The 51,380-nt window shown below is 38.1% G+C and overlaps 1 protein-coding gene and 1 non-coding gene across 2 annotated transcripts; both read left to right on the forward strand.

The window, feature by feature from the left end:
* Nucleotides 1-15,597: 15,597 nt before the first annotated feature.
* QSER1 (glutamine and serine rich 1) lies at nucleotides 15,598-43,941 on the forward strand. Its single transcript, XM_010004257.1, has 12 exons — nucleotides 15,598-15,677; nucleotides 16,910-17,074; nucleotides 20,411-24,109; nucleotides 28,871-29,160; nucleotides 30,505-30,621; nucleotides 31,220-31,353; nucleotides 33,599-33,810; nucleotides 35,404-35,541; nucleotides 36,852-36,949; nucleotides 40,353-40,505; nucleotides 41,808-41,903; nucleotides 43,134-43,941. The coding sequence occupies exons 2-12, from the start codon at nucleotides 16,936-16,938 to the stop codon at nucleotides 43,272-43,274; spliced, it is 5,217 nt and encodes a 1,738-aa protein (XP_010002559.1). The 5' UTR covers nucleotides 15,598-15,677; nucleotides 16,910-16,935; the 3' UTR covers nucleotides 43,275-43,941.
* A 5,051-nt stretch (nucleotides 43,942-48,992) lies between these two features.
* On the forward strand, nucleotides 48,993-49,064 carry TRNAP-AGG. The gene has a single exon. It is a non-coding gene; the product is annotated as a tRNA-Pro (tRNA).
* Nucleotides 49,065-51,380: the final 2,316 nt, after the last annotated feature.

Here is a 51,380-nt window from a genome sequence, read left to right on the forward strand (position 1 = left end):
GGGGCCGCCGGGACAAACAATGCTGCCCCGGGGCCGGGGCACCGGCCGCCTCTCCCCGCTCCGGCAGCAGCCACGGCCGCGTGAGCGTCCCCCCCTTTTCGCCCTTTTATTTCTTCGCCTCGTTGTTTTTCGCTGTGCTGAGACTCGGTGTTAATCGTTTTCCTCTCAAGCGCTGCTCTCGGCCGTGCGGAGCCTCCTCACAGCTCAAACTTGTCTGGAGAGATTCAGTCCCACGGAGAGTTCTGTAAAGTTCCGGGAAGTGAGGGGAAAAAAAATAATACAGGATATCTCATTGGCTTCGGGTGGCTTTTTGATTGTATAACTCTGCCAACTAAAATGAGTAGTGAGGAGATTTTTGTTGCCGCCTGCCTTTTATGCCTCTAGCTCGATATATCTGCAGTTGCAATCTCGGCGACGTTTGAAGGTAAAAGATAGTCTCGGGCTAAAGATACACGGTGCCTGGAGATGACTCTGCATTCGGTCCTGAAAGTGGTCAGGCGTGTATTCTGATCTCTCTGATAAGATTAATAGATTATCAAGTCAGAAGGACTGTTGCAATCATCTGGTCTGACCTCTTCATAATGCAGGCCATAGGGCTTTTTTTTTTTTTTTTTTTCTCTCAGTAGCTGTTTGAAAGCTTATGGTTTAGAAAGTGCAGTTTAAAATTTCCAATGAGGCATCATTTGATAAAATAATCCACGTGGCTGATTTGTATTTTATGTATTTTTTATCTGAAGCAGGAACCTTTAGTTTCTAGCCACTGAATCTCACCTCATAATCACTGAAAATCCCATTATGAGCCTTGTATTCTCAAGTGTGAATTCTCATGAATTTTGATTTAATTCATGGCTTTGTTCTTTTTATTGAGAAAATGAAGTAATCTTTTGAAGTTTGCTACCAGGCTTTATTTTCTTGTTTGTTTGTTTGTTTTGTTGTTCTCTGTGGAACCCCTTTGATTTATTCTCACCCTTTATGGATTGTGGACATTGCATTTTAGAAGCACTTAAGTCAATGTTAAGTAAGAGGATAGGGTATGAGAGTCTGGATTCCTTGTTTCATAGAAAATTGCAAGGACAGTTAGGGTTTTTTTGGCCAAAACCTTGCCTCATGAAGCTGTGTGTAGTGGGATTCTCTGCAGAATTGCCTACATGGCAAAGTGAGATCTCCTACCCTTCTTTCTAATCTTCCTAATTGTTGAACTACCTCTGGGCATGCTGCTGTGTTGGTTTCAGTGGACGTCAGTGACATGTCCTTTCTGTGTTACTTTTACCAGTTCTCATGATCTGCTGAGGATTTTGCCATCCATTCCATGAGAAAGGTTTGGATTTTCCAGGTCATTTAAGAATATGCATTGCATGACCAAGAGTTGAATCCCTCTGGGATCTTAAAAGAAACACAGCTACTTGATGTTTATTTTCTACGTTCTCCTGGTTTCAAAATGTCACTTTAATATTTTTTAATAGCTGCTGTATTAATGCAGTATTAATTGTATATTTTGGGAATGCCTTAGTTGAAATGATGTGGAGAACAGTCCTGGGACAAGTACCGTGCAGAAGCTTATTGGATCAATGCCTGCTACCTTTACTGATCAAATAGTTTAACAGAGAAATAAAATTAGTATTGCTGAATCCATTCTTCATAGGGTGATATTTATGCCATACTTCAGGAAGCAATGTCAAGAAGACCTTGCTTCCACTTGATCAGAGTTGTATCTTGAGGCTCTTTAGATGGTGTTGAATGATGCATTTTCAATGTTTGACTGAAACGTTTTAACTTCTTTTAACTGTAGCAAGGGCATGGCAAATACTGTACGGGGTTGTTAAGAGTTCATGTAATTTTAGTGAGAATTAAAATACCTTTGCTTCAGCAAGATTTAAAGATTTTGACCATGTTGGACACAATGTTAGATACAGTCTGGGCTTGCATAGGTGTTTCTGGTTCCTCTATCACTGTTAACATGTGTCTTTGGATGGAGTGAGCCAGTTGTTGGGGAATTTGGATATAAGAGGCATGCCTATCACTGCTGAGACTTGTACCAGCCTGGAAGCAAATCATGAAGTTATAGAGGTACGGTAAGGGAATATGTTGTCAATGTTCTTGACTTGTGTTACCGATCACCACATTTTTCAAAACTGTGTTTTTGATTGTGGTTGACAGGTAGTCATATAAACAGCTGAAACTGCATTAGCCTGATGTTAAATTAGAAAAACGTGTGTCATGTTCATCTGGTGCTTGCTTGAGAAGAATTCAGCCTTTAGGTGATATAGATAACAATGTTTCATTCAATTTTAATTTCATATTTATGCTGTTGCAGGCTGTGTTGTGGCAGGCTGTGTTCCCTTTGTGTGGTGAGCCATGTTCACAGCCTCAGTTCATCAAAACGATTTTGCTTCCCTACAAGCTTTGCTCCTGTCTTCCTGCGCTTAACTTCAGCCATCTGGTTTTTATCGTGCTCCTTATTTCTTGCAGGCACTGTTTTGTCTGTATAATGGCACTATTCCTATCAACTGAAAGGAAATGTGTGGTGAAGTATTATGAGGACATTGCTACCAGGCCTGCTGTGACATAACTTTTCCCGTGGAATAGGAGAAGATAGTGAAACAGAGACAGGAGCTGATGGAAATCACTTGAATCTCTGCTTTAGCTGAGCAGATATTGCTCCCACTGAAGGGCACACTTGGATAGTGGAGCCACAGCAGCCCTGTAGCAGGAGGCTGAAAGGGATGCTCCAGTCCTCCAAGTTCCCTTTCCCCCCTCCATCTCTTACATAGGCTGTCAGCATCTTGAAGGAATTTCTAGTGGCTGTACAAGCACATTGCCACTTTTGACCTTTTTCTGTAGCTGTTAGAAAACCTGACGTCTGTGCTGAAGCCCTCTTTTAGTGCCACAGTCTGAATGAAGCTAGTCCCATATTGAATAGCAGATAATGTACGTCATGCTTGCTTGTTACTTGCTCGAGAAAAAGATGGTCCTCAGAAAACAGGTGAATGTGTAATAGCTTGAGAGACTGTTGTAATTGTTTGGAAAGAGAAATGGGAGATAGGTGATAATGGATGAGATTTCTAGTTGAGTACATGACTGACTGTAGGGCTACTTTTAGGATTTATTTTAGAGAATGGTTTTTACTGATCTCTGTTCTTGTTTGGTTTTTACCAGAGCTCTAAGACTTAAATCTACTGCTGTATGTGCTTCAGTGTCAGTCACAATTATTTTGTTATTTTAAATTGTATGGTGACTGCTGTGGTCCCTGATGTTTCTTTACATCTGGTAGTCTTTGTCCATCTCTGGCCTAACCAAATTTGTGGGGTTGTATGTAGTTTAATTCAAGATGGTTCTTTACAATAGGTAACACTGACATTTGGTTAGTGAGGCCTGTATTTATAGCAGCTGATCTAAAGCTAATAAATTAGTTACAGTAATAGTTCATATGCGGAGTTACATATGTGGGTGATTTAAACTTATGATAAAAGGTTATGATGGTTTTTAACTTGTATTTTTGCATAGCTGTCAAACTAACGCTTATTGTAACAACTGTGTGATGATTTTGATTTAGTTTTAGGTTCAATTTTAAATTCTAATGGATTTTTGCACAGCTATAGAAAACTCTCAAAAGTGTAAAGAGTGTTTCAGAAAAGCAGAAAACATTTTATTTTATCCAATAAAATTGTTCTGAGAGGTAAAAGTAATGTTTGTTTTTAAACACATTTCCTACAAAAAGTTGTCTATGGCATAGTATTTCTAATGTTGAAAGATAAAGCTCATAAACTGTGAATATATTTAGAACATGGGCTATTAAAAGAAAAGGCACAGAAGGATTAGATAAACTTTGTAAACATGTACAAATGTAGGCCATTGTATACTATGGCAAAGTTTGGTAAGATTTGAAATCTAAAACATGTAGTTGCATGGAGTAACACACAAGCACTCTACAGTGTAGCACACATAATTTACAGGGTCTTGCTAGCTTCTGTAGAGTTTCTTCTTGTCTTAACCTGCATTCAGTACACACTGAAATAACAGCTGTGACAAGGTCAAAGATTGCCTGAATGGAGAGGCTGAACACATTCTTGCTGTATGCCCCTCAGCTTTTCACAGATGCAGGTATATGGTCATCTGGTAAAAACTTTGCTAAAGTTTCAAAATGAGCCAGCTAGGCTTGTTTAGAATTATGTGCTGATTACCTGTCTAAAATTTAGTGACAGCTTCACATGAAGCATTTTATGTATTTTGATGCCGTGAGAAACGGTGACGTAGAGCAGTGTGCAGAAGGAATGAGTTGAAACTTAGTCTGAGGGTGCAGTTACATGAGATGGCTGAACTCACTACTCAGACTCACTGCTGCTGAAAGGGCCTCCCTTCCTCCTCGCTTGTATTGGCTCTGGTATTTGTGCAACCTGGACAGGGAGCTGATATAATTTGTTAATTCATGAGAAGACTATCCTGACTGAGAAGGTGAATAGCTTTCTCTTGGGCTGGGAGTTGCACTGGTGCACCCATGCTGTCAGACAGAAATCCAGAGGTGGCACCAGGGGATGAGCAGGGTGCAGAGCTGTAAGGAGGGAGCTGTGGGACTCTGCCCTTATAGTCCTGGGCAGCTTTTAGATGGGCTTAGCCTTGCCATGTGACTGCCTTCAATGAGTGTCCCACCAAAGTTGCACTGCTTTCTTGCCTACCAGGGGCACTTAGTAAGTGTCTGTGTTAGCTGAGTGCTCGACTTCTTTTGAGGTCACCTAGAAGGATGTTTCAGATGTGAGCCCTTTCCAATGGAGCAAACAACTTCAACAAAATATATTGTTCTGAAAAAAAGGGGGGTTGTATTCCACCTATTCAAAAAGTCTTTCAGTCCCATATGTGTAGTTTACCTTTCATGCTGTTGTTAACTTTCATTGTAGGCATTCACGTTGCCAGAGGACAACCTTCTCCCTTTGTTTCTTCTGTACTTTTGCCCGCCTATTATTTTTTCTTGGAGATGCTGTTGATTCTGGCATGATGCTGTCATAGGAAGGAGGTTGTGTTTAGAAAAATCTTTATTCCTGTTAGGAAAAAACACCTATGACTGGATTATGTTCATTCTAAACAATACTTGAACTCTTATAGAGTGGGTGTATTTTCCTTGGATTTTTCAATTCCTGTATTAAAACATTCACATATTTGCATGTCAAAAAGTTATTTTGTATGATGACTGCCTATTCCATACATTAGAAATGAAACAAAACCGCAAAGCAAAACCCAGTTTAGAGACATGTTAATAGTCTCACTTCAAACCTTCCTTAGCAGTTAGCAGCCTTAAATGTGACAAAAGTAACCTGAAGCAGCATGTGGAGTTCAGCCTTTCCTGCATGGCATTTCTAGCTCTACCATGCAAGAGACAGAAATAAAAACTTAAAATGTTTAAGCAAAGAGAAGCGTGTTTGGAGAGGACACAACTCTTTGTTAGTAAGTCATAGTTCTTGGTTTTACATCTGCTGTTCTCTGTCACCTCTTCTTACATTACTTCCTTGTTTCATTACTCTGAAGGGACTGTTGGAGATGAATGGGCACTTAAAGGGTTGGAGCATCCTCAGAACCTCTCATGACCATGAGTTACAATAAATAGAGGCAAGAAGCTTTCATTCCTGAATCCCTGCATACTTGAAATTCCGTATTCCAAAACAATTCAGCAAGAACCTACATAGGTTTAGACAAGCTTTTATTTGCCTCTATGGCTCTTGTTGTTTTTCATCTTCTACATGCCTACCTTTGTTGCTTGCTCTTAGGACTTGTGTAAGTGAAACCAACTACTCTTAGCAGGAAGAAGGCACCCTCAGGCATTCTTATCTTAGAGTAATAGTATTTACATAGAAGGACACTAAGGAACACTTATGCCTTAATAACCCTATATGAATTATACTTGAAGCTGTCATACATCTAGATTTCATTGGAGATAGTCCTCTTTTTTACCTGGTGGTGTTGTGAGAAGAATTTGAGGGCTCTAGCCTCTCATATAGCATTTTCAGATGTCTGGCAGCTTGTTCTGAAAGCTCTGGACATCTGGAACATGCCAGACAAATGACCACTGCACCTGCATGGTGTACATGCAGTGGGGCTGGTGTTTTGTGGCAATGCTGAGTGTACCAGTGTGTTCTGTACCTTCTGTGTTGCACTTTTTTCTGACCAGGAAATCCCTTTCAGAAATATGGCAACTTAGTGTTTCATACCACATCCTGTTTACTTTCTCTTCTTCGTGGCAAATATTCCAGTACTAGGCAGTGAATAATCTTTCAATTCCAACGTTCCTCCCATTTCAATATTCTCTACTGAGTCTGCCAAGGATCAGTTTTTTCTTCAAGGGTAGGATTTACCTTCAGTTGTTGCTGCAACAGATGACCTGGAGGTTACTGTTGCTTGGTGCCACTGAAGAGAGCTGAGATTTTCTTCTTTTTCCCTCAAATAAACCTCCCTGAATACAGGTTTCTCACTAGTTGAAGGAATTTTTTTTAATGTGTATTTGTACCATTTTAAATCTCTATTAATGCTTGCTTTTGTTGAGACATCTGCCTGAACATCAGGAGATCTTTAATCAGTACCTGGGGCATGTTTAAGGAATTTGTTTTATACATTAAAGTTGTTCCCATCTTAAAATAAATGCTGTGTAGCTGTGATTATCTTTCTACAGTTTTGAACATTTCACCTTTTTTAGTTGAACCATTCATGAGCAACTGTGTGTATAGTGTTGTCAGCAAAATAGTAACTGGTTACAACATGGTAGCCAGGGTCCTCTCTGCAAGGTTAGAAATGTAAATTTAAATCTGTTTTAGGATCAAGAGAGCACTGATAAAGAGGTGTAAGAGCTACATTCAAGGCTATGGTAATTTTTTAAATAAAATTAGGTAACAAGACCCTGTGATGTTTCCATTAAAGGACCCTTGCTGTTACATTTTATGATGAACTGTGTTAATATGTTAGATCTTTCTTTGGCACAACTCCCTAAATTGGGGCAGAAGTGGTGTTAGTCCTAGGAATGCTTCTTTATTCAATCTAAAGGAGGTCCTATGAGCTGCTTTTACACCCTGTAGTGTGCTGTGGGGCAGGGAAAACACTGTACTGGACATACAGGCATGCTGGAAGGCTTAAAGCCTGTTTCATGGCCTTGAATTTTAGGTTGTGAGGGTGACCAGGGATAGTAAGGTTTGTGGCCTCAGATGTAGACAGTGAGTGGATGCCTTGATTCTGTGCAAGTTCTGCAGCTGTGAGCTGTGAAGCCACTGATCTTCATAGTGATTCAGTATGTTGTGTACTGAGCTCTTAGAAATTTTACTTCAAAACCTTGAGAAACTGACTCTTCAGTACTGAGTGTTTGGAACTTGGTTGTGACGGCTGTAAGTCTGAGTGAGTTAGTGTTTGTGCCTTAGTTTCTCTCTATTAAATAAATTATTTTCATGGGTTATGGAATTGAAAAGTTCTTGAAGATTTGGTAATGAGGAGTGCTGTTGCCTAGGATGACTCTGACAGTTGATAGGACATTTGCATTTGCACCTCATACATCTTTTGTGATTAATATCTTGACTTCAGCTTCATCTTTTCCACATAATTAGAAAATTTGTCTTATTAAGAAACGGGCATCAGGCATTCCTATGGAACCCCAAAAGATAATACTCAAGCTTGCCACAAAATATGACATCGTAATAACTGTGGGTTAAGGGCTGAGAATTATTTCAATAGTTGAAATAAATTGTATTTTTAATAAGGCACTGATGTGTCTGAGACACATCTTGAGATAATGCTCTGCTGATTTTTATGTTTTGAAATAAAATTTTATTAAAAGTAATAACATCTTTTTGTGTGTATCTTGGCCAACTCTAATAGAGGATTATAATATGTTCTCAAACATTAATACTGTGGTGATCATGATAAGAGTTTCTAATATCTTCAGGTGTGCTTTTTACAACAGAATAGCATCATGTATTGAGGAAAAAGTGGTAGATTTCCATTACTGTCTGTTACAAAAATCTTTTTAAATGGTGAATAAAGCTCTGTAGGAGAAAAGCATTACTAATTTAAAAAATCACAGGTGTTATCTCCATGCTGGGTAAAGAGAAAGTCCTTTCACAGAGAAAAGGTAAGGGAGGAGGATAAATAAATGTAGTGACAAAATAATCCAGTGCCTCAAAAGGTGAGAAAAGAAGATTGCAGTCCTTTCCATGGTGTAAGCTACACAGACCATAATAAGTACTTGTTTTTTCTGCAGGAAGCAGTTGAGTAGAAGCTGTCGGGGAAGATGTGTGAAACCCCAAAACATTGTTTGGCAAACAAATGGCTTAAAATTATTTCTGGCAATGCATTATAATATAAATTGGGTGCTGAATGTGGGCATTTCAGCGTCTGTTTAGATGTGGGGAGTGATGACACTGAATTAATAAGGACATCAGGGTTGGGCTTCAGCATTCAGAGCAGGAACACTGAAAGCTTCTCTCCAGACCTTCAAGTCAAGTGCATCAGGAGCTAAAAACTGGCATTAGTATAGAATAATTTAGGTGGGCTGTAACTGTGCTACAGTAGAAAAGGGCCAGGGAGAAGTGTGCAAGCTCTAAAAAGCTTAACTAATAGAGTATGCTATGGTCAGTTTTGTTTGCAATGTTAAAATCTAAACATGATTGGCATTTTTTCCTGTGGGATGTTTTGTGTAATTGTCATCAATTCCTCAGAAAATGCTTGCTAGGACACACAGGGGTCTCCAACAGAAACCTGCCCTGGTGCTGCCAGCCTGACTCCCTCCCCCGACCTCCACCCAGGGTAACAGCCAAGGGACTGTGGTGGTGTGGGGTCCTGTGGCCAGGCAGTCACACCCAGTCCTGCAGCTGCTCCTGGGCACGCCGTGGGGAGCTCAAAAGCCCTGGATGTTCCCCCAGCTTCTGGGTTCCTGCTAGTGGGTTGGGAGCTTTGGACATTCTCATTAAAGGAATTTGAAGTGGTTCATAGTTAGAATTTTAGTTCTAAATTTATAATACCTTACCCTTTTTGCCTTTCATAGTGCATCTATTTTATGAAAGCTGCAGAATCCCTTTTAGAAAGCTGCTGTGGTTGTTACCAAGAATTTTTGTCGAAGGCAGGAGAAAGAGTAGTGATGTTTGCCAATTCTGTTTTAAAAACCCCGACTTTGTTACATGTTCTGCATTTCAACCATAAGTAACCTCACCAAGATAATTGAGGTTGTATACTTTAAAAAATGAGAACATAGTTTGTCCACTCCATAGTAACTGAAGTTGAAGTTTATAAATAGCTTGTTTCTATCAAAATGTTAGTTTTCATATATGTAGTTTCAAGACATAGTTTATCTGATTTTATGAAAATGGAATTATGATTGTCTTTGTTATTAAGAACTCCACAGGTTACTTAATCAGACAAGCCAGCACTTGCACTGAGGTATTGAAGTACCAGACTGTTTTGGCTTTTCTGAAGCAGTTTTGGGTTCTTTCATTTTTCAAAGGATCAAGCATAAGGATTTCAGACACATTAACATGGGAATAAAGGGAAATGGACCTTTTTTTGCCATTAAGTGTTTTTCTTCATTTTAGATAGGACATGTATTTGAGTGAAGAATCACAGGAACAGTGTGAACTTTTGCTCATTCTTGCAGTTCCCTGCATATAATTTTCTACCTCAAAATCTATTTCTTAGAAGCTTCCTAACTCCTAGAAAGCAAGGAAGTAGTGAATGTACCTCAAGGCAGTCGTCTGTCCATGGCGCAGTCTCAGCTGTGCTCTTGGTGACTCTGCAGGTGAATTGAAGTTGGAAATGAAAACTTGGTAACTTTATGGTGTCCTTAATGAAGAGTTAAAGGGTGATGGGCTTTGGTATGTTAGAATTTGGTATATTCTACATTGAATATGTAATCTGTTATTACATTAAAAGGAAGAATGTGACACAACCATCAGAAAATTGAGCTTGTTGATAAAATACTACTCTTCTATGTTTTACTGAAATACCATAGTACTGGAGTCTGATTCTGTATTTTCTATCTTTCTATAAGTCGTATTTCTAGCTTGAAGAATAATGCTATTGGATGGCTAATAATACTTTAAAATACTGACATATATCTATTTCTTGAGTGAAAATTCAAAAACAGGCTAGGGAAATGCTGAAGATGTCTACTGCACCCAAAAGAACACTCTGCATACTTTTAAATATGTATTAACTATAGAGATGCTTTTCTTCTAATTTTTGATGGTGGGCTTTTATTTTTCAACCAGCAGATTATTTTTTCTTATGCCTTGTGGATACCATAACTGTTTTAAACTGCTAAATATTGTGCAAATGTTCATTGAAACGTCTGATGTTAAGGATTGGCTTGTGTTGTATCATCTTTATTAGAGGATCAGGGGAATTAGATGAAGGGAGTTGGTAGGTTTCCACTTTTTTTTTTTCCTGAACCTGTCAACATTTGCAAGCTGTGAATGAACTTTGTTCTTGCAGTGCATTTTTATTTTCTCCCAATATGCTTGCAGCTGGAAAATAAAGGTAAAAAATTACATTGCATACATTTCTGAAAAAAAATACTTGGCACTGAAATAAGTCTCTGGGCTGAGCAAGAGTTTGTTTTCCTTCGTTTTCCACTGGGATTAATTTCTGAAGCATTTTCTGTTGTCTTTATGGGCTAGCTTTTAAGCTTCCAGACATGTGTTGTCCCGTCTGTTGGACAGGCATGATTTGTATTATTAACAGTGTTAAACTCATTTAAGTAGCAACTTTCTCTCAAGGCAACTCCCCCTGTCCATTAGGTTTCTGCTTTCTTAGAGTTATTGCATTTTTAAACAGACGCATTTTTGTATTAAATGTATCTACTTGTAACGTTGCTTTTGTATTTTAATTTTGTTCTGAGCTTCAGATAAACTGTAGATGCTGAGTTACATTCTAGTTAGTGTAGCAAACAACAGTGAACTCCATCCCTGTTAGAACAGGCAGCTGGAGCACATGCTGGCTGAAAGGCCCTTTACCTTTTATATTAGATAAGTATTTAAGCAAAATATTAAATATTTTATTTAATATTAAAACAATTCTAAGTATGAACTTTCCAGCAGATAATGCAAGGTGAAACTGTATTTTACATGTTTAAAATCAAATGTAGGGAACAAAAAGAGATGTAAGCTGGATATTAGTTTATATATATTTAGAATAGTATTTAATATTTAGAAATGTGTTTGTGATTTTTGTGGTGTTTTTATCTGGGGTGGCTTTGCTTTCAGTCTCTGGCTGGATCTCACTATAGCATAGCTGGGGAGCTGGGACAAAGGGGGAGTTTCAGTCATATTTACACTATTTTGCATACATTTCAAGTCAGATAAAATGAAAAGTATGAGTTTTTAAGATATTTCCTTGTTAGTACAAGCCATCACTATCTTTAGTCTCCTCTTGGTGATTTAATTAGAAGTGGACCATATACTTAGTCATCCTCCCAGAGGAGTCAGGAAACTCCTTTTGGTTTTGGTGAGGTCGACCAGGCTGCTCAGAGGTGAAAATAAATTGTTTCACTCATCTGCCTCAAATCTGAGCACTTTTGTGGTGCATGCTGCGTCGTAGCCTTTTGTTTTGTAGGGTTTGGTTGGTTTGTAGGGTTTGGATCTCAGACTTGTTATCCTGTGCAGGAGCCCCAGGCTGGGGGGCTGTGGCTGCCCTGCTCAGTTCTTCTGCAGTCTGGAGTTCCCTGTGCAATTTACTGTCTCCTTGGTGTCCAGTTTTCCTTTGGGCACAGCCTGCTCCATTTGAATACTTTGAAATGCTCTGTGATTTAATGTGGCTTTTTATGAATTTTCCTTTATATCAGAGGACAATAACAAGGTGTTGCACCAGAAGTATCCTTGGCTGCCTAAAAGTCTGCTTTTCACGTAGGCCTTGAACATTTCCCTAGAGCTTGAATAATTGCTGATTCTGAACTTTAAAAAAAAAATAAGTTAAAAAAATCTTAAAATGGCTAAGGTGTAATGAAAATTGATCTAGAGAATAAAGTAGAAAGATGAAAACACCCTCTTTCTACGTAAGGATACTTTTTAATGAGGTATTAAGTAAATTAAGATACTTGTTTAGAGTGACTTTGTTTCTGTATTTCATTCTATATGGAAGCTTAGGAGAATAAGGTTATTTGAAGGAAATGTGAGAATTAAAAAAAAAAAAGGACTTACTTGTAAGAGCAGTGCTTGTTGCAATTAAACTTTGCTTGCAAAAGTGATCCTTCCATTTGGGTTTGAAGAAATGCATCTATCGCTTCTGTAAAGCACAAACCAGATGATTGTGTTGGCAGGTAAGTAGGGTTGTGAGTGCAATGTAACTCAATAAACTTTTGCAGTTGGAGACACAAATTCATATGAAACTATTAGCTTGAAGAATGCCATGGAAGTAGATGATCATAAGAACAGCAATGTAAACAGATACATGAAAAGCTAATTCAGGAAAGACTTAATCCAGGCTAACAAAAAGGAGTTGTAGATCAAATTTGAGGTATTTTAGTAACACTTAGGTGCAACAACTATACATTTCCTTCCAGAATTTTTACTGCAGGGGTAATAACCTTCTGTTAGTCCAACTAGTGATGCTGAAAAAAACCAGACTAATATTTGAGTTGTTTAACTTTTCATTGTTGTAAGAATTCTTTTGATTGCATCAGTACATCAGTAACAGATGATGGTGGTATAATAATGCTAAAAGAACACTTAAATGTTACATTAAAATTGAATTGATCTTTTCCATGAAAAATACTTAAGGGGAAACTATTTTCCAAGTTTGTTACACTTTCAAGCAGCAATCTCTCCATTGTGCAGTTAACTATACCAGGAGAAGTGAGAAATCACTGTGATGTATCAGTGATAAGAGAGAAGTGGTTTGGGAACGCTCTGTAGCAACTGATGATAACTAATAGCAACATGCCAAGTAATGTGAATATGTTTCTTCAATAACTAATCTGGCATTATAGTACAATGAAGAATTCATGGAATTTGAACAGTCTTCAAAACCGGCATGTAAAGGGCTGAATTGCTACAATGTTACTTGCCACGCTTAATTTTTTATATGTGAATTACATGGTATATTATTTAATCTGTTTAAACTAAATTTTCTAAAAAGGAACCCTAAGGCAGTAGTCTTTCAGATTACTGTGTTTGTGTTTACAATAAGCCAATGTAAACTGAAGGCATGTATGCAGGGTTTATTGGTGATAAGAATCTACATTCCAGCAACTAGTAATTATACAATAAACAATTAACTGTTCTAATAAATACAATGCTTTTATTGAAAGAGTAATTTTTGAGGTTGTGGTTGCATTAACTATGACCTGGGAATTTATATTTTTTTAAAGTGTCATATACGTGGAGTATTCTTATGTTGCTCATAATAACTGTAATTTTGAGATTCTAGTAATTAGCAAGGTTTTTGAGATACTAAGTCTAGTGATTATTTTGTATTCCACTGTTAATTCCAGTGTCCTCAGTGTTACAAAGTCTCTGCTCAAGTTGCTTTTACAAGTTGCTTCTATTATTCACATCTATAAGTCAACGTTCGTGTCAGTGAAGATAACTCTTGCAAAGTGCATGCTCTCCCATGTTTCAGTTTAAAAACAATTTGTGTAGCACATTTTTATTTTGAAAAAAATTGAAGAGAACATCATGTGTCTGAAGTTTTGTTTTCCTAGCTGGGGAAGTTAAAAAAAAAAACAAAACCACCTTAACTTTAAAGTTTGCCTTGTAAAAATATTTGCATTTTAATTGACTTTATTACATGCGTGATGCTTTATGTGCAGAACACTTTGGATTTTTTTCCTCTGGAACAACAATGTTTTTCAATGCTGTAAATAAAAAATTAACCTCCAGTGTCGTGCAGTCCTGCCTGCCAGTTTTCCATAGTAATGATGCAAATCATTAAATTCAGTCAGCATATAATAGAAGTCAGTTGCTGATTCATAGTGTTGAACTGCACAAGAATCCTCTACAACATAAGCACATAAATGTGCTGAATCTGAATTGAGGTTTGGCAATTCTCTAGAAGGTAGTTATTGCTGTGAAAAATGTTAAAGTTCTAGACAGTGAGTGCAACTGGAGAGAGCAGTAGCTGGGGTTCTTTGTTTTTTCAAAGGATTTTAATTCATTCTTCAGGCTTGTGCCTGGCATATGCTGACTGTAGGAGCACTGCGATGGTATAAGCAGCTGAAACAAAGATATATCCTCTGTCAGTGCATCTTGGGCATGGAGGTTAATCTGTAAGTCTAAAATGTTGAGTCCTTTATGGACAAGTTCTTGCTAGTTCACAGCATGTGGAGGTCACAGTGCTCTTACAGGCTCATCAGATCTCCACTGCCTCCTCTGGTTGTCCTAGTGAAAATGAACCAGATCCATTAGTGTTGCCAGTTTTTTTTATTATTTAGTGAATTCTAGAAAAGTTTCCCATGATGTCATGATTCCTGGCATCAAGTGTTCAATTTTTCCCTTATGCAGAGACTGCCCCCTCATCCCAGGGGATGAAAGAGGGTAAGGGAAGTCTCCCTTACAGCAGTCAGCAGGGAGGCCTGTGGGTTTTGCTTTTGGGGTTTTTTGGCATCTGTTTACAATTGAATTTTGAACTTAAAGTGATCTCACATGTGCACTGGGGTAAGCAGCAGCTACCTATGAACTCGACAGCCAGAAGGGACGAAAAGAATAATATAAATGGTTACTCAGTCATGCTGGCTTTCATTTTTTCCAGTTGACAGGTGCTGTACAGAGCTGAATCTGTGGAAGCTTGAAAGCTTTGGGATTTTGGTTTGCTCCCCCCTCCTTTTTCTGGCTTTTAAGTTGGAAATCATTAGCACTTTTGCCAGGTTCCTAATGTTGCTTGATGTTTAGAGTGCATTTCTTTATTTTCTGCATTATTGCTTTTCCATGGGCCCAGACACACTATATTTTCAGTTTGTTTCCATTAAGCCTGATTAAAACATCATGTTAATTTAAATGACTCATTGCAAAATATTGAATAAAAGCTGTGGATCATTAACTTATGTTTAATGCTAGGAGGTCTGAAGATTTAGATTTGTCACTTGGTAGTGCTCTCAATGTCAGTTTTATTAGAATAATAACAGAATTAACAAAATCTTTAAAAAACCCACACTCTTGCAACTTCCTAGTCATTCCAGCTTTTGTATTAAATGTGGTCCTAGAAGTTTTAATGGAATTAGAAATGGAAGTGTTAATGTGGGCATGCATTTGTAATTATCAGCTTTGCAGATTTCACATAAGTCAGTCATTACAAGAAGTGTCCATCCAGTGTTTCTTGCAGTTGAAGTGGGAAAGCCTCTGTCTTTCTGCCCTAGTCCTTTTCTATGATCAGCTTTGATTTTTATAAGGTGTTTGCCCTTCTCCCCCCCTTCACTTCGGCTCATTAGGTTTTGTAGTACTTTTTTTTTTTTTTAACTACCTAGCATTTTTAATGATGTCTGCATCTGTCAGACCTTGAGCTTGTGTTCTCTTTTGTTGTTTCTGCAACTTCTTGGCTTGTGATTGGGATTTAATAGTTCTAATTTGTTTCTATAGCTGTTATATTTTGGTTAATTATTCTAAATTTCTTTCTTAGCATCAGCTATGGAGGAGGACATTCATCACATTCAGAAGCAGATCTTCACAGACAGACATACACGGCTTCTCATCAGCTTCCTGGATACTCTACTACGCACCATCCTACTGGTAACTGTCCATATAATAAGATTAAATAGCTAAAAAAACCCAAACAAACCCAAACTGTTACATAATTTAGTTTCAAGTTGGTGAATTTTATGACCAGAAAGTTTGGCATGCAAGTGGTAGGAGAAAAGCTGAGTTTGTAGTACAAAGTAGCTTTTATCAAGATGTTGTCTGTAGAAAGAAAAATATAAGAGGGATGTTATGCTCAATAACTTATAGTTGATTCTTAAAGAAACTACATTTATTCTATAAAATATATTTTTTCAGGATTTGGCCTATGCATAAGGGCCAAATGTAAAGTATGCCTCAAAGCCAGCTGCAGAAATTGTGCTGATTCCTTTGGACTGCAACAAATCACAAAACTAATGCAAGGTGGAACACATTGTTGCTGGTACTTTTGTGGACAAACTTAGTGCTCTGAGAAAGTTAAAACTTTCTTTAATGTAGTAGCAGGTTAGACTGTGTTACATCTGCATCAGGATTTGTCTTTGATACTCTGTTTCCATGTTAGGAGAACATGGGGCATGACCTCTTCATGCTTTGCAATGCAGTTTCTGGGGAGAGATATTTGACCCATTTGTGCTAGCTGGAATCTGCAGTGTCTTGGCCAGGTCCTCCATCAGGACAATGGAGGGTCAGAACTGCAGAGAACATTTCAGGGTGCAGACCCTGCAGTCTTGGCATAATCTCAGTTATTCAGAACTCTGGATTTCTCCAGTGCTTCCCAGTGAGCCACCTGCCATTGAAAGGTGTGAGCAAAAGGACACGCACCAAGGTGTTAGATGAAACAGGGAATGCAGCCAAAACCCCTTTTCTTGTGCCAATTCTCCAGAGAAGTCCAAACTGCTGCAAGTGGCCCAAAAGGGGAAAAGGTTGATATAGAGAAATTGAATCCATTTTAGAAGGAATTCTGACTGTTTAAGTAGTTCATGTAAAAAGTGGGATAGTGAATCTTCCAAAGAAGGGAGAACTTTATTGGTTGACCTTAATATTGTTTTTAAGCATCATATTTGACAAACAATTAACAGTAGGTTTTAAGCTGTATACTCAGTTTCCAGTTGCAGCAGTGTAAAACAGTTACTAACACTGGAAAATTGGTATAATAATGGTGCTAATATTTCACAGATAATTTTTAGTGAATTATGAATGTATATCCTTGTTATTTGATTGGGCTTCTTATAGGCTCATCTGAATTGTCTGTTTGTTTTGTTTCATTTTCCTCCACCCTCATCTAGGTCTTTCAGGAATATTTGATACCAGTATGCACAGTGCTGGAAGTAACACTAAGGAAACTTCTTCAGTTATGAATTTTCTCTCTGCTATTGAGTCTCGTACCGCTCAGGCAGTCTCTTCGGGATCTACCCTTTTACCACAATTCAGGGCTCCTTCCTGGCAGACAGGTGAAAAATTTCTCTTGAAATAAAATTTTGTCATGATTATATTGAACATTTGGGAGAATTTGAAACAAAAATATCTTGACTAGCTGAAAAAGCTATATGTCTTCTACTTCTTTTCATCTCAGTATTTAAAAACCTCAAAATCAGTAGAATTATATTAGCAGAAGAACAAATACTATAAGAAGAATTATTACAAGCAGAAATTCTCATTGTTTAGAAGGAGTTTAGATATATAGGATATTATTTTGTCCAATGACAAATTTATTCTCTATTTATTCTCTTATTGGAGTTAGTCTCCCCAACACCATAAGCATATTCATGTAGACTACCTGTGCACCCTAGCAGATCTTTCTTTCTCAAACTCTGTTCCCTGTCATAGTTCTTCTTCTGTGATATTGCCACTACAATCTGTGGCTAACTTTGGCTCCTTTGCACCTGGAAGTAATGAGCAAGATGCTCTTAAAAAGAGGGTCTGAGGAGTGTGTCACATAGAAATAAGTGATCTAATTTACAAATAAGCAAACGTGCTGTCTTGTTTGGCAGACTGACTGCCTCCTGTAAACCTCACCCATCTGTCAAGCCTTCTGTGCAGAGCAGGAAACTTGGCATATTTTGAGCCACATAGAGGCAGCCACACCAAGATTAGTGCTGCTACTGCATCTGTGGTAGCTTCAAGTTATGCTTAATTCTTCTATTGTGATTATGCAGCTGTGCAGTGAATAAGATCTATTCACTGATCTGTAAGAAAATGTTTAGGTGTTTTATTTTTACTTTGGTGGGATGATTTTCCCCTGTATCAGCAAGCTGATCTATGTCTCAGTGCAGCTGTATGATCACTGCTTCAGATTTATGGGAGAAGGCCTAAGGTGAGAAGAAGAAAGAACCGAACAATCCCTTTGTTGACAATTTGCACTTGGTGTGTTAAGTGTAATGTGAAGCTACATTCTCTGAAGAGCTACTCAAAGTTGAGAAGAGAGAATGTGGTTTTTATTCATGATGGATGAAAGCAGATACATGGGAACACAAATGAGGATGCACATTGTTAGTCTGTCCAAAAATCTTAATCAGTGATATTTAGAGATGTGATGATCCATCCTCACATCAGATTGTTAGCTGGGAAGAAACCTTTTTTTCTCTTCGTCCTAGCATTTTCTCCATTGCAGCCTGCCTCACAGTGAACTGTGAAGAATGGGGAGACATGCTGTGGGTCGGGTTTGATGTTGATACCAGTGATTGAGAGACTTCTCAGTACTCATTACTAAGAACTCATCAGTAAGCCCATTTTCAATATTACCAGTTCTCTGAGCTTTCTGTTGTCCTTTAATACTTTTGCTGCTTTTTCTGTGACCCTCAATCCTCCCAGGTGTCTTTGGAGAGCTTTGTCTCCTACAAACTTTTTGATGAGGGAAAACAATTGCTCTTTGCTCTTTAAGGTGACCTTTCTTTAGAAGGTTTTTTTACTTTGGGTTGGGTTTTTTTTTTCCCAAATGCTGCCACTGCTTGTCTTGGGGGAAAAAGGAACAGTGTTTTTTTTATATTGCCCTACCGAGTGTTCCTGTGATATGTGGGATGTATTATCAGCATTCTGATTTCATAGAGCAGTGAGGAGTGTCCATGCACACAACTTACTACCTTTGCCGTACCTTTTGTCTGCTTCTCTACAAAAGTAAAATACAAAGCCCAGCAGTTCTGCCAAAGTAGTGCTTCTGTGACTGGCTTTTGTCTGATTTAAGAAATTACCTGCATAGTAGAAAGGGCTTTAATTTATGAAGAGAAGGGAAAAATACAGATGAGGTTATAAATTAACACCTACAGTTAAAACAGATATGAATTCTTTCCCTTCTTTGGTGCTTCTGGATGCCCCTACCTTTGTGTTACTGATAGGGATCAGTAAAAGAGAACCCAGTTGTACATGATGTTGCCGTTTTTTTAGAATAGGAAAAAAACCCAAAGCATTAAGATACTGCTTATGCTTTCTTACTCAGAAAGACCTTATTGTTGATTCATGAAAAATACCTTGGCATTCCTTCAGTATCACATCTTTTCATATCAGTTTGTCTTGAACTGAAAGGGGGAAACAAAGACTTTCTTTCGCAGCTTCATCTGAAACTTTGAAAGCAATTGTGTGATTAAGTTGCAGTCAGTTTAAAAGGGCTTAGTACATTTTAAAATGAAAATGGATATTTTTTTAAACTTCAGTGTTTGTCTCAAAACAAGGCTTATTTACTGAGGGTTTTTTTCCTTTATTCTTACATGATCCCAAGCTAAAAGCTGCTTTAGGTATTCAAGAAGAACTGAAAAAGGTCAGATTATACCTGTGATTTGAATTTTTTTCCCATTTGTGTAGCCTTGTAAATTTTCCAGTGGAAACTGATTCCTTTATGAGAAGTTTAAGCCTCTCTGAGAAAAAAACTTGCTTTCTTCACTTTTCTGTTCATAGACTTTAGAAATGGTACACAAACTTCACCAGTACCTACAGGCTAGAGGGTGAAAAGTTCTGATATGGATCACTGTTGTAAGCCCCACAGCTTGCAAGGGAATTTCACACCCCTGTATCAGTTGGAGTAGTATGTTCTGTGAAGAAATCTTGTTTAAGCCAGGATGTCATATCAATATCCGGATGCAAATAAGTAATATTATACCCTTCTGTTGGATTGTTGCTATTGCACTGTGCAGATAGTTGCTGTCTATGGATACTCTGGACTCCAGTATCTAACCTGAGGAAGTAGAAATCATATTTATTCTTGGTATTGAAAGTCAATACCTCCTGTAAGAAACATGCATTACATAGTGCATAGGTTATTAGCTATTTCACTGTAAGCTCTGAAATGTTTACATAAAGTGAATTATAAAAGTATTGGTGAGGGTAAATGCAGGAGATAGGATTGCTGCTTTAACTGTTTATGTTTAAAAATGTCTATGGTGTAATTTTGTTGTTTTACTGCTTATTAAAGGTGTCCAGGGATTTTAATCAGTTGTCCTCTACTATGAACTTCCTTTAAAGCTGAAATAAATTTTAATAGACTCTTATATTTCAAAGCAGAATTAATCTTGAATGATTTTTTCTCTGCAATTTGTGGCTTAAGGATAAGAGTTTTTTCCTTTCTGCAGTTCACAGTAGATAGAGAATTTGGAATTCTTAAAAAAAGTCTGCTCTTCCAGTTTGAAAAGTACCCACAATAAGCACCTCCGTTTATATGTTTTTGTTGAAAAGGGTGGTGAATCTGTAGGAAGTTATATTTGTAAATGGTGCAAGATCTTAGAATTAAATGAGTTGTAGAAATACAGGGTGCTATAACTTGTGAAACTTCCCCTTCTTGTTTTGCTTTTGTTTTCCAGGTATGCATTCCTCAACAGCCACAGAACTATTTGTTACCGGAGCTTTGCCAACCTCTGGAACTTTTCCACCAACATCTGCTTTATCAGCATATCAGCATCCCAACACTTTCAGCAGTAGAAACTTTGCTACTACCCCTTCTCTTACTCTTCAAGATACTACTTTCAGTGCTACATCAAATGGTCTCTTAACTACCCATGATCCTTTATTACAGATTAAAACATCACAAGGCGCTGTTCCAACTGCTTTGACATTTGAGCGCCTAGGCAGTTCTGTTTTGAGCACCAGTATACCACCTCAGTCATCAACATACCGTTCTGCTCAAGAATCTGCACCCCATCTTTTGCAACCTCAGTTTAGTTTGTTGCCTTCAACCCTTGGAGGAGCTCAGCAGGTTTCTCAGGCATATAGCACACCTGTCTTTACTGGTTCCACTGCTTCAATCGACAGAGCACTTCAGCGAGAATGTAGTGTTATTAAACACCATCAGCGGCCTTCAAGTACTCAATCTGTTCAGGCTCAACTGACTGTTTCACAGCATTCCTTACACAGCTATTTAACGAGTACCAGTGGAGTTAATTTTCAGGATACATCTAGGCACTCAACATTACCCTGTAGTCCAGTTGGAGATGTTACTCAGGTGAGCAATGGAGGGCAGAAAACTTCTCAAGTCACAGTGGAACTTGCTCAGTCATACACATCTGCAATTCCATCTCCTGGTTTTCCATCTGCTTCCACAGCAAAAGTGAAAAACTGTTCCACAAAGCAGCCTCCAAGGTCAACGAAGACCCCCAAGCCTCAAAATGTTGTTCCTACTGTGCAGACACAAAGCTATGCCAAAACTGCACAAAACCAGAGTTCTGTCATTACAGGCCAAGCACAGATCTATTCTACAGCACAGCTTCCAAGTCTCTTGTCAGTCAGCCAGTCCCAAAACTATGTCTCATCCCAGACTCAAAATGTGCCACCTGTCAGTCACTCACAGGATTTCTCATCCAGCAAGGTTGAGAAGCTGCCCTCACTCTATAAAACATTGACTTTTTCTGGGCAATCACAAGCTATTACGTCTGATAGTCAAACTCTAAGTTACTCCTCAGAGGAACAGGTATTGACTTCAGTTCCAAATGAGAACTACTCTGGGCAGACGAGGGAACTTGCTTCAGTCAGCCAGTCTCAGAGCTACTCTTCTAGTCACTCTCAGGGTTTATCTCCAGTTAGCCAGTCCCAAGTTAGTTTTTCATCTCAATCACAAGTTTTATCAGCCGTTAGTCCTTCAGAAAGCTATTCTTCAGGGCAGTCTTTAACATTAACATCTCCTTCTCTTTCCTTTAATGCCTCTTCTCGGGTACAAAATCTTCCAGCTTCGAGTCCTACTCAGAGCTATATTTCTTTACATTCTTCTCAGAACTCTCAGTCACAAGAATCCTCCTCTCCACAGTCTCAGAAGTTTTTGCCATCTGTCCAGTCTCCTCCTTTTGCATCCCCAGCTCATTCCCAGGCACTGCAGAACAACAGACCTTCCTCAGAAACAAAGTTGTATGTTAAAAGGAAGTCTGACTCCAATTTGTATGCCTCGTCAAAACAAGAGGAGGAATTATCAATGCAAGATATGCAGGCATTGCAACAGCAAGCTACTCTAGAATCTTCCACTCAAAGGCTGACTGAAGAGGAAATCAATGCTCAAGACACATCCTATAGGGTCTCAAAAGCAGATGACAGATACTCTCAAAGTGTAATCAGAAGTAACTCTCGTCTTGAAGATCAAGTTGTTGGACTTGCTCTTCAAGGAACAAAAAAAGATGAAAGGATGGTCAATTCTGTGGAACAGCTTTCCCGACATATTGGCCATATCACTAGTCTAAGCCATGATATAGAAAAGACAGCTGATTTAATGCAAACAACACAAGTAACAGTGACTGCTAAAGAACTAAACCAGCAACATGCTCTTATGCATAAGGTGCATGAAAGTAAAGCTCAAGAACAGCAAGGCCAAGTCATTAGCACACCATCACAGGTTCAACCTCATGCTTTAAGACATGGTCATCAGTTGTGTTTGCCCAGTGCACAGGTACTTCTGGAGTCAGCTTGTGACTTGCAGATTCTACATCAGTCAATATTGCAGTCGGGTTTAGGACAAGCAAAGGCGTCACCACAAGTGCAAAGAATACAGAGTCCTCAACAGGTGACACATCCGTTCCTTCAGATGGATGGTCATATTATTCAAAGTAATGGAGGTCATTCTCAGCAACAGCTTCATGCGCAGAATTCAGAAGTAATGAAAATGGACATTTCTGAGCCCTCCAAACCACTACAGCAACATTTGACAACGAAAGATCATTTTACTCAGGCAAATCAACATGATTCAAAAAATCAGTTTGTTTCTCTTAATTCAATATGTTTTCCGGAATCTATACTTCTTAGTGATGACAGGAATATATTATCCAACGTAGATGACATCTTAGCAGCAACAGCAGCAGCCTGTGGTGTGACACCATCTGACTTTGCCAAATCAGCTTCTAATGAAGAGGAAATCCAGTCTGTTGAAAATAGTGAGGAGTCTAAAACACAGTTCCGGTCAATGGACATAAGACATGTGTCTTCTGGTTTCAGTGCCTCACCTACTGTAGTTGGAAAGCCAGCAAGCATAAGTAATATTTCTCTGAATGGAGGCCATATTACTATAAATCTTGCACCAGTGTCAACAATACAGGCAAAAACAGTGAACCTTGATCAACACCACATTGAAACTTCTGATCAAAATGTACCAACAAGAATAACCTCTCCCACCCTTGGCCCTGGTCAAGAGGAGAAAGAACAAGGGTCTGTTGCAGTTAATAAACAATCTAGCATCAGTCATGAATCTGAAGAAGATAATGATGTTTCTGCTGATGGTACACTGAGTGCAAGAGAGACAGAATTTATTTCAAGTGGTAAAAGTCTCAGTGAAGAAAGTGCTGCTTCAGAGAACGATTTTAATATGGTTGGTGATGATGGTACAGTAGCAGGTAACCAGTCAAAGGGTCTATTGCAGACACTACCTGTGCCCCAAGGTGGAGATGGAACTGTTAATAGAACTGAAGAAGAATGCCAAGATTTAACTCAAGGGAATCTTCAGAAGAAAAAAAGCAAAGGAAAAAGCCAAAACAGAAATGCTGCAGAAGATGACAGTGCAATTCAGAAACAGGTAAGAAGAAGTGGACAATGTAAACGTCAAAATTCAAGAGGAAATGACTCATGTTTGACATACTCTTCTCCTGTTTCTGAAAGTTATGATACGTACCAGCATCAGGAAAGAATGAGGCAAAAAATTAAAGAAGTTGAAGAAAAACAGCCTGAAGTCAAAACGGGATTTATCGCATCTTTTTTAGACTTTCTGAAGTCTGGGCCTAGGCAACAGTTTTCAGCTCCAGCTGTACGGATGCCAAACAGGACTAGGCGACCCGTTACGCAAATAGTTCGTGCCCCTTGCTTACAGTCCTCTGCAAAGCCTCAGGCAGCAGCAGCAGCACCTGTAGCTTCTGAGGTTAGTGGAGAAAGTCCAACCAAAAAAGCTGATGAAGAACTTAAGAAAAATTTAGAAGCGTTGCCTTCATTTTCTTCTGATGAAGATGACTCTGTAGGGGGTAACCACGACCTTCAGAAGAGCATCTCTACTGCATTGTCAGCCCTGGATGATACATCTGACAGAAAGAGCAAATCAGGTAAAACAGTTGCTGAAAGTGCATGTGTTGAAAGAGATTTCTGTAGCTGATGGGGAAAAAATAAAGAATTAATTGTAGCTTTTGTCAGTGCACATAAAGGTTTTGATTGGTTTTGGTTTTAATTACAGCCATAATTAAGAGTTCTGTTCAAAAGTTTTGTTGTTCACTTTGAATTAGTGTTTTCCACAATTAGAAAATACGTAGATACACTTGTTTATGCTACTTACTCTTCTAATGTCAAAAAGTGATATTTTTTTTTTGCCCGGAATTGGAGTAATGTGTCTGTTCTTCTCTGGCTTATAATGCTAAATATGATTTTCATTTGGAAACCTCAGCAAACCATCATGTCATGGTTTTTAAATCTATTTTTTAAAAGTTCTAGCAAGACAACATATCACTGATTGCCATGTCAGAAGTTAAGTCCTTCCTAGGCAGAGTAAAACATGCACTTTCTGTCATAATAGATTTGCACAGAATATTTATGAAGACTTGATCAATTTTGGGCAGGGAGGGGCAGGCAGCACTCACTGATCACACTTTTCATTTTCACTTGTATTATGTCTATGATGTACATGACATTGTTGTCAATGTTCATAGCTTTTGATTGATGCAGCCTGGTTTTGAAGTATTTTCAGCGTACAGCTTATTTTTTTCTAGATAGACCTTTTTGATGAACCTTTTTTTACTCTGGCAAGCAATTAAAAACTATCCAGCCAATCACGTAAGTACTAATTCAAGAGGAATACCATTACCTTCCAAAATAATCACAGGGAAAAAAATGAAACATTTCTTAAACTCTTCTGGGGCTCCACAGCCTATAGGATTTGTGACCCATAGGCTTGTTGTTAACAAGATAGGATGAAGTGATTTTTTTCTCTTTTTAGTTTAAAGGAGAGAGGGAGATTTTTTTTCCCCCTCTAAGGGTGATGTGCTTTTCTGAAAAACACATAGTACATTGAATTTAAATTGTGATAATCAGACCTAAATTAACAGGAAAGGATTGCAGAATACATGATATACTGAACAATACTTTATTACTGTTCAGGGAGTTTTTGTGACTATTAGTATTGATTTGTTTTAACATCAACAGAAAGTCTGTTACACAGAAGATGAAGTTCCTTGTGTTTGTTTCAGTTGAGTATGTATTTTAAACAAGAAAGCAGTGACCTTTCCCCACCCCCAGAAAGCCAAAATGTGGACGATGCCAGAGTTTGACTTCAGTTTTTTTAACTTTCATAAACCATGTTTTGTGTCTGCCTTCTTAAGGAAATACTTGAGGTTTTTTGTTGGACGCACATTTCCACCAGTGTTTTATTTGTGATTATTTTACAATTTTGTATCTTCTTTATTATTCATAAGGCTGTAATATTTATATTATGAGTTTAATGAATTCCTGTTTTGTTGTATACAAGATCATACATCATACAAGATGCTTAGCTCTTTCCTATTTCCTGGTGTTATGTAGATTTTCTAGCAATTCCTCCTCCTGTCTGGTTTTGCACATAGATATGGAAGGGCAAATATTAAAACAGTCTTTTGTTAGTAGTATTAAATGGCATATGCACAGTTATCTGCTGTTCTGAAGAATGTGTGAATGTACTTGGGAAAGTAGTAATGCTCAGTTGTGTTAAAGCTGCCATAGCTTGCACTGAACAAAGAAATGCCACATGTATATCCAGAATAACTTATTTAATGGCTTACCAATTTTACTGACTTGCTTTCATTAATCTTTATGTATCTAGTATTTACCTTTTGTATCAAATAATTTGATTTGGATCACTTATAAAAATACATGTCCTGTTACCTTTTTTCTATTTTTTCAAGTAAAAAAGTCAATAACAGTGACTGTAGCAAAACTGTTAAATTATTACCTTCTCAAATTTGAAGCCAGTTTCATAAGTGATATTAGTAATTATGCTATAGCTAATATAATTTGATTTCTTTTAGATCTGAGCAAGTCAGTGTTAACAACTAAAGTATAAAAGAGTATAAAGTAGTATCTAAAAATTATTGTAATATTTTTCAGGTGGTAAAGAGTAATAATTTTGAAAGGTGAGAGTTTTCTTTGGCCTCTGGGGCACAGAGGAGAAAGGTAATAACTCAGTATGAGTTTATGAAAGGGAGGTTGACCAGCTTGCTTGACCAACTTGATCTCTTTCTGTGACCATGTGACCTGCCTTTTGGATGAGGGGAAGGCTGTGGACATTGTCTACCTGGACTTGGGTAAGGCCTTTGACACCATCTCCCACAGCATCTCCTGGAGAAGCTGGCAAACCATGGCATAGACAAGTGGACTCTTCACTGGGTAAAAAACTGGCTGGGTAGCCAGGCCCAGAGAGTTGTGGTAAATGGGGTCAAATTGGGTTGGTGACCGGTCACCAGTGGTGTCCTTCAGGGATCAGGTTTGGGGCTGATCTTGTTCAATGTCTCTATCAATGATCTGGATGAGGGGATAGAGTGCACCCCCAGTAAGTTTGCAGACAACAGCAAATTGGATGGGAGTGTTGATCTGCTTGAGGGTAGGAAGGCTCTACAGAGGGACCTGGACAGGCTGGACCAATGGGCAAGACCAGTTGTATGAGGTTCAATAAGGCCAAGTGCTGGGTCCTACATTTCAGTCACAACAACCCCAGGCTACAGGCTTGGGGAAGAGTGGCTGGAGAACTGCCCAGCAGAAAAGGACCTGGGGTGCTGATGGACAGCCAGATGAACATGAGCCAGCAGTGTGCTCAGCTGGCCAAGAAGGCCAATAGCATCCTGGCCTGCATCAGGAATAGCATGACCAACAGGAGTAGGGAGGTGATTGTGCCTCTGTACTGGGCACTGGTGAGGCCACACCTCAGGTACTGTGTTCAGTTCTGGGCTCCTCACTATAAGAAGGACATTGAGGTGCTGGATCATGTCCAGAGAAGGGCCATCAAGCTGGTGAAGGGTCTAGAGAACAAGTCATATGAGGAGCAGCTGAGGAAACTGGGGATGTTTATTTTGGAGAAGACGAGGCTGAGAGGAAACCTCATTGCCCTCTGCAGCTACCTGAAAGGAGGTTGTAGGGAGGTGGGTGTTGGCCTCTTCTCTCAGGTGAATAATGACAGGACCAGAGGAAATGGTCTGAAGTTTTGGCAGGGGAGGGTTAGATTGGATATTAGGAAGAATTTCTTTACTGAAAGAGTGGTCAGGCACTAGAACAGCCTGCCCAGGGAGGTGGTGGGGTCACCATCCCTGGAGGTATTAAAGAAGCATGTAGATGTGGCACTTCAGGTCATGCTCTAGTGGCCGAGACTGTAGGGTGGGGTTTTTTTTGTGGATGTTACTTGGTGAAGTGTGTTGTGTTTGTCTGGGATCTTGTTGTGTGGTGGTCTTCTTGAGTGATTTATTTTTTGGGTTTTTTTGTTTTGTGTTTTGGTGGGATTTGTTTGGAGTTTTTTTGTGTTGATGGTTGTACTCTGTGATCTCAGAGGTCCTTTCCAACCATGACTGTTCTGTGATTCTATGATTCGCTTAAATCTGTTAGCATTGCTCTTCTCTGTTAATATTAAAAATTAAGATATTGCCAACGTTTTAAACTGGAACTTTCTGTTATATTATTACAGAATATGAATGATAAATGTCTAAAAGTCATACAGCAACTTTTCATTTAATTTGTTATCCAGATTTGAGCCAGCATGAAGCCAATTTTCCTTTTGCTGTTTTTTTTTTCCTTCAGTAAGCTTTCTTTTAATTAGTCACAGTGTGTTCTAACTAAAGGTGATAAGACAGTGGAATGTTTTTGTAACTGCTGGGTCTTCAAGGTTGCACCTTCACTCTGCCTGCTCAGACACTGCGGGGAGATCTATGACCCCCCCATAGGAGGCTGAGTTAGACAGACAGCAAAATTGGCCAGAGATATTCCATTCCATGTATCTACGTAAACTCAGAGGAAGGTCAGAGATCACAGAAGACAACTTCCTTCCTGCTTCTTCTCCCCTTCTCTTTTGTCCATGGCCGGCATCCAGGGAGGACTCTGTCCATCCATCACCAACCCCCAGGCTCCAGGTCTCCTGACCCTCATCATTCTGTGCTTTCTCCAGCAGCAGCTCTGGGATTCCCCAGGACTCTTCCCCATTCAGGAGTTTCTGTGGGAGTTGCTGGAAAAGAGGCTTTTGCACATATCTGAACGTATCTGTATATAATTGTATATATTTTCTTATATCAGTGTTTATTTAAAGCTGTGTAGTTTAGTTTTCAATCCAGCCAAGTCTCTCTCTGTCTCTCTTTTCTCCTTCCCTTCCTGGGTGGGAGGGGATTGAGAGCATTGTTGTCAGACATGAGTCAAACCATGACATTTGTCTTTCTCTTTCCTTAATCCAATTTTAGAAGACTTCGTGCACCAGATTGGAAACAGGATTCAGTGTTGTAACCTTTACTGTTGTATTTGCTTAGTCACACAAAGTTCAACAGTATTTCCTGTTGGTCATGTCTGTATCTATCAAATTGTTTTCCAAAGCATTCATCTTTGTTATTTCTAGCTGCAACAGATGCAACAGTTTCATATAAACAGATAAACTATATAACATGTAAGCTAACTACAGTATTGTGTGTGTTTTTTTATGGTTTGGTTGTGGCCAAGATAATTCTCTATTTCAACTCTTAAAACAGGTATTTTTCCTAGAATATTTGTTTTTAATAATTATTATGATGCAAAAGAACAACAGTAAATCTAATTCCCTTTTTATGTTGCTAATCCTTGGTAATTCAACTAAAATTGGAATTTTTTTCCTTCAGAAGCTGAAAAAGGGACAATTGTTACTACTGCTGCTTCTACTGCAGTGATGAAGCAGGAATCTCCACAGACAGCTACTCCTGTAGTCAATGTGCAGGAGAAAGTGATTCCAGCTGACCCCTTAAAAGCAGCTCAACAGGATCCCGTGACTTCAGACCAATTGGCAAAAATACAGACAACTGTTGCAATAGAAGGAGGTACTGATGAGGAGAATACAGACAGTGGAGGAGAGGGCATGTACAGAGAACGTGATGAATTTGTAGTGAAGATTGAAGATATAGAGACACTAAAGGTAATTAAAATACTTCCTGTGGGGAAAAAAAAAAATAATAATCACAAAAAATCCAGCATATTAATTTAGTCTCAACAAACTACCAAAAGGGGAAAGGCTGAAGATTAGTTTTCTGTTTCTATTCTAATATTATTTGGCTGCTGTGAAGATGCCTTAAAGGTGTCTTTGTAGTACAGATTATTAATATGTTTTGTATGTATATATCCTGTTTTATACTACATACATAATAAAGATTTAGGGTTGGTTGGTTTGTTTTTAAGATAGTAATAAGCTTTCAAGTGGAAGGTTCTGCAAAAGATCTTGAAGTTCTTTTTTTCTTTTATGGAAGAGGTTCTGTTCCCTGTTCCAACAAGGTATGGCTTCCATAAGCAACAAGTACAGCTCTTGATAGGAGTTGATAGAAATATTCCTTGTTGTCTTTGATTTCTTGTTTTGGTTTGGTTTTGTTGCTTCTCTATTTTAAATTATTCTGCATGTTTATGTCTCCTTTTGTTGTCACAGCCAACAATATTCTTACCATTAATTTCTAATCTTTTTGATTACTTGTCTGTGTTCATCCTGTTGAGCTTAAGTTTTAAATGTGTATCTTTGTCACATAAGAAGTTTTACCATGTGTAAAATATTTCCTTGTCACTACAAAACTGATTAAGTTTTGAGATATTTTTTATTTTAACTTGGTAGTGTTTATTTCTTTAGTTATTTAAACAGTCATGAAAAAGTAACCAACACTTGATTATTCGTTTTCCAAAAAGAGGGTTTCTGAGTTAGGTGTTTGCATGTGGGATTTATAGAGATTTCTCAATAAAGCTAACAATTGCAGATTTGTTTCTAGCATAGTTTATTTCTTAAACCATGTGAAGAAGAAACTCAAACTCATTATTTTTACAGTTAAGTTGAACTGAAAGTCTAAAGCCTGGTTCACTAATTCATACATTCTCTTTTCATGTTAGCACAAGCATCATGCAATAGTGTATCTGGGCTTCTGCTACAGAGTTTCTAGTGACCTGTGAGCTTTTTGGTACTTACTGTGATTCCCACATTTTTGTTTTAAAAAATATTTCATAGAGGAAATAATAAAAACTTGGGAAAATGTTTTGTTTTTTTTTTAAATAGAGATCTGTGTCTCATTTGCATAGTACACCAGTTGAAGGCATCACAACACAGGCAGAGCTGGTTGGCACAACTTCATCACTGTGAAAGCAAAATTTGTAGATGGATTTTGAATTTTGAATTGCTTATTTCCATTTTATCCCTGGGTAACTTGCTTAAAAAGCATAATGCTCAATCATGCTTTTAGGAGAAAAATAAGCACTGTTTTTAGCAAATAATGTTATGTTCTTACAGGTTGCTTTGCAAACAGGAAAAGAGCCTCCAGCTATTTGGAAAGTACAGAAGGCTTTATTGCAAAAGTTTGTTCCTGAAGTGCGAGATGGCCAGAGAGAGTTTGCTGCTACTAACAGTGTGAGTCTTAATTCTTTATGAAGCTTCGTGGGAACTGATTTCCTTAAAGGAAATTGAGGAAACAAAATGAAGTATGATTCTGACATTTGTTCTTACCAAGCAAGGGAGGGGGAAAAAAAAGCTTCTTTTTCCTAGTAATCTAAAATTCTCACTATATGTATTGATGGGCAGATATTTGCTTTCCAGCATCAGTTCTTTGGTATCATTCTGTGTAAAGAAAACAAATTTTCACAACCATAATGAAGTCAGTGGAAGCAGGCTTGTGCACCCACTGCTTTCCACAACAGGAAGAATACAGATAGGATACAATATCAACAGGCAGCCCTTTGCCAGGCAGATAATGCTTTTTAGATAACACATGGAGAGTATTAAATGAAGAGAGAAAATTAAATCCAACGTACCTCTTGCCCTGTTTTCTTACTTTAAATATTGTGTGGAAACCCATTAGAGAATTTCTCTTAAATTATAAATGCTGTAGGATGGCTCACTTTTGTTTGTAAACAGATTGTTTTTAAACTAACTTTATTGTTCAAATTTTAATTACTAAGTGTTTTTGTTAAGTAAAGATATTCAGTTTGTGTATTAATTTTCTTTTTAGTATCTTGGGTATTTCGGGGATGCAAAAACAAAGTACAAACGAGTGTATGTGAAGTTCATTGAGAATTCAAATAAAAAGGAATATGTCAGAGTATGTTCAAAAAAACCACGAAGCAAGCCTGTACAGTCAGCAAGGTATTTTATTTCAATTTGTTTTTCATTTTGCCATATTGTTTTCATATTAAGAAGCAACCTATTTTGATAAACAAAACTTATAACTCAGGATTGTGTTAATTCAGCTTTAAGTTGGAAACTAGAACTGTGCTTTGCTTTAAGAGAAGAGATATAAATTACGGCCATATAAAAGACTTCCCTACCTTGAATCTGGGGATTGCAGTAGTCATTTATTTTAGAGGTGGGAGGGCTTTCCACGCTGTCTTTCTGTTGTATTTTGCCCTATTACTCAACATAAGGATAGAAGCCTACAGGTGTAATGATTTTTATTTTCTGTGTGTTGTTTTCTCCTGTCCCATGGACTTTGCAAGTCAGGTATGTTTTTCCAGATTGATTTAATGTCTATCCTATCCCAATATAGTGGAAGTACCCTGCTTTCTTATCAGTCCTGGAAAGTTAATTTAAAAATAACAGTTAATTGTTGAAGTTGGTTGTGTCAGGGATGCTTTTCCTTCTTTTGCATATCCTTGCACACTGAGGGTAATAGACCTTTCTTATTGCTCTTGCTCTACCCCCTTGCCCTACCGCAAAAAAATTCTTCATTTTGAGTCATCCCAAGTAACCCACATCCGTGCTTTAAAATCAGTTAATTCCAGTGGTATTGCTTTTAAACCACCGACAAGGATAAATAAAGCCCATACAAATCAGTTACTCTGGAGAGCCATATAAAAAATGCAGGGCAAACAGCATGGTTTTGGTTACTCTAGTAAATATACTGCAAATGGTCCTGCCAAATGTTACAACTGTAAGTGCCTCTCATGCAGGTGCTTTGGCTCTCTCTGATATTTCCTCAGTCACCTTCTTTCTGGTGAGGTTGTCACTGTCATTCACTTGTTAAGGGTTTTGCTGTTGTGTTTTGTGTTGACCTTTGTGCTTTTGGAAAGAAATGCAGGATCTGTATTGTACAACTTTGTCATGCTTTAATACCTGGCTTGTTTTATCTTTTGACAAATTCACCTATCTGAAGGTTTTATCTCTATATGCATTTTCATTAACTGTAATTTAATGCAGATATGTTTTCTTTATCAGATGTTAGTAAAAAGCAATGAAAAAATCACAGAGCTCTTCAAGAAGGGACTGGGCTTTTAAGTCTAGTTTGCTCTCAAAGAAAGCAATGCCATCAGATAATCAATGTTATAACATGATCATGGTCTGCTTAAAACTAGCTAGGATTTTGATGCTCTTTCTTGGGCTACAGGAGACTGTTCCAGAACCAGTTGCTCCAGTGCTCTGAAACAATCCTGTCTTTTAGCCAAAGTGATAGTGATCAGCTTGTATCCGTATGTTTTTCTCTCAAGACGGTTTTTGGCTTTTATTTCTGTCTTTCCCTGGAGGCTTTTACTGCATGATGTATTTCTGGAGAGCAGTCTTATTCCAACTCTCTTTGTTTCACTAAACTGGATTAATCAAGGTCTTTCAACTTCCTTGTCTAAGGCAGGCTTTCCACTTCTCCAGTATATATTGTATTCCATCCACTTGGGTTGGAAATCTTAATCTCTGACAGGTGACTGGTATCATTCTTAGTGTTCCAGAAGATACTATGTTTCTACTGTGTATTTCACTGCTTTCCCATTTGAACTTTTCCATTTGGACAAAAAAAAAAAATTATCTGGCACTTCCCAGAAGTGTGTTCCCCACCTTGCTCTCAAAACTGTAGAGCATTATTGGTCATCATTTTGTATTTCCTCTGTTTTCCTGTTTTGAGTGGTGGGGAGAGAAGTAAGAGGAGTTGTCTGGTTTCTTATTCAGGTCCTCAAGATCCTGCATTTTTTTTCCTGGATGATACCCTTTCCCATCTTTGTATGGATATAACATTCCAAATTCACTTTGTCAGTTAATCTCATTGCTTACTAGTATTTGTTCAAGTCTGATTTATTTTTTTTATTAGATAATCAATTTTAATATTAACTCAAGCCTCCTAAAGCTCATAAATTCCACTAACATTGGGCAATTTAAACTTTCTGTGCCTGTTTCTAGTTATAAAATTGTGGAATGGTATTCAGTCATAGGTAGTTGAGAGTACTTGTTAAGCGTTATGTAAGAAGTTCAGTAGTATAGTGTGTGTACAGCCTAATTCCTGGCTATATGTGACAATGAAATAAGTGAACATAATCCGTGGGGAATATATTTTTGTTAAATAAGTTTAGACTTTATTAATGGCAAAACGTGTGGTAATTTCATAAAGATTTTCTTCATAACATTACAGGACTACTCACTGCAAACCTAGTAGTAGCAACAACAAAACCCCTGATCCACCAACACCAAAACCGACGGCAACAAAAGTCTCTTCTGTGAAACCCAAAGCTAAACAGCCAAAGGTCAAGGCTGAACCACCACCAAAGAAAAGGAAAAAGTGGAAAGAAGAATTTTCATCTTCCCAGTCTGATTCTTCACCAGAGGCCCAGAGTGATGAGGATGGTCAGTGATTATTATTGTTAACATCTAGGCCTGTATGAACTTAACTGAAGATGACATTATATAAATTTGTTGTTCAACCTTGCAAATGTTTCTTTACTAGCCTCAGGAAAAAATCTAAAACCTGACAGTACCACACAAAATTTATTTCCTAAACCTTTTTACTTGTTTGTGTATGAGTAAATGGCTGTAAATGAAGTTACCAGAAATGTAGTTTATCAGATAGATAAAGGTATTTATATTACTTCTTTTTTAAGACAAGTACAATTGCAGGAGAAGGAACTGATTGGATTTTCAAATACATCTCAAGAATCGAATTCTTAATAAATTTTTCATTGCAATGTCATGTCATGTCTAAAACAACATTCCAGCAATGCCTGTCTGCATGCGTATGTGGGCAGAATTCAGATGTTACGTTAGTGTTTTCAAAACCCAAGAAGAAAAAAGCAGTTGACTTTTTGGCTGCTTCAATGCTTGTCTAACTGCCAGCTGCTCAAGTGCAGCTGCTCATTGGGTTTGCTTTTAAGACATTCCCCATGTCTTGGAGCATTATGACATTTGCAGTAATTCGCTAGAACAGAAAGGAATTCTTGAAGTTTATAGAGAGTACCTGTGGTAGCAAATGGATGGTGTATTCTGCAGGTTTTTTGGTTTATTTCCTGTATGTTTGGAGTTAAGCTAAGCAGTACCTGTGCTTTCTGTTGGTGCGTTTCCAAAACGTGTTGGTCTAAGTCACTAGCTATAGATGAGCTAGGGTTGGAGTACTGGAACAAAGCCTCTGCTCAAGCAGCACCTTTAAAATAATATTTTTCAACCAAGCTTACCCAAGTAACTGTTAATGTGTACAAATGTCCATATTTGAAATAACACGGTGATGGTAGTCACCCATAGAAATGTGGATATCTGGGAAAGCTTAGCAGCCTTGCTAGCTCAGTTACTGCCATTTAGTGGTACCAAACATGGAGCCTGTGAAAAGCTCAAGTCCTTACTAGTATTCATGACTGCTCCATGAGCATCTTAAATTTGTCTGTGAAAAAATCAAAGCTTCCTCAGAATAAATACAAATATGCCTACGTTGCTTTTCTGATAAAAATTGGTGTACATGTTTTTTGAGAGTTGCACGATTAGATGGGGTTGACTTTGATGATATGCAGGCTTCTAAGTGGCATTTAGTGCTTTTGAAGGTTTTTCTGTTGGACCACTTTGAGTTTTGCGGTATTGGGAGGCACTTGCCTTGATGTGAAAACTGCACTTACAGCACTTTGCTTGTCTGAATTGTTATCCCTTTTCTTTAGACTTTCACCTACAATAATAGGAAAATGTTTCGGTTCCCTAAAATATGATAATCTAAATAATTATAGTTACTAGTAATTGTACATTTTTCTACCAAAAAAAAAAGTACCTTTTGCACCAGATTTGGTATTTGTACCTGGTTTTGGCATGAAAGTAGCTTGAGGATTTCTGCTTGTATTGAGGATAATCTCTAGGGATACCAGTAGAGGTCACTTGTGTTTTAAGAAATACTTCAGTTTTGAAAAACAAATACTTGCAGGATTCTGAAGGGAAAAAAAATATATATATTCTGATTATTTTCAGAGCTTGTACCTCCAGCTCCCCTTGTTACTCGCTTTTTGAACACAAGAGCTATGAAAGAGACTTTTAAGAGCTACATGGAGTTGCTTGTTAGCATTGCCTTGGATCCAGACACCATGCAAGCCTTGGAAAAGAGCAATGGTACAGTATGTTTAACATTTGTACATTTTTATTCGATTGCGAAGTTATTAATCAATAAGGCAAGTGTTGCTTTTTTAAATAAAAACAAAAAGAAACCCCACCGAGCTTTTAGCTACATACCTGCATCTGAAGAACACTTCACACAATCACTTTGAATAATCAGAGTAATTTTGAAATACTGTTTTGTCTGCTCTGTAACATTAGGCTTGTGCTGTGAATGTCACAACTGAGCTCTTTGTTCCTGCTGGTGCTATCTTTTAAAATCTTAGCAAACATTTACTTCAAATTACATTCTTCAAAGTGGGTGTTTTATTATATGAAGAAATACCCTTATAAGTAGTTCTGAGTCTTGTTACTATTAAAAATTCTGCGTTTCAAATTCAGAAACTTAAAATTCTGATCAAAGATGATGGTATATTTTGCTTTGCAGAGAAAATGTCTGGACTTATATACTATAATGGACTCCAGGATACAGGTCAAAGCTGTTCTATTTCTCAAAATCTAGCAAAACATTCATGTATCAAAATAAAGGTCCTGAAAGAGCAAGCAGTTCATTTATTATTTAGTTGCAGGATGCTGTGTGGAGTATATTCTATTTACCTGTATATATATATTAAAAAACCCTATTTTCTAGGCTATTATTTCCTGGTTTGCTCAGGTTGTGCATCAGTGCACACTTACCTCAAAGTGTCATACCTGTGCATTATGTCAATAATCCCCCTAAAAGCAGAGGAATTGGTTTTATAAATAACTTACAGCTCAGTATGGAGACTTTTTTTGTTCATAGCCGTATGCCTGTGTTCAGATGTACACTGTGCAGTTTACAGTGGTTTATCAGATAACTCCTATCAATAAGCACTTTCCTCAATTATTTCTTTTTTTTGTTATAAATGCCAACAGGGTCATCTCTTGTAATACGAAATAGCAGGTTTCAAAACCACATATTTGTCTTCATAAAACTGCCAGTGGTGTTGCACAGAAGAAGACTATCTAGGAAATGATTTGAAAATTGTCTCAAAGATTTATGCTCTGTATTGCTCTATCTTTATTTTTTCCATTTAGCAAAGAAAATTCAGAGAAGGAACAGTATTGCAGTCTGCGACTAAACTGCACAATCTCTAGACCAGTTTAGCAGGATAATCCAAAAAATATTTTTCTTTCATGTTTGAAATTAGCTGACGTGCAAACTGCATTACTTTTTACTTCTACGTGTTATGTTCATGGGTAGAAGTATAGTTTGAATAGGAGGCTCATTACTGTGTCTCTCTTAATAACCAATAACCAATATGGCTGTTTTATGTGTCTTTTAGATGAGCTGCTTTTACCTCACATGAGAAAAATTGATGGAATGCTGAATGACAATAGGAAAAGACTGCTTTCCAAATTACGCTTGGATCACACATTCAAGGTATTCTCTTTTAAATTCTGAGTTTTAAAAGTAATAACTAAGTCACGGAATGCATATCATGCAGACACAACTTAAAACCCAGAAGGCAAATTTGTAACAGAAGTGAGTATGGATTTGAAGGAGATGCTCTAAATTCAATGCTTGTGTGTGGCATCTGGAGAACATTTGTGATGGAGATTATCCTGCAGAGGTGAAGTTCTAGTCTTACTCCCCAAGCTTTTGGGTTCACTTGAAAGCATTTTTTCTTTGTTTTGCCTAAAGTTCTTAAACTTTTACATGAAGTAGCTGTGTTGTGGAGCAGATGCCTGAACTTGAAGTAGAGAACATGAACAGAGTAGTGTAAAACCAGGACAGATGGACTCAAGAACAACTTGTTTGTGTGGTCTTTCATGTATCTTCAGCATGGAAGATTGGGAAAGGTGGGGGTAACAAGCCCGTATTACAGCAACTTTGACTTGGTAATAAAAACAGGTCTGAATGTGGGCAGGGAAGAGAGCAGCCATACCGTGTCAGTAGAGAGGGTAAACAGGAGGACAGTCACTGCAGTTCCTACTGTTCCCACCCACCCTCCAAGCAACAATGCAGATTTCAAAAGGGCAGGTAAAGTGAATTAAAGTTATTTTCACTTCTGTCTGAGAATTAGTTGTTGATGTGTGTAATCAGACTGATTATTTCTTCCTTTAAGAGTTTTGAGACAAACAACATGAAAGCAGACCTGTCTATAAACACCATCAGACCAAATTTGCTCTTTCAGCTATCTTTCTCCTGTCCCCTTATGTCCACAGTACAGAAGCAAATGGAGAATCAGTTGTTTCTTTATAATGCTGTATGCTTGGTTTTGAGAGCTAGGTGAGAAGGGAAAGAATAGCAGACTTAAAAGTTCTGCTTTTCCATAATGAAATCTTTCAAGGATCTTTCTTCCCCCACAGCCCCACTCCTGGTAGGTCTTTTTCAGGGAAGAGAACATCATCAACCAGTGGAACAGCTTTAATTCACAGGATTCTTTAACTTTTTTATTGTTAGTTATACAGTTTCCCCAAGAACTGTACAAGTGGCTTGCTTCTTACGGTAGAAAGGCATGGGGAGGGCTGTGTATTTTCAAACCATGCACAGAGAGAGCCTCAGAGAGGTAGCATGTAAAATCCTCCATTTTTGTTTTTCTTTCATAGTAAGAGTTTGTGTAAATAGTAGTTTATATTGCTGCTTCTTTTAGACATATCTGTGCAGAGAAGATAAGCCACAATAGGGTAGGATATGAATTTGTAGAATTCTGGTTATATTCATAGGGGACACAAAGTGAGAAGTATATTTTTTCCCCCAGTTTAAGGGGAAAAAAACTAATATACTCTTCTGTAATACTAACATGTAATTACAGCTGCTTATTCAGTTGGAGTTCATATAATAGTTTTGCTGTGTATTCACTTAGAAGCAGATTATGTATCATATCTAAAATTAGCTTAAGCCTGTATTTCACAGTATGATCTGCAAGAATGGGGTTAAGGATGCAAGGAAGAGATCTGCTTTTGATGTAAACTGTGAAATAAAAAGCCTTTTATGTTTGCATTCTGGTGTGAAGGTACCAGCTTATGCCATCCTTGGGTCAATATTTTGGATAAAAGTGAAATGGTTGGTTGTCCTCATGAGTGTTTTGGTTATGAAAACGTGTTTGAGACTCAGGTTAATCTGATGATTAATACAGGAAAGTCTGCTTCTATTCTAGTATTGGTCAAATGACTAGTTCAGATGTTAGAGCTGAATGAGGAATTGAAGCAAGCAATAAGTAAAAAAATAATTATTCTTCATGAGTATCATTCAATTTTAGTATTTTTACTTCTCTGCATTGGTAAACATGAATGAATTAAACATATTTTTTTTACTGTATACAGTTAATATGGGTTATTTTAGCACTGTTACACACTAAATCAGACATTCAAGTTAGCAGTCAGTGTTTGCTAGTTTTGCCTGTAAAATTCTTTATAGTTCTAATAGTTTGTGACATACTTAAAGTTAGAGTTTTTCTGTAAACAAGATTAGAAAATATTACTTTTGCTTTAGCTTCAGCGTCTTGGCCAAATTGTGTAAATTGTATTTGGAAATAATTATGACCATTTAATGTCTTGTGCTAACAAAGATACAGGAATCACTAGTATTTTCTTCTTCATTAAAATTCCAATTTGTCTGTTTTAGGTCAGTGATCTGGCCATGAAAACTGTTCTGGTTTATAGGAATTCTCCAGAGGAAGGCAGAAGTGGCCAAGGCCTCTTGACACTCAAAATCAACCTTCAGGAAGGCTGTTACAGTGAATAGAAAAAATAATTTAAACCTGTTGAAGTTGCTGTTCCACTTGGAAAGCATTGCAGTGAATTGTGTACAGACAGGTTAGCTAGCTGAGGTTGCTGCTACCACTAAGCAACTATCTCTGCACAGTAGATTTTATACCTTTTTACTGAGAGGATTTTTTCATAAAGCAAAAAACAGCTGATGTGTATATAGTGCTAAGAAATCACAGGCAGGGGAGGTTGTTGAATTCTAGTACTGCTTGTTAAAAGAAAATACACAGATTTGTCAACTTCATCTTTTAACTCAGTAGTCAAAATCAGGTCTTTAATCTGCAGCATTGATACATTTTTCTGTATGCCTCGTTTTTTCCCTAATCCTGGAATATAATAAAAGACATATATAGTTTATTTAACCTGAAATGCATTTTTTCAGGACCAGATTGTATAGCATAACAGAACTATTTCAGAGCAGCCGCTAATATAATGCTGTATGTGTACAACAAAGTTGTGTTCAAATTTACACATGCAAATAGTGTAGAACTGAAGCTGGTAGAAGTGCAGTTCACTGCCATGTTTTAACCTGTCTTAAAAATGTGTGCTTTTCTGAACCAGCTGTGTACTTTGTTGTGCATAAGCCTTTCAACCTTGCATATGTGATAAGGTGCAATTCATTTGTGTTTTGCAAAAGCTGGGACAAAACCTATGAAGATATTTAGGCATCCAATCCCTGTTATAATTGTCAGACTTTCTGTGCCTGATTAAGCATTAAATACTCGGACGTTTCCAGGTCACTTAGTGTTAGAGATTTTTGGGGTAGAAATTGAATGGAAAGCATCTTAAAAGGTTAAATTTGCCTTGTGGAGCCTGTTTTTCTCTTTCTAATATAAGAATCATGGATGAGAATCTGAGATAAAATAAAAGCATCTTCTCTTCTTGAAAAGTTAGCAGTCAAGAGCAGATAGTCATGCTTTTAAACTGTATCAGATCTTTGTGGAATAATAAATTGTTTTAGAAGAGGCTACACTAACTTTTCAAAGAAAAACCACCAATTTGTCAGCACTCTGGGGCTCTGGAGCTTCTTGAATTTTTTTGTCATCCTTTTTCTTGATGTGCTCTGTTTAAAGAATGCTTTGGAAAACTTTCCTGAACTGACAGTGATCACTCGGGATTCTAAGACAAAAAGTGGAGGAACGTCTGTGTCTAAGATCAAAATGAATGGCAAAGCTTACAACAAGAAAACACTGAGGGCTTCTAAGTCGACCACTAAATTAGCACAGGTGAGTTCAGCAGGTTTATTTCTGCCACCATCTGACTTTTAATTTGATAACCACATTTATATAAAAAACTGCTTTGCGTTTAGGTTTTTTGGTAGATTTATCAAAATACAATATCGTTGAGTGAGATGCTTTTTCTGTAACAAGAACATTTTAAAAACCAACCTTTAAAGCAGTATTTTAAATCATTGTTTTAACTCATCTGTGAAATGTAGTTCTATTCCAGTAGGGAGACAAAATACAATAAGTAATTTGAAAATTATTCCCCTATTTAAGTTCTGTATTTAGACCCAAATGCTCTAATCCTGTCTATGTGTACAGGAAGCTGTCTGTAGCAACTACTCTAGGTGGCAGAGGATGAAGCAGTGGTGTGCTGCTTCCCTCCTGCAGGCAGCTGCAGGGGCTGGATGGGGAGGGCAGAGGTGAGCTCTGCTGTTCCAGTAACATGCCCAGCTAGAGCCTGCTCTGCTTCTGTCACCACCAGAGCAAGGACTGAACTTCAGGCCCATTTCTACATAGCAATCAGGCTCCTGAAGCAGCAACATGTTGCCTTCAACATGGCAGTTGTGGCAAAATCACTGTGTTGCTAGCTCCTAATGGTAACAGCTTCTTATACTTGCTGCAAAATACCTGAAGTAAATGATACAATGATTTCTAGCTCAAAAGTGAAAAGTTAATACTGTAAATTTGAGGTAACACTTGAAAAAAATGTAGTCCTTTGTTGCTGTTCATCTTCCAAAAAAAAAAAAAAAGTGTTAAAAGCTCATGTGGTGAATCTTAACACTTAAGCATTGTTTCTTTCAGTAATGTTGCTAGAGAACACTGTAACTGATTTTGCTAGGTACTGACTCACAGAAGATTATGTCCCAGCACTAAACAGTGGCTAGACAAACACAACCCACACTCATATTTCTTGCCAAAGTAATACAAGCATAGAATCAGCTCTTCTGAAGCACTAACTGTATGCCTTTTTGCAATTACACCCATCAGATAGAAACACAGTTAAGCTTGTTAATTCTTGCAGTAATTCTTGAGAAGGGGGGTGTCTTCACTGCTTTAGACTTGCAGTATATTCAGAAGGACTCCAAGTGTTCTTAAACCTTGTTTTGACAAAAAAAAATGAAATGGACATGACAGATAAATGTGATGTAATATAAATTACAGTGTACCAAAATATGTCAAAGCAATTATTAGAATGAAGTACTCAATTTCTGAAAACATATTTGTTTATGGCAGAGAATGCCTTTTGTATCTCTGTCTTGGAAAATAGCATGAATTTACCTAAAACAACTGTTCTTTTTGCAGGAGTTTACAGTAGATCCAGAAAAAATACAGTTGTATTCTTTGTATCACTCACTCCATCATTACAAATATCACATATATCTAACATGTAAAGAAGAGGTAAGTATTGTTCTTTCAGATTCTTTTACATTCATTGAGGGAATTTATGGAGGGAATTAAGTCCAGCTAGAGGGACTATTCTCCTCTTGGTAAAGAAGTATGGATTATGGCCTCCTTTCTCTCTTAATTCTTTATGGCAAAGAAAAGGATATGCTGAGCACGCATGTTGCCCCTCATAGGCACTGCTGCCTGGAATATTTTATTTGAAGCTTATAAGGTATGTGTGTGGAGTCAGTTTCCCTCAGGATAGTATGCCTTCCTCACTGTTGCACACACCAATAAAATCTGTTTTGTTTATTTTGGGTAACTCCTCAGATCCAGAAGCTGCTTTTTGTCATAGAATGCCCTCTTTCTTTCTCTCTTTCTCTCCCCTTCTCTCTCTCCCCTTCTCTCTCTCCCCTTCTCTCTCTCCCCTTCTCTCTCTCCCCTTCTCTCTCTCCCCTTCTCTCTCTCCCCTTCTCTCTCTCCCCTTCTCTCTCTCCCCTTCTCTCTCTCCCCTTCTCTCTCTCCCCTTCTCTCTCTCCCCTTCTCTCTCTCCCCTTCTCTCTCTCCCCTTCTCTCTCTCCCCTTCTCTCTCTCCCCTTCTCTCTCTCCCCTTCTCTCTCTCCCCTTCTCTCTCTCCCCTTCTCTCTCTCCCCTTCTCTCTCTCCCCTTCTCTCTCTCCCCTTCTCTCTCTCCCCTTCTCTCTCTCCCCTTCTCTCTCTCCCCTTCTCTCTCTCCCCTTCTCTCTCTCCCCTTCTCTCTCTCCCCTTCTCTCTCTCCCCTTCTCTCTCTCCCCTTCTCTCTCTCCCCTTCTCTCTCTCCCCTTCTCTCTCTCCCCTTCTCTCTCTCCCCTTCTCTCTCTCCCCTTCTCTCTCTCCCCTTCTCTCTCTCCCCTTCTCTCTCTCCCCTTCTCTCTCTCCCCTTCTCTCTCTCCCCTTCTCTCTCTCCCCTTCTCTCTCTCCCCTTCTCTTCTTTCTTTTCTTTCTTTTTTGCAAATCCTTGGTGGAAGGATTGCAAGTGGCAGAAATACGAGAGCTGAGCTCTGGCTCAGTTGCTGAGAAATACATTTTGGGGGGCATTTTCCCTTATTTTTAAAGCTGAAAGTTTTCTTCCAAGGAAGGTTTGTATTTAAATGCAGAGTATTATAAAAATGAGAATTCTGAACTGCTGGCAGCCTAACATGTACATGTGTATTGCATTTCTTTCTCTCTTCCCCTTCCTTGTCTTTTTTTTTTTTCTTTTAAATAGATTTCTTCTGTTCAGAAGAAGAGTGCAGATCTAGGACAGGAAGAAATTGTGCAGCTCTGCATGAAAAATATGAAATGGGTGGAGGATCTTTTTGAAAAGTTTGGTGAACTTTTGAATCGTGTCCAGCAGAAGTGCTCCTAACGAAAATGTGTCCCAAATCTCACCTTTTTCTACGGCACTAACCTGATGGAACAGAAAGCTCAGAGAGAGGCTCTCATTTCTTTTACGATGCCAGACTGCGTTCTTCTCCGTAGCCATTTTTGTTTCTCCTGATGGAACTTTTTGCCTTGGCTCTTGCTAAGGAAAAGTGATGCTGCCAAGGAAACCAGTCCTTTGGAGATGGAACTAAATGTAATCCTAACCACTTTTTTAACCTGAAGAATTATTTTCTATTTTGTAAACTATTGGATAACTTAGTTTTATTTTCAGAAATGTTTTTGACAAGTGATAAAGCATGCACTACATATACTTTTTCTTTATTGCTGAAGAGATAACAACACTTAAATACTACAGATTTTTCCATCCCTGACTAAATGACAGAAAAGTCAATGTTGGGGTGAACTCATTTTTGCATGTCTGGCCACCAAATTTAGAGTTTTATACATTTTGTGAACAGAGCCGGAGTAATACCAGTTTCTGCATACATGTGTTGCCATCATAAAATCCAGAAATGTCATTATGCTTTATGGACTCCTTTTACTATTGTCATGTTCAGGAGACTGAACATGGAGTTGGTGCAATCCTATGACTGCTTTTTGTGTCAAATTATATTGTAATGAAAAGACAATGACCTTAACTATTTTCCCTGTTTTGAAGAAAAAAAAAAATATTTTCCTTTATGCTATGTTGGTTTTTTTTCTTTTGGAAAAAAAATTCAATTGTACATTTTATCTCACTAATAGTTGTATTTTTCACAGAGAAAATATTGTGGTTAAAGTTGTTTCATGTATCTTTGTAATACACTTTCCATTGTTTTCAGTAAATCTTATTCATTTATTTGTTGATTTCATATTGTAAACTATATATCTTGAGGTAACCCTTTTGTTTATACAGGTTTGCTTCAGTGTTAACCAGAATAATGCATATTAGACTAGTTTTGATTTAAGTGTAGTTGTGTTAGACACTGCAATTATTTTCTGATACATGAAAATAAATTTCTTACTAAACTAGCACTTGATTAACCGAGAGTTTAAATTAAAAGTTACTTCACTTTATCTTCGTCAACAAAGATTGATGATTGAATAGACTATATGCAGTGTTAAACACAGCTTACATAATTGTTTGTAGAACTGGCAGTTGCAGAGCTGTTCTCTTTTTGGTGCCTTTCAAGTCTTCAGACATCTTTGTAGCTTCTTTTTTTTCTCCCCCCCTCCAGTTTGTTAACAGTTGGTAGTGCCACAAGTCACACTCAGACAATGAATGTAATGGGCTCTAATCAGGAGAACATTTTCTTTAAATTTGCCAACAGAATGCCTTACTGAGTCATTCAGAATATGGTATGTACTCTACTGGCGTCCTAAAAAAAGAAATCATGTTGGTCTTTTTTCAGATAATGTAAGAAAAAAAGAAAAATTCATTTCTTTATCCTTTCACTGCCACTTAGTGCCTTAATTTCAGCCAAGAAAGCAGGGTTCACTATTCATTGGCCAAATGAAATAAAGTTAATTGCCACGTGACCTTTTTTCCCCCTTTTTTCCCCTGATCCTATTTAGTTGTTAAATATTCATTAGACTTTAGAACTATAAAGAGTTTAATGAATAGATGTGAAAATGAAATTATTTGATCTTGAGTAATCAAGTAGAGGTTTGAATATTAAAGTATGTACAGAGTTTAGCTGATTAGTTATAGAACCTTGTAGGATTTTTACCATATTTCCAAAGCTTTTCATCTTTTAAAAGCAATAATTCTCCTTTAGAATTTGTATGCAGACTACAGTGAACAGAAGTGGGCATGTGTCCTTGCCTTTTTTAAAGCCTCTTCATATAGTGGTTTTGCTTTTAAAAGGAAGGTCACTGTCACATTGATAGATGTGTTGTGCTACTGCTATGTCTGCTATAACCAAGGAGAGCAAGATGGGGTTTTGTTTAGGAAAAATGTACAGATAGTTGGAGCAATCATGAAGCTAATTCCTTTTCACCATGAAAAAAAGGGTATGCACAGGGCTGAAGAGTTGCTATTGTTGCTGTCACACCGTGTTGAGTCTGGTAGGAGCTAGAGTTTATATGGTGAAACAAATGGCAAAGTTGCCAACATTGGTAGCAACCAGCTAAAATTATTTTAATGTAAATATGCACACTGGAGATACAGTAGAGATGCGCCTGGGATACTCTGATGGATACTGGGGCTTCCCAAATTAGTGTATTCCCCTCTTGGTGGGGGTGGTTGGCAGTGTGTGAACTTTCATGAGAGTTAGGTGCTTGCCCAGGCAGAGTTCTGCTGTCACATTGCAGTGATATGCACAGCACAGGCTGGGAATTCCTCATCTCTAGTTTTAAAAATGAGGAGAATACAGACTGAAGGAACAGTAACCTTGGCTCCCTGATGGTATAGTGAAGAACTCATCAGACTTTGTGTCTCACATATTCCTTCCTAATATGACTATGAAGTAATTTGATAGAGGTCTCTCTACTTTCTAAATTATTTCTATACTGTTACTGTATCCTTACTCTAGATTTTTTAATCTAGAAGTAGCATTAGGAAGCTATTTGTTTTAATCCAAGTCCTTAGAAGCTTGAAAAAAGAAACAAGAGGCTTTTGGAGTAGCTTGTCCCCATTTAAAAAGAAGGTAACTTTAGCAACAAACATTTAAAAAACCCAAACAACAAAAAAACTGGCCAGGATGCTCTGCACTGCCATAGAAGGTGACCTGGCTTATTTTTGGCTGTTTTGTTCCCAAGGCCAGTTGAACAAGCACTGTGCCTGTAGAAGGCAGGAAAAAACCTGTCCTGAGTAAAAGTAACTACCCCAGACTGTTAAAGACGAATATAATGGACCTTCCATCTTTGTCTTGGGCTGCAAAAATGGTGGCTGGATTATTAATTTACCAAATCAGAGTAAGTAAAACCATGGAATTCTCAAGTGTGTTGAGGGATCATAAATCAAAATAAACCTTTGCTAGTGGGATTGAAGAGGTTTTTTTATACTGAAGCAAACTTAGGAAAAAAGTAAATGTACAAATTTTTTTGCACAAATACTTTGTTGCATTTTAGATCATTCTGCACCCACACCTTGGTTGTTTTTTTTTTTCTTGAAGTAGCAGTGAGTTCTTCATCCCTTAATATCTGACAGGGGAAATTGGGCACTCATTTGACTGCAAGAGAACATGCACTAGGAAGGAACAAAACCCTCCTTAGGCTATGAATTAGCAGAACAGAAATTAAACCAATTGCATGATGAATTATTTGAGGTTTAATTCTGCTATTTTTTCCTTTAGTATGGCATCCCCCTTTATACTGGGTTTGTTTTTATTGTAATACAGTGTTTCTCTTTAAGACAGGTTTTCTTTGAGATGCTACTTCCAAAGTTTTGCTAGCAAAAAAATCAGAGACAAAATTGGATTGAAAAACTGTATCTGAAAATGGATAAGGACTTAAGGGTCTTTGAAGTTCTATGACATGTATTGTATTCATATATTGTCAAAATGAAATACTACTTTTTACAAAGTGAAATCTTACAGGCTGTCTTCCAAGTAAATGGTTTCCATAGGGAAATATATTTTAAATGTTATTTAAATATTTACTACTATTTAAAACAATTTTAAAACAGAAAAGCTAAAACTATGGTCACAAAATGTCAGCGTGTCATGAACCATTTCTTGCTTTGTTGCCAACACTTGACATTTGGTCTCCCTGACACTCTTACATATCTGTGCGTTACACAATGCACATTCTGCCATATCTTATTGTTTAAGCTAATAATAACATGTCATTGTTAACAAATGCATGTTTTTTCTGTCTCTCCTCTTATGTAGGGCAAAAATGGAGCTAGGGCTAACTAAGAGACACTTTATGCTTTCTTAGTCCAGATTTTCAGGTGGTCCGTAACACAATGTATGGAAATGTGAAAAAGGACAGTTTTGTACCATTCATTATGTTATTAACTAAACCCATTAAAGTGAAAACACTTTTTAAAAAACTTTACAGTGCTTAGTCATTTATTATTAAAATACTAAGTCTTAAAAAGGTAGATTGTTGGGAAAAAAAATTGACAGTTTAGGCTATGTTTTTTTAATCTCAGTGTGAAGAAATGTGGTTCTAGGGTGGGGTGGTTTTGTTTCTGTTGCATGGATTGAGCATGTCTGGTTTATGTAGTGGTTTTTGCATTTATGGGTTCTAAATGTTTTGAATTAATTTTCACAATATATCTGCCAGGTCTTAAACTGATATGGTAAGTAAGGAGCCGGACAACTGGGATAAGAGAGTGATTCTGGTAGTTTTTAGCTGTAGTATTTAATTTTGTTCTCTTTCTTGCTAAACTAGAATATCATCTTTATGTAACTATGGGAAGAAATGATGCTGTAGAATGTTTTCAGGTTTTTTCTCCACTTGGCTTTGTGTTTTGCTTTTTTTTCCCTTCCCCTATTACAATTAATTACTCTAGATATCCTTGCAAGTATTTTTTACAGACACAGAGGGCTGAAGTCCCATGGATATTGGCCATGATACATGGTAGGCCTTCTCTGAGCCACTTGCTTGCAGAAAAAGGTGAATCTGAAAGGCTGGAATATTTTTTTAATGGTCCTGTGTATAAGAGCTGCTTTCCACACCAAGATAAGTATAAATTGAGACAGTTTCCTGTAGAGTTGATTATTATTTTCTCAAAAAAAAGCACTTTGGGAAGTGGGCAGGCACAGCAAATGTCCCACTGCAGTGTGGAGGCTGAAGCTTTTGATACTGTGTTTAAGATATAGGCTATAATTTATTAGGAGTGGTTTTGTTTGGTTTTTTTAAGAAAAAAAAAACCACAAAAAACCCAAGAATCTAAGTATATGCAGGTTTTTTAAAAAAACAGCAGCTCCTACCATCAGCAATTTGTTGGTAAGCATATTAGGCAATCAAAGTAACTTGTTCTGCATTTGCCTCTGCTATAGAAAACCTAACAAACCTTTGTTTCATTTCCAGAAACTGAAGAACAGAAAACTGTTTTACAGTCTTTTGATTTGATGTCTTCTAAAAACACAGCAATAAATACAGAGAACAAGCTATTATAAAGGAGAAAAATAAAAGGTGAGTCAGAGAAAACAGCAAATAAGTGTTGATCTTATTTGTCCTGGTTATGTTTTACATTTCTGGTTTTAAAAGTTCCACTGGGCTATTTCTTGTGTGTGTGTTTAGTTTCATTTTTTTGTTGTGGTTTGTTGGTTTTTTTAGCTGCCTGATAGACAAAGATAGAGGGAAGTGGCAATAACAGCAGTGCCTACCAGCAGGGCTGAAGGAGCAGTTCCCTTCTTTTTAGGAAAAACAGAATGAGGTGGGAGGGCTCATATGTATGTGACAGTTCATGTAGGAGGGATCTGAGGAGTACGAAATTGGAAGAATTGTGGGTCAGATGTATGGGAGGACATTGGAAAGAAAGAAGAATTTGGAAAGGGTGAAGCTAGGAGAGCTTTGGGAGTGGAGTTAGTTAAAGAATGGATGATGTAGTAGTCAAGAGTGGTGCTAGTTAGGAAATAGCCTCAATTAGGCATCCTGAGACGTGTGCGCTGACTGAAAATGGCAAACCAGCAACTTGACCTGGCGGCAGGTGAACATTCCTGGTAGAGGATCCCACCCAGAGCACTATTAGCATTTTGCCACACACAGTAATTTACAATATGTACAATATTAATCTGAGTAATTAATCTGAGACATTAATGTAATTGGCTCGTTGGTCTAGGGGTATGATTCTCGCTTAGGGTGCGAGAGGTCCCGGGTTCAAATCCCGGACGAGCCCTTCTTTTGTGAGGGCCTTGGTTACATAGATACCTGGTTACCCCAATATCTGCTGGAGGGACAATACAGCAAAGCACCAGACATCCAGGAAGTTCCTGGAGTGACAACTTCCTTCCCCAAATGGTAGAGGAACCAACAAGAAAAGGTGCTGTGCTGGACTGTGTTCTCACCAACAGAGATTGGCTGGTTGGTGGTGTAAGAATTAATGGGAGATTAGGCTGTAGTGACCATGACATGGTTGAATTCAGGATCCTTAGGGCAGCAAGGAAGGAGTGAAGCAAGCTCACTACCCTCCACTTCAAGAGAGTAGATTTAGGTCTCTTAAAGGATCTGCTTGGCAGGGTACTGTGGCACAAAGTCCTGGAGGAAAAGGAAGCCCAGGGAAGCTGGTCTGTATTAGAGTATCCCTTCTTCCATGCCCAGGAGCTCTGTCCCAGTGAAGCAGAAAGGCAGGCAGGACAGCCAGGAGGCCTGTATGGATGAGCAAGGAGCTTCTGGACATGGTTACATGATCAGAATTATTATCTATAGTCTTTTTAGTAGCCTACATAAAATGATTTTTCAGTTGTAATTCTTCCTGTGCATCCCCAAAACTGCAATAAATGGGCAGATTGAATGAAGACTGAATGATGAGAAGCTCAACATGAGGCAGCAATGTGTGCTTTGCAGCCCAGAAAGCCAGTCTTGTCCTGGGCTGCATCAGAAGCATGGCCAGCAGGACCAAGGAGGGGCTTCTCCCCCTTTACTCATCTCTCGTGAGGCTCCACCTGGAATACTGTGTCCAGTTCTGGACCCCCCCAACATAAGGACATGGAGCTCCTGGAGAAAGTCCAGAGGAGGGCCATGAAGATGAACTTAGGGCTGGAGCACCTTTCCTGTAAGGACAGAGAGTTGGGGCTGTTCAGCCTGGAGAAGAGAAGGCTCTGGGGAGACCCTATAGTGGCCTTCCAGTGCCTGAAGAGGCTACAGGAAAGCTGGGGAGGGGGTTTTACAAGAGCTTGTAGTGAGAGGACAAGAGGTAATGGATCAAAACTGGATTTGGGGAGATTTAGGTTAGACATTAGGAGGAAATTCTTTAGTGTGAGGGTGGTGAGATGCTGGAACAGGTTGCCCAGGGAGGCTGTGAAAGCCCCATCCCTGGAAGTGTTCAAGGCCAGGCTGGATGGGGCTCTGAGCAACCCGATCTAGCGGGAGGTGTCCCTGCACATGCAGGGGGGTTGGAACTAGATGATCTTTAAAGTCCCTTCCAACTCAAACCATTCTATGATTCTGTGATTTTATTTATGCAAATACAGGTAAATTATCAAAAGTTTGGCACTTGGCTTTCTTAAATTGCCTGTGTGAAGAAGGATTTAAAAAACCCCTTCAGTTCTGGACTGTATCATAGCACGAGTGGATTCCTCTCTGTGAGCAGTGCAATTGAACTACATACATTCCAAGTAAAACAAAAAATGCTACAGTCCTGTGCAAATTGGGACTTGGATATAACTAAAGAGAATTTATTTGGAAAGAAGCTGATTGATTTTAATCAATTCACCTAGGTGGTCTTCCTTGATACAGATGAAGATATGAATGGCAAGACACCCAGGAGCAGCTTTAGAAAAGGGGTGTTCAAGTAAGTGCATGTTAGTGAGAACAGAAGTAATATGAAAATGTAAGCAATGGTGCAGGCAGTAACCTAAACTAAAATTTCCATCTAGTATGCAGTTAATTTATTAACCTTAAAATACTTCAAATGAGTCCTAATGGAACAGGCTGAGTAGTTAACTGTTAATCATATATTTTGTGTAACAGCTTCAAAGTTTTAAGGAAAAACTATGTTGTTTGGCATCATCCTCTCCTTTTTAACTGTGGTGGTTACTAGTGTGACTCACCTCTGCATTATTCATGTATCACACGTTTTTGCTGTGGCAGCAATAGATGAATGGTATGTTAATTGAATAAAAGCTGAAGCATCAATGTTTTATGATGTGTTTAGGTCAAAGTGGTAATTCAGTCAAAGCTCTGGAAGAATAAGAATTTAGTTGTGTCCTCTAAGTAAAGCAGCTTTGGTGGTTTTTGAACCCCCCCAGATTTTTGTTGTGGTCAGCACACAGAAATTACTGTCCCTTCAGCTTTGGTAAAAGAAGACAGTATGTGAATGCTTTTTATTTGCACCAGTGCAAGGTCCAGCAACTTTGTATAACCAGCCAGGGAGGTGGTTTGACCACAGTCAATGGACTTTGCACTAAAGGAGTTGAAGAGAAAGCTTGTGTGTTCAGTGAGAATCCAAATGTTGCAATTCTGGAACCAGACTGTTGGAAAGAAAGGGGGGGGG

This window comes from Chaetura pelagica, unplaced genomic scaffold (genome assembly GCF_000747805.2).
Source record: "Chaetura pelagica isolate M959 unplaced genomic scaffold, ChaPel_1.0 scaffold119, whole genome shotgun sequence".
Taxonomy (NCBI): domain Eukaryota; kingdom Metazoa; phylum Chordata; class Aves; order Apodiformes; family Apodidae; genus Chaetura; species Chaetura pelagica.

What these genes read in the sequence shown, in the direction of transcription:
- QSER1 (XM_010004257.1), top strand. Translation starts at nt 16,936, where the DNA reads ATGCACAGTGCTGGAAGTAACACTAAGGAAACTTCTTCAGTTATGAAT. An exon ending in TGACAGAAAGAGCAAATCAG is followed by an intron (nt 24,110 to 28,870) that starts GTAAAACAGTTG and finishes TTTTTCCTTCAG; the next exon opens with AAGCTGAAAAAGGGACAATT. An exon ending in GGCCCAGAGTGATGAGGATG is followed by an intron (nt 33,811 to 35,403) that starts GTCAGTGATTAT and finishes GATTATTTTCAG; the next exon opens with AGCTTGTACCTCCAGCTCCC.